Source organism: Lonchura striata, chromosome 25 (genome assembly GCF_046129695.1).
Source record: "Lonchura striata isolate bLonStr1 chromosome 25, bLonStr1.mat, whole genome shotgun sequence".
Taxonomy (NCBI): Eukaryota; Metazoa; Chordata; class Aves; order Passeriformes; family Estrildidae; genus Lonchura; species Lonchura striata.
The window spans coordinates 7,635,347-7,705,065 of NC_134627.1; the positions used below are offsets into that span (position 1 = coordinate 7,635,347).

The window sequence follows — 69,719 nt, forward strand, 5'->3', positions numbered from 1 at the left end:
GAAGGCTCGGGGCCGTCCCGGCTCCTCGTCACCTCCGCCACCAGCGCCAGCACCGCGCCCGGGTCCCCGCGAGTGGCGCCGGGGGGTCCCCGCGAGTGCCGGAGGGGCCGCAGGGCGCGGGTGTGAATTGGGAATTGGGGAATTGGGAATTGGGGAATTGGGAATTGGGAATTGGGGTCCCGGTGGGGGGGGTGACCCGGTGCGGTTTTGTCACCTCCCGGTTGGGGACCGGCGTCCCGGAGCACCCCACCGGGGGAGCAGCCCCGGTTCTGCCCAGCCTGGGGTGGGGGGCACCGGGCGGGTCCAGGTGTGCACAGGTACAGCCCAGGTGTGCCCAGGTGTGCACAGGTGTGCCCAGGGACACCCCAGGTGTGCCCAGGTAGACCCCAGGTGTGCCCAGGTGTGCACAGGTGTGCCACAGGTGGGCTCCAGGTGTGCACAGGTGTGCCCAGGTGTGCACAGGGACACCCCAGGTGTGCCCAGGTAGACCCCAGGTGTGCCCAGGTGGGCTTCAGGTGTGCATGGGTGTGCCCAGGTAGACCCCAGGTGTGCCCAGGTGTGCACAGGGACACCCCAGGTGTGCCCAGGAAGACCCCAGGTGTGCCACAGGTGGGCTCCAGGTGTGCACAGGTGTGCCCAGGGACACCCCAGGTATGCCCAGGTAGACCCCAGGTGTGCCACAGGTGGGCTCCAGGTGTGCACAGGTGTGCCCAGGGACACCCCAGGTATGCCCAGGTAGACCCCAGGTGTGCCCAGGTGCATCTCAGGCGTGTCCCAGCTGTGCCCAGGGACACCCCAGCTGTGCCCGGGTGTATCCAGGTACATCTCAGGTGTGCCCAGCTGTGCCCCAGCAGTGCCCAGGTGCTCCTCAGGTGTGCCAGGCGCACCTGGCTGTGCCCAGGTGTGCACCAGGTGTGCTCTGGGTGTACTCCAGGTGTGCCTAGGTGTACTCTAGGTGTGCCCACGTGTGCTCTGGGTGTACTCCAGGTGTGCCCAGGTGTACTCTGAGCGTACTCTAGGTGTACCTATGTGTGCCCAGGTGTGCCCAGGTGCACTCCAGGTGTGCCCAGGTGTACCCATATGTGTTCTGGGTGTATGCCAGGTGTGCCCAGGTGTGCCCAGGTGTGCCCAGGTGCACTCCAGGTGTGCCCAGGTGTGCCCAGCTGTGCGTGTTCATGTGCTCTGTGTGTGCAGCACGAGATCCGATCACTCCTTCCGTTCTCCATTTCGTCCTTGGGTTGATTATTTGATTATTTTTGGGTTTTATTTGAATTTCAATTCCTTTTTCGTCCTTTCCCCCCTTTCCTCTGATTTTGTGGTTTTGTTTTTTATTTTATTTTTTTTTTTGTATCTTGGTCATTTTTGTACAGAAGAAACGAGAGCCTTTTTTTTGAATAACAAAGAGAAAACACACGCAAAAAAAAAGGACAAAAAACCAAAAAAAAAAGAAAAAAAAGACCAAAAAAATAAAAAGGAAGGAAGGTTTAAAAAAAAAAAAAGGAAAAAAAAAAATCATGATGCAATTTCTTTGGATTGCAAAAAAAGCAACTCTTTACATTTAAGTGAAGTGTCTTAACATTTTATATTGTTTTAAAAAATATATTTACATATTATATATATATAATATACGTAATATAAATCTATATATAAATATTTAAAGAGGGGAAAATAATCTAAAAAAAAAAAAAAAAAAAAAAAAAAAAGAGAAGAGGAAAAAGAAGAGAAATAAATAAATAAATCACGTCCGGAATTATTTAGGGGCTGGATTCCAAATCCCCGCTTAGGTTTAGAGCTCCTCGTGTCGCGCTGAGTCCCCGCCCTCTCTCCTTGTCCCCAGGTGTCCCCAGGTGTCACCAGGTGTCCCCTGGTGGCCTTGGGGACGCCGTCCCGCGCCCCACTGCCAGCAGCAATAGCAGTCGCGGATGCGTTCGCAATTAATTTGATTTTTAATTAATTTATTTTTTTTTTCTGGCTACCAAAGTGGATTCGCTGTAGCAAAGCCGCAGCTGCCAGGGGGTGGTGGTGGCACCTGGTGCTGTCCCCTCCCCTGCCCCGCCCTGTCACCTTCTGTCACCTTCTGTCACCTTCTGTCACCTCGTGGCGCCCGAGGAGGGGGCGCGGCAGCAGCTGCTGGCTGGAGGTGACAATGCCACCCCTGTGGGGACACCCACATGGATGTGACAATGTCACCCCCTTGGGGACACCCACATGGATGTGACAATGTCACCCCCTTGGGGACACCCACATGGGGGTGACAATGCCACCCCTGTGGGGACATTTGTATGGAGGTGACAATGCCACCCCCGTGGGGACATTTGTATGGAGGTGACAATGTCACCCCTGTGGGGACACCCACATGGATGTGACAATGTCACCCCCTTGGGGACACCCACATGGGGGTGACAATGCCACCCCTGTGGGAACACTCATATGGAGGTGACAATGTCAACCCTGTGGGGACACCCATATGGAGGTGACAATGCCACCCCCTTGGGGACATTTGTATGGAGGTGACAATGGCACCCCCATGGGGACACCCACATGGAGGTGACAATGCCACCCCTGTGGGGATACTCGTATGGAGGTGACAATGGCACCCCTGTGGGGACAACCACATGGAGGTGACAATGCCACCCCTGTGGGGACACTCGTATGGAGGTGACAATGCCACCCCCGTGGGGACATTTGTATGGAGGTGACAATGTCACCCCTGTGGGGACACTCAGATGGAGGTGACAATGCCACCCCTGTGGGGACATCCACATGGAGGTGACAATGCCACCCCCGTGGGGACACTCAGATGGAGGTGACAATGTCAACCCTGTGGGGACATCCACATGGAGGTGACAATGCCACCCCTGTGGGGACACTCAGATGGAGGTGACAATGCCACCCCCTTGGGGATACTCGTATGAAGGTGACAATGGCACCACCTTGGAGACACCCACATGGAGGTGACAATGCCACCCCCGTGGGGACATTTGTATGGAGGTGACAATGGCACCCCTGTGGGGACAACCACATAGAGGTGACAATGCCACCCCTGTGGGGATACTCGTATGGAGGTGACAATGGCACCCCTGTGGGGACAACCACATGGAGGTGACAATGCCACCCCTGTGGGGACACTCGTATGGAGGTGACAATGCCACCCCCGTGGGGACATTTGTATGGAGGTGACAATGTCACCCCTGTGGGGACACTCAGATGGAGGTGACAATGCCACCCCTGTGGGGACATCCACATGGAGGTGACAATGCCACCCCTGTGGGAACACTCATATGGAGGTGACAATGTCAACCCTGTGGGGACACCCATATGGAGGTGACAATGCCACCCCCTTGGGGACATTTGTATGGAGGTGACAATGGCACCCCCATGGGGACACCCACATGGAGGTGACAATGCCACCCCTGTGGGGACAACCACATGGAGGTGACAATGCCACCCCTGTGGGGACATCCACATGGAGGTGACAATGCCACCCCCGTGGGGACACTCAGATGGAGGTGACAATGTCAACCCTGTGGGGACATCCACATGGAGGTGACAATGCCACCCCTGTGGGGACACTCAGATGGAGGTGACAATGCCACCCCCTTGGGGATACTCGTATGAAGGTGACAATGGCACCACCTTGGAGACACCCACATGGAGGTGACAATGCCACCCCCGTGGGGACATTTGTATGGAGGTGACAATGGCACCCCTGTGGGGACAACCACATAGAGGTGACAATGCCACCCCTGTGGGGACACTCAGATGGAGGTGACAATGCCACCCCCTTGGGGACACTCAGATGGAGGTGACAATGCCACCCCCTTGGAGACACCTGTATGGAGGTGACAATGCCCTCCTCCATGGGTGATGGTGCCATCACCTTGGGGACATCTGCATGGAGGTGACAATGCCACCCCTGTGGGGACACCCGCATGGAGGTGACAATGCCATCCTCCATGGGGACACTCCAGTGCCATCCCCTTGGGGATATCCAGATGGAGGTGGCAATGCCACCCCCTTGGGGACACTCAGATGGAGGTGACAATGCCACCCACTAGGGGACACCACCAAAAATGACACTGGAGGGAGCTGTCCTCAGTGTCCCCACCTCAATATCCCCACTTTAGCATCCCCAGCACAGTGTCCCCACTTTGGTGTCCCAAATTTGGTGTCCCCATCTTGGTGTCCCCAATTTGGTGTCCTCATCTTGGTGTCCCCACCTTGGTGTCCCCACCTTGGTGTCCCCATCTCGCTGTCCCTATCTTGGTGTCCCAAATTTGGTGTCCCCAGTTTGGTGTCCACACTTTGGTGTCCTCATCACGTTGTCCCCGCCTTTGTGTCCCTAATTTGGTGTCCCCATCTTGGTGTCCCCATCTCATTGTCCCCATCTCATTGTCCCCATCTTGGTGTCCCAAAGCTGATGTCCCCACACTGGTGTCCCCAATTTGGTATCCCAAATTTAGTGTCCCCATCTCAGTGTCCCCATCTTGGTCTCCCCACTTTGGTGTCCCCATCTTGGTGTCCCCATCTTGGTGTCCCCATCTCATTGTCCTTATCTTGGTGTCCCAAATTTGATGTCCCCACATTGATGTCCCCAGTTTGGTGTCCCCATCTTGGTGTCCCAAATTTGGTGTCCCCACTTTGGTGTCCCAAATTTGGTGTCCCCAATTTGGTGTCCCTAATTTGGTGTCCCCATCTTGGTGTCCCCAATTTGGTGTCCCCAATTTGGTGTCCCTAATTTGGTGTCCCCATCTTGGTGTCCCCAATTTGGTGTCCCCAGTTTGGTGTCCCCATCTTGGTGTCCCAAATTTGGTGTCCCCAATTTGGTGTCCCTAATTTGGTGTCCCCATCTTGGTGTCCCCATCTCAGTGTCCCCAATCTGGTGTCCCTAATTTGGTGTCCCAAATTTGGTGTCCCCAATTTGGTGTCCCCAGTTTGGTGTCCCTATCTTGGTGTCCCAAATTTGATGTCCCCATCTTGGTGTCCCAAATATGGTGTCCCTAATTTGGTGTCCCCATCTCATTGTCCCCATCTTGGTGTCCCCAATTTGGTGTCCCAAATTTTGGTGTCCCCATCTCAGTGTCCCCACCGTGGTGTCCCCAAGCTGTCACCAATTCTGGGGCTTGTCCCCAAGCCACCTCTCCCCGCTCGGCGTCACCGATGCCAAGCCGGGAGGTGACAGTGCCAAACCAGGGGGTGACAGCGCCAGGTGAGGGGGGTGACAAGGCCAGCTGAGGGGGTGGCAGGTCCCAAACTGTCCCCAAACCCCCCCGTGATGTCCCCTTGTCCTGGCTGGTGTCCCCGTGAGCGTGATGTCCCCGCGTGTGCGTGTGCGTCCGTCCCCTTCATGGCATCGCGCAAATCCCTCGCTGAAGCAAAAACTACAAAAAAAAAACAAAAAAAAAACCCACCAAAATTCAAAACGAAACAACTCGAATCTGGTTCAAACCGGAAAAAAAAAATGTTTTTAAAAACGACCAAAAAAAAAGAGGAAAATGTGTAAAAAGCACAAAAAAAAGCCCAAATCCAAGCGCTGCCTGCATCGTGCATGTGTCGGAGGCGCCCGCTGCATGCGCTCCCCGCTTTACTCGTCTGGATGTTGTTTCAGAACCAACAAAAAAATAAAAAATAAAAGGCTACGACTCTGAAAAGGACAAAAAAAAAAAAAAAAAAGAAGAACTGAGAAGAAAAAGCAAAAAAAAAAAGGGAAAAAAAGCGAATTTCTGGCTCTCCTTAGAGGCTGTTTTGGGGTTTCTACGCCGTCGTGTCTCTCTCTCTTTTCCGCATGAATTTTCTCGTGAACTGTTTTAAAAAAGGAAATAAAAGGAACAACAACAACAAAAAAAAAAAAAAAAAGGGAAAAAAATGAAGAAAAATGTAAAAAAAAAAAAAATTAAAAAAAAAAAAGCCTCGCGCGGGGGAAAAGAGGGGGAGGGGAGGGAGGGGACCCCCTCCCCCAGCCTGTGTCACCCCCTCCCCACGCCGTGTCGCCCCCGTGTCACCGTGGATGCCATGGGTAGTTGTGTGTGACCGTTGTAATTATTCCCGTGACAAAAGGGTTGCTTTTTATTCTTTTCCTTTTTTCCCTTTCTAATTTTTCTTTTCTATCAGAGTGTCCGGCTTTAATAAAATTACCTTTTTTTTTTTTTTTTTTTTTTTTGGCCTCTTTTTCTGTCTTTTTCCGGCGATTTTTTTTCCCCTCTCTCGCTTCCTCGAATTTTGAGACATTTGAGAATTGAGAAATTTGAGGAATCTGAAAAATCTGAGAAATTTGAGGAATCTGAGGAATTTGATAAAATTGAGAAATTTGAGGAATCTGAGGAATTTGAGGCATTTGAGAATTGAGAAATTTGAGGAATCTGAGGAATCTGAGAAATTTGATGAATCTGAGGAATTTGATAAAATTGAGAAATTTGAGGAATCTGAGGAATTTGAGACATTTGAGGAATCTGAGGAATTTGAGATATTTGAGAATTGAGAAATTCGAGACATTTGAGGAGTCTAAAAACTTCGAGAAATTTGAGGAATTTGAGAAATCAAAAATTGAGAATTTTGACGGGGATGGGGCATCCCCAATTCTGGTATTTCCTCCCCACAGGCTCAGAGAAAAATGAGATTTATCCTCCCGCGGAGAAATCCAGGAATAAAAATTCCTAACAGCAGGAATTTAGGGGATGTCCCAGCCCACCAGAAAAACAACAAAAAAAGGGAAATTAATACCAACAAAACCTTGAATAACCAGTTTATTTCCAATATATAGCCTGGAGCTGGGAGGGGGCAAAGCAAGGGGGATTTTTTGGGTTGGTTTGGGGATTTTTTTGCAGTTTTGCAGATCGGGGAATTGGGGTGGGAAGGGGTTTTTTGTTGGGTTGTTTTGGGTTTTTTTTTGGGAGGCGGGGGACATGCAGGAGGGTTTTAAAAAGTCACCACTGGTCCAGCACGTCCCCTGCTCGGGGTTGGCTGAGCAAAACTTCTTAAAAAATCTTTAGAAATCCTTTGGGGTATGTTACAGGGACGGGGATGATATTTACAGGGGGGAGGAAAGGAAGAAAATAACAAAAAACCCAAAAAAAACCCCAAAAAATAACGAAAAAAAAAGAAAAACCCAACGACTTTACAGCAAATATTTGCATAAGGTACGAGAAGGACACGGAGAGACCGGTGACAGGGTGTGACACCAGGTGGTGGCACTTGTGGCCACGCTCGGTGTCCCCAGATTCCCTTCCTAAAGTGCTTCTGGCCTTGGGGGTGGGGACAGGAAGGGGACAGCGATGGGAGGGGACGGGGACATTCCAGGAGGTGCCACCCGCGGAGGGTGAAGGGTGGTGGTGTCCCCTCCGCTGTCACAGGGTGTCCCCTGTCCTCTGCGGAGCCCCCCCAGGTGAGGGTGACAGCGCTGAGGTCCCCAAGGGACGCTGGCACACGGGGGGGGTCTCTGAGGTGGGACCCCGAAAGGTTCTCAGGGCATGGAGAGTCCCCAGGGTCCCCAGGGTCTGTCACTGATATCCCCAGGGTCCCCGATGTCCCCAGGGTCTGGCATCGAGGTCACCAGGTCCTTGATGTCCCCAGGGTCTCTGATGTCCCCAGGGTCCCTGATGTCCCCAGGGTCTGCAGGGTCTGTCATCGAGGTCACCGGGGTCCCTGATGTCCCCAGGGTCTCTGATGTCCCCAGGGTCACTGATGTCACCAGGGTCACTGATGTCACCAGGGTCTGCAGGGTCTGGCATTGAGGTCACCAGGTCCCTGATGTCCCCAGGGTCTCTGATGTCCCCAGGGTCTGTCATCAAGGTCACCAGGGCAGGTGTCTGTGACCTTGATGTCCCCAAGGTCCCCCGGGGTAGGGGTCTCTAATCCTGATGTCCCCAAGGTCCCCCCGAGCAAGGGTCTGTGACACCGAGGTCCCCAAGGCAGGTGTCTGTGACCCTGATGTCCCCAAGGTCCCCCGAGGCAGGGGATCTGACACCAGAGTCCCCAGGGCAGGGGTCTGTGACCTTGATGTCCCCAAGGTCCCCAGGGCAGGGGACTGTGACCTTGATGTCCCCAAGGTCCCCCAGGGTAGGGGTCTCTCACAGGGTCCCCAGGGTTCCCCAAAGCAAGGGTCTGTGACACCGAGCTCCCCAGGGTCCCCAGCACAGGGTCTGTCACCCTGCTGTCCCCAGGCTCCCCCAGGGCCTGTCACACCGAGGTCCCCAGGGTCCCCAAGGGCTGCCACACCGAGGTCCCCAGTGTCCCCAGGGTCTCCAAGGGCCTGTCACACCGAGGTCCCCGGTGTCCCCAGGGTCCCCAAGGGCCTGTCACACCGAGGTCCCCGGTGTCCCCAGTGTCCCCAAGGGCCTGTCACACCGAGGTCCCCGGTGTCCCCAAGGGCTGTCACACCGAGGTCCCCGGTGTCCCCAGGGTCTCCAAGGGTCTGTCACACCGAGGTCCCTGGTGTCCCCAGGGTCCCCAGGGTCCCCAGCCCGGGCCAGGTCCCGTCCGGAGCAGCCGCAGCGCTCAGGGAAGTGCCCGCACTCCGCTCCGCCGCGGCTGGGGACAGCAGTGCCACCCCTGGGGACAGTCCCCGGGAGCCCCCCACGCCCTTCCTGGCACTGCCCGGGGGCCGGGGCACCGTGCGGTGGCACCACCGCCGGTCCCCAAAGCCTGGGGGACGCGGTGGCTTCGTCCCCTCCGTGGCCACCGGGACCTGTTAAATAACACCAACAGCTCGTCCGGAGCACAATTAAATACGGCGACAAGGGACAATCCTTAAATTAAACACGGCCCGGGGGGGTCACAGCGCCGGGGCGCCGCGGGACCGGGGCTACCGGCGGCCGGGCTCCCGGTGGCCGCGCCCGGGCCAGCAGCGCCAGGCGGGGCGGGCGAGGAAACCGCGGGCCGGGCTTTGGTGGACTCCAGGCTGCTGAGCCCCGAGTCCTTGTCGCGACAGGGTCCCGCTGTCCCCTCGTGTCCCCGCGGTTCCTTCCACTCGTTGAAGTTGAGGTCCTTGAGGCCACCGGGCACCACCACCGTGTGCCGGCGCCAGCTGCTCTTCTTGCGGCGGCTCTCGGGGGAGCTGGCCCGGCGCAGGCGGACCCCGAAGTCATCGGCGGAGCCCCGCAGGTGCTGCCGGAGCTGCTCCCGCAGCGACGCTCGCCCGGTGGCCGCCCAGCTCTGCTCGTCGCCACTGGCCGCCCCCGCCGTGTCCCCGGCCGGCCGCGGTCGCCCCAGCTTCCTGCGGGCCAGCGTGTCGCACTGGATCAGGCGGTGCGAGTTGAAGGACGGCCGGCCCAGGGGGGACTTGTCCTCGTCGCCTGTCCCGTCCTGTCCCCCGGGCTGTCCCGGTCGCGCTCCCTCGCGGCTCTCCGTGTCCGTCTCCATGTGGCTGAGCTCGCTGCGCTCGTCATCCGCCTCCTCCCCGCGGCTCCCGGCCACCGAGTGCACCTCGGAGCACAGGCTGCGGTCCATGGTGGACAGCGTGGAGTAGCCGGACACGATGGAGCGGGCGTCCGGTGCCGGCTCGGGATCGCCGCAGCGTTCCCGTTCCATCCCGGCCGGGCCCGGAGCCGCCGGCTCGGTGCCGGTGCCGCGGGGAGCTTTGCCCGGTGTCACCGCGGGGATCTCCCGTTCCAGCTGCCGGCCGGGGCTGTCCCTGCGCTCCGCGTCGTCGTCGGTGCTGCTCCCAACGCCTTCGGCCTCTCTCCTCTTCTTCCTCTTGCGGGCGGCGGCCGAGACGAAGGGGATGGCGAGGAGCTCCCGGTGCGGCGGAGCTTTGCGCGACGGCCACGTGCCCTGCGAGCGAGGGGACAGCGGGGTCAGGGGTGGCGGCGACACCGACAGGGACGGGCGGAGTGTGTCCCCATCCCCTCGTGCCCGCCCCGCCAGCCCCGGCCCGGGACCCCGCTCACCTTCGGTTTGGCGGAGCCGCTGCGGGCTGAGCCTGGAAACAGAGGGGAGAAGGGGGTTAGAGGGGTCCCGGCGGGGGGGAATGTGCTGGGGAGGGGTCTGGGGTCTCTTTGGGGGTGCTGCTCCGTTCCCCCAAACCAGGACGGGGACATGCCGGGGGTGTCACAGCAGCGGGACGTGCCAGGAGGGGCTCCGGTGGTCGCAGTGGGTGGTGGTGGGTGGGGGTCCCTGGCATTGCTCGCCTCACCCACGGTGAGGAGTGGGGACAAGGGGGACACACGCGGGCACAACCAGACGGGACACGCAGCCGGGACCCCCGCGGTGGGACCCCAACCCTCCCGCGGCTACGGGGCACGGAGGGGACAGGGACAGGGCGCTGCCGCTGCCGTGTCACCGGGAGGGGAGGTGGCTCCGTGCCACAGCCAGCCTCGGAGCGGGGACTGTGCCGGAGGGGACTGGGACAGGCCGGGGGGTTTCGGGGTAAAGAGGGGACACAGAGGGGACACAGAGGGGACACAGAGGGGACGCAGAGAGCACAGGCATCCCTGGCCCTGCTGCGGCCGTGTGAAGGACAAGGACAGCACACAGACCCCTCTCCCGCCCCGCATGCCCGGGACGGGGTTAGCAGCGCTGACAACGAGAGAGGGGGAGGCACAAAAGGGGGTGCCGACCCTCCCCGGGGCTTTGGGAACCCCACACCCCAGAATCTGCGGGTTCCGGGACACCCCGCAGCCATCCCTGCGGCGGGGTGGCACCGCAGGCGGTGGACGACGAGGGGCAAGAGTGAGAAGGATTTGGGGTTCTCCCCTGCTGGTGTTGGGGACCTTGGGGACAGTGCCAGGCAGGGCAGGGTCCCCTCCCCTCCCGCTGTGCCCCCCTGCTCCCCCTCTCTCGTGGTCCCCCCGAGGGTTAGTGCGTGAGCAATGCACCCGGGATCGGACTGTACCCGCTCTAGCTCTCGAGGAGATCCGCTGCAGGAGGAAGAGGAGGAGGAGGAAGAGGAGGACAGCACAGAGAAGTTCAAGGAAAGAACGTAAGAAATCAGTCCAACGTCAAAGGCTCCCCCGTCTCCGGGTGTGGCAACGCGGGGGTCGCGGGGGGTGGGCACCGCCCTGAGGGACAAGGAGTGGCCAGCGGAGAGAAGGGGGACGGGGCAGGGCGGGCAGGGGGCTCCTCGGGCATCCCCAGGGGGTGTTCCCAGTTTTGGGAACGCTCCGGCACACACAGGTTGGCCGTGGCCGTGCCCACAGGTGTGGGCAGGGGTGGGACAGAGAGTCGGGAGGGGCGCTCCGGGGTGCCAGGAGCGGAGGGGACGACGCCACGGGTGCCACCCCTCACCTGCGGCATCGCCGGGCGCCGCGGTCCTGCCGATGTTGGGCAGCAGGTACTCGATGTTGGGCACGGACTGAGCTTCCTTCTCATCCACGGGGGTCTGCGAGGGGAAAAAAAGGGGGTCAGGGCACTGCCGAGAGCCCCCCAAATCCCAACTGGGGGGTCTGCACCCCCCTGAGCCACAGCGAGACCCCCTAAGTGGGGACAGGCCTCACCTTCTCACCCTTGTCCTCCTTGTCACTGAAGAACCAGTCTGACTGTGGGGGAGACAGGAGAGGGCTCAGCACCTCCATCCCCATTTTTGGGGTGCAGATCCTGTTCCCCCCTCTTGCCCACCCCACCCAGGGGTGCCACTCACGTGCTGGATGAGGGTCTCCACGATCTTGTAGCGGTCGGGCATGTGCGTCACCATGTCGGTCATGTTGTCCTCGGAGGTTCTCACCAGCGTGGGGCCGAACACCAGCGCCAGGTTCCGGGGCTCCATCTGCGCCCAGAGCCCGCTCAGAGCTGCGGCCCAGCTTGGGGGGCTCCAGGTGGGGCAGGAGATTCCCAAGGTGGGGGGGTGGGCTGGGGTGGGGGGTCGGTACCTTGTTCTTCTCCGAGTGGTCGGCGATGGTCTTCAGGTGACCCACCAGGAATTTGAGGGTCTCGTAGTAGTGGCCTGGCAGGTCCCGGATCTGTGGGGACACGTCGGGTCAACCCCTCTGCTCAATGTCCCCACCCAAGGGGGGCTCCAGGGTGATGTCCCCACCCAAAAGGGGCTCCAGGGTGATGTCCCACCCAAAAGAGGGTCCAGGATGATGCCCCCACCCAAGGGGCGCTCCAGGGTGATGTCCCCACACAAAAGAGGGTTCAGGATGATGCCCCCACCCAAGAGGGGCTCCAGGGTGATGTCCCCACACAAAAGAGGGTCCAGGGTGATGTCCCCAACCAAGGGGAGCTCCAGGGTGATGTCCCCACTCAATGGGATCTCCAGGGTGATGTCCCCACCCAAAAGAGGGTCCAGGGTGATGTCCCCACCCAAGGGGGGCTCCAGGGTGATGTCCCACCCAAAAGGGGCTCCAGGGTGATGTCCCCACCCAAAAGGGGCTCCAGGGTGATGCCTCCACCCCTGTCCCACATCCCTACCAGCTTCCGCAGCGTCCTCATCCTCTCGCTGGCATCTTCAATCCGGTTGGCTTCGATGAAGTCGTTGTATTTATCTGGAAGTGGCACATCCGGGTGTCACCGCGGGGTGGAGGGGACAGGCCACCACCCTCCCCACAGAGTCAGGGACCCCCGGATGAACCCGCTGGAGATACCGGGGAAGGGTCTCAGTGCTGGTCCCACCGCAGGGCAAGGAGGGACAAGGACAAGTGGCCTTGGTGGCAGGGGGTCAGAGTTGTCCCCCACCACGGGTGGGTGTGTCACTGGGGCTGGGGGTTGTCCCCAACACAAGGGACAAGGTTTTGGGGCTCTGGTGGCCCTGGGGACAGGGACTCACCGTCGGTGAACAGGGGCTCGGGCAGCTTTCGGAAGAAGGATTTCAGGAGGCTGCTGATGACGTTGAGGTCCTGCCACCGCTGCGGGGGACAGAAGAGGCTGCTCAGAGGGACAAGCAGGGACACCCAGGGGACAGCGGGATGAGGTCTCCAAACCAGGGACAGCTCCAGGGAAAGTCCTGAGCCACCCCAGCGGCGTGGCGAGACGCAAGGGGACAGAAGTGTCCCCAGGGTGTCACCTCAAGTGCTGGCAGCGATCGCCTGGTGGCCCTGCCACCACAGGGGATGGAAACGGGGCTGGAGGGGACAGGGATGGTGGGACAGGGATGGTGGGACAGGGATGGTGGGACAGGGACAATGGGGATAGGACAATGGGACAGGGATGGTGGGACAGGGATGGTGGGACAGGGACAATGGCACAGGGATGGTGGGACATGGATGATGGGACAGGGATGGTGGGACAGGGACAATGGGGATAGGACAATGGGACAGGGATGGTGGGACAGGGATGGTGGGACAGGGATGATGGGACAGGGATGGTGGGACAGGGACAATGGGGATAGGACAATGGGACAGGGATGGTGGGACAGGGATGGTGGGACAGGGACAATGGGGATAGGACAATGGGACAGGGATGGTGGGACAGGGATGGTGGGACAGGGACAATGGGGATAGGACAATGGGACAGGGATGGTGGGACAGGGATGGTGGGACAGGGACAATGGCACAGGGATGGTGGGACATGGATGATGGGACAGGGATGGTGGGACAGGGACAATGGGGATAGGACAATGGGACAGGGATGGTGGGACAGGGATGGTGGGACAGGGACAATGGGACAGGGACAATGGAACAGGGATGGTGGGACAGGAACAATGGCACAGGGATGGTGGGACATGGATGATGGGACAGGGAAGATGATGGGGATAGGAATGGTGGGACAGAGATGGGACAGGGACGATTGATGGGGACCGGGAAGATGGGACAGGGATAACAGGAACAGGGACCATGATGGGGACAAGGAGGGGACAGAGATAATGGGGACGGGGATGATAAGGACAGGGATGATGATGGGAACAAGGATGTTGATGGGGACAGGGATGAAGGGAAAGGGATGATGGGACAGGGACAATGGGGATGGGAATGATGGGAACAAGGATGATGGGACAGGGATAATGAGGACAGGGATGATGGGACAGTGATGATGGGACAGGGATGATGATGGGGACAGGGATGATGGGACAGGATGATGACAGGAACATGAATGACAGCAAGGACAGGGATGATAACAAGTTCAGGGATGATAACAAGTTCAGGGATGATGATGAAGACAGGGATGATGAGGGCAGGGATGGTGGGACAGGATGATGACAGGAACATGGATGATAACAAGGGCTGGGATGATGATGAAGACAGGGATGATGAGGACAGGGATGGTGAGGACGAGGATGTTGATGGGGACAGGGAATGATGACGGGGACAGGGACGATGACAGGAACACGGATGATAACAAGGACAGGGATGATGATGGGGACAGGGACGATGACACAAACCAGGAGAACATTCCAGAGGCATGACAGGCATGAGGAGCGGGATGGGGCCAGCCATGGGGACAGTCACCCGCCCTGCCCTCACCTCGTCCTGCAGGTTGATCTCGGTGGCTCCCTTGTTGAGCTGCTCCTGCAGGCTGGACACCACCGCGTTGTTGCCGGGCACGCGGTAGATGCCCATGTACTCCAAGCCCCGGTCCTCCACCACCTTGCAGCACGCTTCCACGATCAAGGGCACGTTCTGCAGGGACAGGGACGGGCTCAGGGGGTGCCAGGCCTGTGCAAAGTCCCCGAGGGCTGGCGGTGGTGGCATGGCCGTACCTTGTTGTCCTGGGCAGGCTGACAATCCTCCAGCCTCACGCCGAAGGCGCGCGGGGCAGATTTCTTGTTCTTCTTCATGATGTTGATGCCCCACGGGGCTTTTTGGGAGCTGCTTTCATCTGGAGCGAGGGGAAAAAAAAAACCCACAGGATCATTTGGGATAAATGGGAAGAGCAGTCTTATAAGGATAAGCACCACAGCAGCGCTGGGGGACACAAAGCACCCCGGGTTTGCCATCCTGGGGTGTCCCACGTACCTTTTGTGACGGCTGTGTCCTGCCTGGGGGACCGGGGCGCGCTGGTTCCCGTCTGCTTCAGGAACTCGGCTCGGATCCCCAGCCCGCGAGGGCCCTTGGGTGACGAGTCGGGCTTGGCGCCCGCAGGGCTGCAGGGAGAGCGGGGAGGGCTCATGTGGGGCACGGCCAGGGGCACCAGCCCGGCACAAATCCTCCCGGTAAACACTGCCGGCATCACCCCCAGGCTTCCTAGGGAGAGCCAGGGGAGCACCGGGCTGCTCCAGAGCCCCGTTACAAGTGCCAGGTGCCGCCCTGGCTGACCCCAGGCCACGCCGGCTGCGGGTGGCTCTTCCATCGCTGCCCCATCCAGGCAGCCGCCGGCTTTGCTCCGTCACCGTCATGCCAGGGTGACCAACGCCCCGGGGGTCTCGGTGCCCACCACCCCGGTCCGTACCTCACTTTCCTGTAGTCGTTTAACTTCTTGCTGATAAGGGCTTGGCTGGCAAAACCGGGGTCCTGGGGAGGCAGAGAGAAGAGGGGAAGGGAGAGCTTGAGCAGCGCGTCCACCGGACACCCCCGGGCAAGTCCACGCTCTGCGGGGCCGGGCAGCACCAGGTCCCCGCTGCCCCGGGACAGCCCCACTGCTGTCCATCGCTCCAGGCCACAGAGCGGGGTCCGAGCCGGACGCAGCTGTGTCCTTCCGTGGCACGCACACCTCCACCGACCCGCGCCGCCGCGCCGCGCGGCCGCCACGGACACGGAGCCATCCCTGCAGGATGCTCCCGACGGCACCGCGGCACCGGGGTTTGACCACACAGCTCTGCGCGTTCCAGCCTCGGAGCACCGGTTCTGACCCAACAGCACCATCCAGTTCTGAACATCTGCACTGTCCAGTTCCAACCTGGCAGCAGCGTCCAGTTCCAAGCCAGCAGCAGTGTCTGGTTCTGACCCAACAACACCGTCCAGTTTCAAGCCAGCAGCAGTGTCTGGTTCTGACCTTGGAGCACCATCTGACTCCAACCCGGCAGCACCGTCTGGTTCTGAACACCAGCACTGTCCAGCTCCAAATCAGCAGCACCATCCAGTTCTGACCTTGGAGCACCATCTGGCTCCAACCTGGCAGCACCATCCTATTCTGACCCAGCAGCACCATTCGGTTCCAACCTGGCAGTGTCATCTGGTTCTGGTCCAGAAGCACCATCTGGTTCCGACCCAGCAGTGCCATCCGGCTCTGACCCAGCAGCACCATCCTATTCTGACCCAGCAGCACCACCCAGTTCTGACCCAGCAATACCATCCGGTTCCAACCTGGCAGTGTCATCTGGTTCTGGTCCAGAAGCACCATCTGGTTCCAACCCAGCAGAACCGTCCAGTTCTGACCCAGCAGCACCGTCCCCACCGAGCCCCCCGCACCGTCCGTGCCACATCCAGCCAGAGACCGCTCCGAGCTCACCGCGCCCTCCAGGGCTGGAGCCAGCCGCAAGCCCAGAGTGGCCACGGCCCAGAGTGACCATGACCAAACCAAACTGGGCAGAGCCACATTGAACCAGGAAGAGCCACGTTAAACCGGGCAGAGCCATGCCAAACCGGGCAGAGACACATTAAACCGGGCAGAGCCGTGCCAAACCAGGCAGAGCCACATTAAACCAGGTAGAGCCACATTAAACCAGGCAGAGCCACATTAAACCAGGCCGAGCTGTGCCAAACCGGGCAGAGCCACATCAAACTGGGCAGAGCCATGTCAAACCGGGCAGAGACACATTAAACCGGGCAGAGCCACATTAAACCGGGCAGAGCCACGTCAAACTGGGCAGAGCCACGTTAAACTGGCAGAGCCATGTCAAACCAGGCAGAGCCACATTAAACCGGGCAGAGCCACATTAAACCGGGCAGAGCCACGTCAAACCGGGCAGAGCCACGTTAAACTGGCAGAGCCGTGTCAAACCAGGCAGAGCCACATTAAACCGGGCAAAGCCACGTCAAACCGGGCAGAGCCGTGCCAAACTGGGCAGAGCCATGCCAAACCGGGCAGAGCCACATTAAACCGGGCAGAGCCATGTCAAACCGGGCAGAGCCACGTCAAACCAGGCAGAGCCACGTCAAACCACGGCAGAGACAAGTCACACCATGGCACAGCCATGTCACACCGTGGCACAGCCATGTCACACCGTGGCACAGCCATGTCACACCACGGCACAGCCATGTCACACCACGGCACAGCCGCGCCGCACCTCACCAAAGCCAGGACACAGCCTGGCACAGCCACACCAGACCTCGGCAGAGCCACACAGGCTCTTCTGCCACCGCACAACCCAACACCGGCGCGGCGGATCCGGCGCCAGCCCCGCCTGCAGAGCCACGGCCCCTCCGCCGAGCGCCCCGCACGCCCTGCCCCGGCCGAGGCCGCGGGGCCACACTCTTCTCGGGAGCCACGAGCCCCCACGCGCCCCTGGGAGCACGGCACGGGCCTGGCCGTGGCCTGGGGAAGCAGCACAAGGCAAAGAGCCGGAGAGAGCCGAGGCGGTTAGTGCCGGGAGAGCCAGAGGCAGCCGGGAGCCCCATGTGGCTCTCACCTCGCCCTCAGCCTTGCTGTTCTCCCTGATGACTTTGATCCAGGCCAGCATGTCTTCCCGATCCTCTGCCTGAAAGAGATATTCACAGAAGTCAGCGGTCGTCAGGCGGAAGACGTGCTTCCTCTTGGTCTCGCTGTAGGAGATGTCCACCAGGCACGCTTGGATGCTGATCGGCGGCTCCTCCTCACCTGGGGCCGGGGCGCAGGTCACCGCCTCCCGCCTGTCCTTGCACAGGTACAGCGAGTGGGCGCGCAGCACGGCGAAGACGCGCTTCCACTGCCGGATGCCTCCACCGACCTTCTGCAGGGACAAGGGACGGAGCGCCGGCCTCAGGGAGCGATCCCCACCGCCGAGGGGGCTCCGGGTTGGGGGGAAGACCCCCCACCCACTCCTACCTTCCCCTTTTTGGTGAGGATCTGCTTGCAGTGGAGCCAGCCCTCCTTCCTCACGGCGCTGAACGGCACGTCCGAGAGGTCGGAGGTTGAGTGTCTTTTGGAGCGGGCGTCTTCCGACGTGCCCAGGCTGTCCAGAGACTGTGAGGGGCCAGAGGGAGGGGTTGGGGTGAGGCCATCGGCACCCCCTGCCCCACCAGGGAACCCTCCCTGCCCCTTTAGTGTGGGAATCCAGGGATTCCCTCTGGCTGCCCTGGGACCCTGGCAGGGCTCAGGAACCCCCCTGGACAGAGCCCCCAGAGACACTGGCTGTGATCTCTGGCCATGGAAAAGAGTTTTCAATCTTACAGCATGAATTACAGGCTCTGAGTCTTTGATATGAATAATAATTAAGTGTGGCACGGGTGCAAAAGTAAAATTTTAAGTTTCTAGATTAGGGGTCCAAAGGGGACAAGCTGGAGGAAATTGGGTGTGCCTTGTCCTTTTTCTCCTTCTCCATGCCCTCCATGTCTCACTGTGGTGTTGGCATTTTTCTGTTGGTTCAGGCTGGGGACACACTGTCCAACGTAGGTGACAGATATTGGCACGTTATTGTAAATCCAGCCCAGGGAGTTTCTGGTATTTAATGTTTGTAACATCCCACTGAGGGATGTTACAATTTAAAATAAATTTATGATTTATATTGTAAATCCAGCCCAGGGAGTTTCTGGTATTTAATGTTTGTCACATCCCACTGAGGGCAGAGCCCCACACGCTGCCCTGCAGGACAGAGCTGGGCAGGGCAGCAGAACATGTGAGAGATCAACAGAATAAACAACCTGGAAACCAGCACAGACCAATTATGGCTTCTTTGGTAATGGGGCAGAAATACAGAGAATTTTGACTATCTCAGAATCATCAATACTGCAGATTCCAACATTTTAGAGCATCCCCACTCACCCCATCGGTGAAGAAGCTCCTCAGCATGCGGAGGCTGGGGACCCGGCTGGGCATCCTCCTGCGGGGAGAGCAGCCCCGTCAGCGGGATGGGGTGGGAGCTGGGGGGCGGTGGGAGCAGGGAAGGGTCTCCAGCCCTACCTTAGGATCTTCCCGTCATCCCGAAATGCGTTCAGACCGTCGTCGCAGGACTTGGAGCGCTCGGTGGTGATGGCCAGCAGGTAGGAGGAGCGGCGGCCGGCTTTGATGCTGCCTGCGGTGGGAAGGGGGAAAACCCGCCCTGCTCAGCCCTGGGGTGGGGGGCTGCTCCCCTCTGAGCCTCCCAGGGTGTTTCCCCCTCCCCAGCACTCACTGCAGTCCTGGGAGTAGTGCCGGGACAGGGCGAAGGCGAAGGTGGGCGACGCGGGGCTGGTGGCCACGGCGGGCGCCGAGTTCATGGCGCTGGACACCACCGAGGAGGCCGGGACGTGCTTGGCCTTCAGGTCGATGCTGGGGCTGGTGGGTTCGTCTGTGAGGGGGGTGGGCAGTGTTGGAGGGGGGTTTGGGGCAGGGCAAGTCCCTGCTGGGACCTCCCCACCCTGCCCCGGAGTTTCTGAGCATGGTGGGTTTGGTGTCGGGGTCGGGCTGGGGACACGCAGCCACCCCCAGGAGGTGATGGGGCACCCAGACCTTCGCCCACAGCAACGCTGAGACCCCCAGTGCATCCTCTCCTGCCCCATCCCACCCAGTTCCTACCCTGGGAGCGGCAACCGGGCAGAGCTGTGGCTTCCCAAACCCAGCTGGGTCCTCCCAGGTGAGACAGGGACGGCGACAGGGACAGGGAGAGGGACGGGGACAGGGACAGGGACAGGGACAGGGACAGGGACAGGGACAGGGACAGGGACGGGGATGGGGACAGAGAAAGGGACAGGGACAGACTCAGGGACAGGGAAGGGATGGGAACAGAGACAGGGAGAGGAACAGGGACAGGGACAGGGACAGGGACGGGGACAGGGACAGGGACAGGGACAGGGACAGGGACAGGGACAGGGACAGGGACAACGACGGGGATGGGGATGGGGACAGAGAAAGGGACAGGGACAGACTCAGGGACAGGGAAGGGATGGGAACAGAGACAGGGAGAGGAACAGGGACAGGGACAGGGACAGGGACAGGGACAGCCCTGTCCCCACCTCAGAGCAGAGCAGGAGTGTGCAGGGCTCCAGCTCACACCAGTAAAGGGCACCAGCAGCTGGGCAGGGGGTGCAGGGCAAGAGGGAGGGGTGAGGGTGCTGAAACCCCAACTCTGGCACCCCGTCACCACCCCGGGCCTGCCTGGGGACAGAAAATCCACAGGGGTGCAGGACACTGTGGGGTGCAGGACACTGTGGGGTGTGGGATATTGTGGGGTTCAGGATAATGTGGGGTGCAGGATATTGTGGGGAGTGGGATATTGTGGGGTCCAGGACAATGTGGGGTGCAGGATATTGTGGAGTGCAGGACGATGTGGGGTGCAGGACAATGTGGGGTGCCAGGCATTGAAGGCACTGCCAGCCCTTCCCCTCTCCACGCTGGCACAGATGGATGCTCTGGACTTCTGCCCCGCCAAACATGCCCTCTCTGGCACGGGAATTCCTTAATCCCTTCCCGGGGATTTAGGAATTTAGGATTTAGCATTTAGGGACCAGCGACTCCCCCGCGCTCACCGATGAAGGGGATGGACGCCAGCGAGTCCTCGGGGGCCGCCAAGGGAGCCACTCGCCGGCCCGGCCGCTCGCTGCCCGGCCTGTCCCCTCTGCCCGCGGCCCCGGCGGGGTCACCGATGTCGGCGTCCTTCACCCCCTCGGGGAACACAAAATTCATCTGCCGCAGCGGCGCGGGCATCTTGCGGCCCGTGGGCGGCTTCTGCCGCAGCACCACCTCGTCCCTGCGCTCCTCCGGCCGCTCGGACACGGAGGGCGGCCGAGCCTCCCGGGGCGCGCCGGGCACCGCCGAGGTGACCACAGCGGGGGTGGCAGCGCCGGCCACGCTGTCCCTGAGCGGGGCCACGGCTCGCTGGGCGATGCTGAAGGTGGGCAGCCCCCCGAAAGCCGGGTCGCGGCAGGCCAGGGCGTGCAGCAGCCCGGTGCGGCGCTGGAAGGACGGGCTGTAGCTGCGGTAGCCGATGTAGCCCGAATCATCCGCGCTCTGCAGGTTGGGCTGCGACGGGTGCTTCTGCGAGGAGGACGAGGAGGAGGAGGAGGAAGCAGCGAAGGAACCGGGTGGGATGGGCTGTCCGGAGGTGACAGCGGCAGCGGCTCGGCAGAGCCTCTCGGGCGGCCAAGCGGAGCGGTCGAGGTGCGAGGAGAGCAGCGCGCCGGGCTCCAGCGCCTCCATGGAGCGCCCGTACCTGCCCAGGTAATGCTCGGAGCGGGCGCGGCGGGCCCACCCTTCCCGGCTGGGCTGCAGCAGCGTGTCCTGCGAGGCGCTGTGGGGCCAGCCCCGCGGGGCCGTGGGCCCGGAGCCCCCGAGGCGGTCGTGGGACACGCTCCGGTAGCGGGGCACGGCGCGCCGCCGCTCCTCCGAGGCGCTGCGCCGCGGCTCCTGGCTGCAGAACCAGCGCGACAGCGCCTGCTGGCACTCCTGCCGACCGGGCACACGCTGCCCACCCGGCACGTCCCGCGGGGTCCGTCCGGCTCCCGAGAGCCCCGCCGAGAGCCCCCCGATGCCCTCCTTGAAGCCGCAGTGAGTCCGGTGCTCCGGGAGGTGTTTGGGGGCTCCGTAGGAGGCGGCGGCGGCGGCGGGGGACATCCCGTAGGGTGCGATGCTGGCGGGGCAGGCGGGGCGGGAGAAGGAGCCGGGGTGCCCGTGGGGTGCGGCGGGGCGCGGTTGGGGACCCCCGGGCTGCGGCTCCTCGGGGCGGTGCGCGGGGCTGCCGCCGGTATCGCCGAGCGGGGACGAGGGACCGGCGGTGGCCGAGCGGGGGGCGCGGGGGTCCGGCGGCTGGCCCGGGGTGGGCTCGGCAGCCCGGGCCTGGAACGGGTACGTTTTCCGTGGGTAGCAGATGGGAGGGGGCTCGGGGATGCTCTGAGCCCCCCCGGAGTACGGCTCGTTGCCCTTCAGGTAGGCGTCCTGGGAATAGGCCTGGGGAATTGGGGGGGACAAGGTCACAATCCTCCACATCTACCTGCAAAGTTGGGCAGTCATTCCATAGCCCAAACTCAAAATCACAGCTGCTTCCAGCTGCCTACCAAAGTCTCGAACGCTTCTGAGCAAAGCCTAAAACCTCCAAAAATGTCTAAAAGACATTTTGAGTTCCAACACACATCCCCACCGCGGGGATGCTCTCTGCATCCCCCAAACCCTGAACAAACCTCCCGTGGGGTCGGGTGGGCTGGATGCAGCCCCCCCACACCCATCCCGCTTTCCCACGGGGGTCCCCCCGGCTCCAAGCAGCGCCGGCAGCAGCCAAAATTCTTCTGCTGTCCCCTCTCCTCCTTCCCAAAAAATATCCCGGCTCGGCCACCCCGGCTGGCCCGGGTCACTTTTCACGTGTCCCTGACCCCGCACCGGGGGATTCCCAGAGCCCGGAGCAGGCACAGATGGGGACCCCCTGTAAAACCCCCCCAGCCTCAAGAAAAGGGGTCCCCCAGGCTGGGGACAAGCAGAGGTGGACCCCAAAGGCCACCGAGTTGGGATGGAAAGGACATCAGGAGGAGCCCCAAACTCAGGCCACGCTGCCAGGGCCACTGTCACCCCCAGATCTTGGCACAGCCACGGCAGAGCCACTTTTGGGGGGTCCAAGGGAAAGCCAGACCCCAAAACCTGGGACAGTTCATCCTCCCAAAATCCCTGGGGCCCACCACCCCCCTGTTCCTGCCTCAGTATCCCCAGTTCTGCAGCCATTGCTCCTCCAGGGATGCTGGTGGAGCCCTGTCCCCAGGTGTCCCCAAAAGTGTCCTCAAGTGTCCTCAGGTGTCCCCAAGTGTCCTCAGGTGTCTCCAAGTGTCCCCAAGTGTCCCCAAAAGTGTCCCCAAGTGTCCCTAAAAGTGTCCCCAAGTGTCCCCAGGTGTCCCCAAGTGTCCCCAAAAGTGTCCCCAAGTGTCCTCAGGTGTCTCCAAGTGTCCCCAAGTGTCCCTAAAAGTGTCCCCAAGTGTCCCCAGGTGTCTCCAAGTGTCCCCAAGTGTCCCTAAAAGTGTCCCCAAGTGTCCCCAGGTGTCCCCAAGTGTCCCCAAAAGTGTCCCCAAGTGTCCCCAGGTGTTCCCAAGTGTCCCCAAGTGTCCCCAAAAGTGTCTCCAAGTGTCCCCAAGTGTCCCCAAGGCACCTGCCCAGCAAACTCACCAGCTGGAGGATGTCCTCGTCCTTGGGCATGATGGAGAGCTCCAGCACATCGTCACTGCAGGACAGGGGACAGAATGGTCAGTCCCCACTGTCCCCAAGCCCACACCTGGCTGGATTGTCCCTGTCCCCAGGTGAGGGTGACAGCACCTTGCTGCCTGTCCCTGGCCACCCAAACGCCTCAGGGCCACCATCACGGCAGTGACAGAGGGATCCCAGAGGGACAGAGTGACACCCCAGTGACATCCCAGAGGGACAGAGCTGGCTGTGGTGTGTCCCCAAGCTGTCACCTGCCACCCCGGGAAGGGCACTCACCTGTTCTGGATCAGGGCGATCACCTGCGAGTAGGTTTTCCCGATGATGCTCTCCCCGTTCACCTTGACCAGACGGTCACCTGCAGAACCCGGGAAGGGGACAGGGTCACCAGCAGGGAGTGGTGGCACCTGGATGTCCCCCATGGTCACCCAGGGCAGGGGACAGGGTCACCAGGAGGGAGTGGTGGCACCTGGATGTCCCCACAGTCACCCAGGACAGGGGACAGCGTCACCATGAAGGAGTGGTGGTACCTGGATGTCCCCCAGGGTCACCCAGGGCAGGGGACAGGGTCACCATGAAGGAGTGGTGGCACCTGGATGTCCCCACAGTCACCCAGGACAGGGGACAGCGTCACCATGAGGGTGTGGTGGCACCTGGATGTCCCCAGGGTCACACAGGACAGGGGACAGCATCACCATGAGGGTGTAGTGGCACCTGGATGTCCCCAGGGTCACACAGGACAGGGGGACAGTGGTGGCACCTGGAGGTCCCCAGGGAAGGGGGAATGGTGGCATCTGGATGTCCCCTCGGTCACACAGGATAGGAGGACAGGGTCGCCATGAGGGAGTGGTGGCACCTGGATGTCCCCCAGGGTCACCCAGTGAAGGGGACAGGGTCACCAGGAGGGTGTGGTGGCACCTGGATGTCCCCCATGGTCACCCAGGGCAGGGGACAGGGTCACCAGGAGGGAGTGGTGGCACTTGGATGTCCCCCAGGGTCACCCAGTGAAGGGGACAGGGTCACCATGAAGGAGTGGTGGCACCTGGATGCCCCCAGGGTCACCCAGGGCAGATCCCTGCCAGCCCCCGTGTGACAAGGGGAGCAAAGGGGGACCCCAAAGCCAGGAGAAGCCCCGGGGACCCCGAGGATGCAGCAGAGAGAGCAGAGCGCTCCCAGAAGCAGAGAGAAGGGGCAGGAAAGAGCAGGAACGCCAGAAAAATAAATAATAATAATTAAAAAAGGAGCAGAATCAGCAAGAAATTCTGAGGAGGAGGGGAAGGAGGAGGAGGAGGAGGAGGAGGAGAAGGAGAAGGAGAAGGAGAAGGAGAAGGAGAAGGAGAAGGAGAAGGAGAAGGAGAAGGAGAAGGAGAAGGAGAAGGAGAAGGAGAAGGAGAAGGAGAAGGAGAAGGAGAAGGAGAAGGAGAAGGAGAAGGAGAAGGAGAAGGAGAAGGAGAAGGAGAAGGAGAAGGAGAAGGAGAAGGAGAAGGAGAAGGAGAAGGAGGAGGAGGAGGAGGAGGAGGAGGATGATGAGGAGGAAGAGGAGGAAGAGGAGGAGGACGAGGAGCATTCCCGGCCGCGCTCACCCGTGCGCAGCCCCGCCTGGTGCGCCGGCCCGTCCTCCCGCACGCTCTTGACGAAGATCGTGTCCATGGGCTCCAGGCGGCTCCGGGGCCCTGCTCGGTGGGGACGGCGGGTCAGGGGATCCCAAAAAATCCCACCGGAGATCCCAAATACCACCGGGGATCCCAAATCCCACCAGGGATCCCAAATCCCACCAGGGATCCCAAATCCCATCGGGGATCCCAAATCCCACCGGGGATCCCAAATACCACCAGGGATCCCAGATCCCACCAGGGATCCCAAATCCCATCGGGGATCCCAAATCCCACCGGGGATCCCAAATACCACCAGGGATCCCAGATCCCACCAGGGATCCTAAATCCCATCGGGGATCCCAAATCCCACCGGGGATCCCAAATCCTACTGGAGATCCCAGATCCTACCGGGGATCTCAAATACCACCAGAGATCCCAGATCCCACCGGGGATCTCAAATACCACCAGAGATCCCAGATCCCACCGGGGATCTCAAATACCACTGGAGATCCCAGATCCCACCAGGGATCCCAGATCCCACCGGGGATCCCAAATCCCACCAGGGATCCCAAATCCCACTGAAGATCCCAAATCCCACCAGAGATCCCAAATCTGACCAGAGATCCCAAATCCCACCGGGGATCCCAAATCCCACCCGGAGCGAGGTCGGTGTCCCCCAACCCTGCGGGGTGCCCGGTGCCAGGTGACTCAGAGTGAAAATTTAACAGAGTGAAAATCCATTTAGATTTAAGTAAAATGTGCCACTTGGAGCTTGCTAAATTTGCTCTTTAGTCTAGTGGTGGCAGCCCTAGAAAATCTACCCCTAAAAAAAAAAAAAAATAATGCAAATTTCCACACTGAAAGATAAAAAATTAAAACCATTTAAAAAATTAATTAACGTTAAAAATTAAAACAGACAGGGCAAAGTGACCCGAGAGTTCTTTCTGTACTTTCTAACAAAAATTAAGTATATATGAAGTATAAAAATTAAGTATAATGTGAAATCAGCAAAATGAATATGCATTCACCTATTACGAAATTCTACGGATATAAAAATTAATGTGGATAATAAAAAAGGATTGAAATTTCTCCGAGGCACGCATGTGCCATGCGTCCGCGGCGCTGGGAAGAAAGGCGCCCGTTGCCTACAAATCTTTATTCTGATTCTAAAATTGAATTTTTCGCAGCTCTGGCACCACCCGGCGCCGCGTCACCGCGCCAGCGCCGATCCCTCCTGACACCGTCACATTCGCTCATGTCACCCGGAGCCACGGCGAGGGGACAGCGGGCCGCGTCCCTGTCCCCGAACGGCCCGGCTGGCACACCCCGCAAAGCTCCGGCGGGGTTTGGGGACACCGAGCCCGGCACCGGTGCCACCGAGCTGCCACCCTGTGCCACCCTGTGTCACTCTGTGTCACCCTGTGCCACCCTGTGCCACTCTGTGTCACCCCTGTGTCAGTCTGTGCCAGTCTGTGCCACCCCTGTGCCACCCCTGTGTCACCCCGTGTCACCCCTGTGCCACCCCTGTGTCACCCTGTGCCACCCCTGTGCCAGTCTGTGCCACCCCTGTGTCACCCTGTGCCACCCTGTGCCACCCCTGTGCCACTCCTGTGTCACCCCGTGTCACCCCTGTGCCACTCTGTGCCACCCCTGTGTCATCCCTGTGTCACTCCTGTGCCACCCCTGTGTCACCCCGTGTCACCCCTGTGCCACTCTGTGCCACCCCTGTGTCATCCCTGTGTCACTCCTGTGCCACCCCTGTGTCACCCCGTGTCACCCCTGTGCCACTCTGTGCCACCCCTGTGTCATCCCTGTGCCACTCTGTGCCACCCCTCTGCCACTCTGTGCCACCCTGTGCCACTCTGTGCCAGTCTGTGCCACCCCTGTGTCACCCCTGTGTCACTCTGTGCCACCCCTGTGTCACCCCGTGCCACTCTCTGCCACCCCTCTGCCATCCCTCTGCCACCCCTGTGTCACCCTGTACCACCCCTGTGCCACCCCTGTGCCACTCTGTGCCAGTCCGTGTCACCCTGTACCACCCCAGTACCATCCCAGTACCATCCCAGTACCACCCCTGTGTCACCCTGTGCCACCCTGTGCCACCCCTGTGCCACCCCTGTGCCACTCTGTGCCACCCTGTGCCACCCTATGCCACTCTGTGCCAGTCTGTGCCACCCCTGTGCCACTCTGTGCCACCCTGTGCCACCCCTGTGTCACTCTGTGCCACCCCTGTGCCACCCCTGTGCCACTCTGTGCCACTCTGTGCCACCCCTGTGCCACCCCTGTGTCACCCTGTGCCACCCCTGTGTCACCCCGTGTCACCCCTGTGCCACCCCTGTGTCACCCTGTGTCACCCTGTGCCACCCCTGTGTCATCCCTGTGCCAGTCTGTGCCACCCCTCTGCCACTCTGTGCCACCCTGTGTCACCCCTGTGTCACTCTGTGCCACCCCTGTGCCACCCCTGTGTCACCCCTGTGTCACTCTGTGTCACTCTGTGTCACCCCTGTGTCATCCCTGTGCCACTCCTGTGTCACTCTGTGCCACCCTGTGCCACCCTGTGCCACCCTGTGCCACCCAGTGCCGCTGTCCCCAGGGTCCCCGTGCCGGTGCTCACCTGCCCGGTTCCCATTCTCCTCCTCCTGCCAAAAGAAAAGGAAAAGAAGAGAAAAGCGTTGGTTCGGCGGCGGGGTCGTGACGAGGGGACCGGGAGGGGACCGAGAGGGGACCGGGAGGGGACCGGGAGGGGACCGAGAGCGGACCGAGAGGGGACCGGGAGGGGACCGGGAGGGGACCGGGAGGGGATCGAGAGGGGACCGGGAGGGGACCGAGGGGGGACCGAGGGGGGACCGGGAGGGGACCGGGAGGGGACCGAGGGGGGACCGGGAGGGGACCGGGAGGGGACCGAGGGGGGACCGGGAGGGGACCGGGAGGGGACCGAGGGGGGGTGGCATCCCCACGAAGCCCCCACGGGACCCGCGTGTCCCTCTGCCCTCCTCTGCCCCCGGCTAAAATTCCCTCCTGGCACCGGACCCGCACCCGGCTGCCGGTTTGGGGCCGGGTTTGGGGCAGGGGACAGGAAGGGGCCATGCCAGCTTCAGGGTGGCATCTTACCCTTCCCACCGGGCTGGGGAGATCCCAAACCCACCCGCGGGGCTCCAGGGGAAGGATCCATCCCAACTTGGATAAATCCTCATCCCTGCAGCCTCCCGGTGCACGGCGGGGGTGCCAGGGCTGAGGTGGGCACTGATCTGTGCCATGGCATGGCAATTGTGCCAAATCCCTGCCCTTTTAACCCAAACCCACCATGGGGAGCTCTGCCAGAGCCTCACTGCCCGGGTTGGGGTGCCAGGGCTGAGGTGGGCACTGATCTGTGCCATGGCATGGGAATTGTGCCAAATCTCTGCCCTTTTAACCCAAACCCACCGCAGGGAGCTCTGCCAAAGCCGCGCTGCCCGGGTTGGGGTGCCAGGGCTGAGGTGGGCACTGATCTGTGCCATGGCATGGCAATTGTGCCAAATCCCTGCCCTTTTAACCCAAACCCACCACAGGGAGCTCTGCCAGAGCCACACTGCCTGGCTGGGGATGCCAGGCTGAGGTGGGCACTGATCTGTGCCATGGCATGGGAATTGTGCCAAATCTCTGCCCTTTTAACCCAAACCCACCATGGGGAGCTCTGCCAGAGCCTCACTGCCCGGGTTGGGGTGCCAGGGCTGAGGTGGGCACTGATCTGTGCCATGGCATGGGAATTGTGCCAAATCTCTGCCCTTTTAACCCAAACCCACCACAGGGAGCTCTGCCAAAGCCGCTCTGCCTGGGTTGGGGATGCCAGGCTGAGGTGGGCACTGATCTGTGCCATGGCATGGCAATTGTGCCAAATCCCTGCCCTTTTAACCCAAACCCACCACAGGGAGCTCTGCCAAAGCCGCTCTGCCTGGGTTGGGGATGCCAGGCTGAGGTGGGCACTGATCTGTGCCATGGCATGGCAATTGTGCCAAATCCCTGCCCTTTTAACCCAAACCCACCACAGGGAGCTCTGCCAAAGCCGCTCTGCCTGGGTTGGGGTGCCAGGGCTGAGGTGGGCACTGATCTGTGCCATGGCATGGCAATTGTGCCAAATCCCTGCCCTTTTAACCCAAACCCGCCATGGGGAGCCCCAGCAGAGCCGCGCTGCCCGGGTTGGGGGTGCCAGGGCTGAGGTGGGCACTGATCTGTGCCATGCCATGGCAATTGTGCCAAATCCCTGCCCTTTTAACCCAAACCCGCCATGGGGAGCCCCAGCAGAGCCGCGCTGCCCGGGTTGGGGTGCCAGGGTGGGGTGGGCACTGATCTGTGCCATGGCATGGCAATTGTGCCAAATCCCTGCCCTTTTAACTCAAACCCGCCATGGGGAGCCCCAGCAGAGCCGCGCTGGGGGTGCCAGGGTGGGGTGGGGCACGGGGTGGGTCTCACGTCCCCCCAAGGAAGGATTTGGGCACCTGGAAGGGGAATTTTCCCTCCAGCAGCGCCAGATTTTTCCACGCCTGGCTGGGAGCACAGGGCAGGCCACAGCCCCCAGCCGGTGGGGACACAACCCCGGTGTCCCCAAGGTGCCAGGGTGCCAGGAGGGAGACATCGGCAGCCACAAGGAGCGGACAGCCGGGGCACCGCTGCAGGTGCCCACGGAAAAGCCACGGCCGGACCGTGGGGCCGCCCTGCGGGCACGGACTCAGCCCGTCCCTGCCCATCCTCGGCCCGCGGCGCCCCGGAGCCCTTCCCAGCCCCGGGGCCGCCCCGGTGGCACCGCTGCCCCTCCCTGCTGAGTCAACCCACCGAAACTCAGCCCCGGAGCTGGCGGGGAGCCGGGCCCCGCGGCGGCTGCAGCTCCGCCGGCCCCGCCGCGCCCTGCCCCGCCGGCTTCGGCTGGCACGGGGCCGGGAGCCCTTCCCGGCCTCTTTCCAGGAGCAATCCCAGCTCCCGAGCCCTTCCCGGCCTCTTTCCAGGAGCATCTCCAGCTCCCGAGCCATTCCCAGCCTCTTTCCAGGAGCAATCCCAGCTCCCGAGCCATTCCCGGCCTCTTTCCAGGAGCAATCCCAGCTCCCGAGCCCTTCCCGGCCTCTTTCCAGGAGCATCTCCAGCTCCCGAGCCATTCCCAGCCTCTTTCCAGGAGCAATCCCAGCTCCCGAGCCCTTCCCGGCCTCTTTCCAGGAGCATCTCCAGCTCCCGAGCGCTTCCCAGCCTCTTTCCAGGAGCAATCCCAGCTCCCGAGCGCTTCCCAGCCTCTTTCCAGGAGCAATCCCAGCTCCCGAGCCCTTCCCCGCCTCTTTCCAGGAGCAATCCCAGCTCCCGAGCCATTTCCAGGAGCAATCCCAGCTCCCGAGCCATTCCCGGCCTCTTTCCAGGAGCAATCCCAGCTCCCGAGCCATTCCAGGCCTCTTTCCAGGAGCAATCCCAGCTCCCGAGCCATTCCAGGCCTCTTTCCAGGAGCAATCCCAGCTCCCGAGCCATTCCCAGCCTCTTTCCAGGAGCATCTTCAGCTCCCGAGCCCTTCCCAGGAGCAATCCCAGCTCCCGAGCCATTCTCAGCCTCTTTCCAGGAGCAATCCCAGCTCCCGAGCCATTCCAGCCTCTTTCCAGGAGCAATCCCAGCTCCCGAGCCATTTCCAGCCTCTTTCCAGGAGCATCTCCAGCTCCCGAGCCATTTCCAGGAGCAATCCCAGCTCCCGAGCCATTCCCAGCCTCTTCCCAAGAGCATCTCTAGCTCCCGGCGCGGATCCGGCTCCATCCCCCGCCACGCCCCGGTGCCCAGCGGGGCAGGAGCAATTTTTTTGGAAGGCAGTGGAGAGGTGGGAGCGGGTTTGGAGGCGCTTCAGGCCGTTCTGATGACAAAATCTTCCCGGCAGAGCCACGCTGGCGGGGACGGGGCAGGAAGGGGATGGAGAGGCAGAACGAGGAGCCTGGGAAAAGCCGGAGGTGCCGGAGGATGGATTCCGGCGAGTCGGTTCTCCCCACCCTGTGACTCATTTCCCCGTCCGCCAGCGCCCGCAGCCGTGGGGCAGCCGCAGCCGTGGGGCAGCCGTGGAGCTCCAAGGGTGATGGGATGATCCAAGGATCTGCCCAGCCCGGAGCAGGGAAAGGGATGTGTGGCTCTCAGCCTCTCCTCCCGTGGAAAATGGGCAGAGGAAGGTGTTCCGAATTCCAGAATTATTCCAGAATTCCAGGAGGTTGGAGCTGGTTCGTGCCTCGGGGTGTGGAGGGGAAAATCCACGCTGGAAAATGCTGCTGGGTGGCTCCACGGGATCTCTCCATCCTTCAGGGCAAAGGCGATGCCCAGATCGGGGCTCAGAGGTGCCCAAAAGGCATCAACCAGAGGGGCAACAAAAATGCAGATCCCAGGGCAAATCCAGTTGGAAAAAAAGTCAGGAGAGAGGGAACCAAAAATCCACCAGCCCTGGGGGCTCCGAGGTGCCTTTTCCTGCCGTTCCCAGCAATATTGGCATGTTATTGTAAATCCAGCCCAGGTAGTTTGTGGTATTTAATGTTTGTAACACCCCACTGAGGGATGTTACAATTTAAAATAAATTTACCATTTTTATTGTAAATCCAGCCCAGGGAGTTTCTGGTATTTAATGTTTGTCACATCCCACTGAGGGCAGAGCCCCACACGCTGCCCTGCAGGACAGAGCTGGGCAGGACAGCAGAACATGTGAGAGATAAACAGAATAAACAACCTGGAAACCAGCACAGACCAATTATGGCTTCTCCTTTGGCAAAGAGGCAAAAAGAGAATTTCTACAATCTGGGAATCATCAATACCTCAGATTCCGAGAACCTCCCGCCATGGTTTGTTGTCTAGAAGAGGCTCGTGCTGGCTGGCTTGCTTTGTTTCCTTGCTTCTGCTTTTCCCTTTGCTTTTTAGTTAGTTTAGTTAACCAGTCCAATTCTTTCCCTGGACTGTTTTTTTTTCCTTTTCCTTTCCTGAATATCATCCAACCTGCTCCGAACTGGGAGCCGGGAAACACCGAGGAGCACCCAGAGCCTGCGCTCTGTGATCTGCAGCAGCCATCCCCAGTGCCCAGAGCAACCCCCAGCACCCACTCTCGGGAGAAACTTTCTGGATTTGTTCATCTCTTCAGAGTGGTGAAAGAGTTTTGTTCTCATCTGGTGTTGTTCTTTTTTTTGTGTTTTGTGCTGGGGAGTGTTTTGTTTGTTAAATAAACAGGTTCTTTTCCATTTCTCTCCGAGAAAATTCTTCCCGAACCGGGTGGGTGGGGAGGCGCCGTGGGGGTTTGTTTGCTGGGGGCTCCTTCCAGGGGTTTTTCTCCCAAATTTACCCTAAACTAGGACACCAACAAAGCAGGGGATGGACTCATCCCCCTGCCCGCCACCAGCCCCGACAGGAGCATCCCGCATCCCGGCAGCATTCCCAAAATTCCCGCGGCTCCTACCTTGGCCGAGTGCACGGCCGATTCCGGGGGGTACACGATGAAGTGGCGGAGGGTGAAGCCGAAGCCGCCCCGGGGGCTTTTCCGCAGCGCCACCGTCTTGGGGCCCACCCAGGGGAAGGATCCCCCCTCCGGGGGTGCGTTGGCGTTTGGGGACGCCCCATCTCTCCGTCCCGGCGTCGGCTGCGGGGACAAGGACAAGCTGTCACTGCTGGGGAAGGTGGCACCCCATGTGGCCATGCTGAAGCCCGTGATGGGGGCTGAGCTCTGCCCAAAAAGCTGCCCCGTTCCTAAACCCCCTCCTCCACCCCATCCCTAATCCATCCCCCCCCCCAAAAAAAAAAAAAATTCCAGCCCTGTGGGGCCTTTGGGAAGGAGATGAATGGAAAGGAAATTAAAATAAAGGAGCTGTGCCCCAGGGTCTGGATGGGACCCAGGAGGGGAGGTGAGGGGACGGGATGTGGCACTTGGGGACAAAAGGTCCCTGATGGCACAGCAAGAACCTCGGGCAAAGCCGGAAAGGGAGGTGGTGGGACCAGCGAGGCTTCCCAAAACGGGGCAGGACCTGGCAGGATCTAGCAGGGGACACTGCCCAGAGCAGCAAACGGGGTCAAGGGGATGTGGCTCCATCCCACAGCTCCCAGTGCCGGTGCCAGGAGAGGGAACGGGGCCGTGGCACAGCCGGGGCAGCCGCGGGCACCTCCCCTGGCACCGAGGAGCTTGGAGAAACCGCCCGAGTGCCAACACCTGGGATGGACTCCCGGCTTCTGAATTCCAGGAGCTTGGAGCTCAGGGTGGGATGAGTTTGGGAGGGCTCAGCTCACATCTGGCAGCACATCTGGCCGGGCTGGGAGCAGCTCCAGGGCCGAGGGGAGCAGAGGGCGCTGCCTGATGTGTCCTGGCATCACCCAGCTGTGCCATAAACCGGGGGAATCGGGAATGTGGGAGCGGGAGAAGGAGGCAGGGAGCCGGGCAGGGATCCACAGGGACCCTGGGCCCAGTTTTGGCTCCTTCCAGGCCGTGCTGGGATGAGGGTGTTAAAATTCAGGGGCTGTCTGGGTGGAAGCGGTGGATGGGAGGCGACGGGGACAAGGGACACAAAGGGACAAGGCACAAAAAGCCTTTGTGTGTGTGCCTGTGCTGAGTGGGCCTTTTCGGCAGGGCCGGGCCGTGCCCCCCGTCCAGCACGTCCCACACGGACCCCGAGGTGCCCACGGGGGTCTTTCCCCGCTGAGAACAGGGTCCCTGCGCTGACCCCTTCCAAAAATCAGCTGCCCCACCCCAAAACCACACAGAACCCCAAAAACCAGCCCGGGAAAGCCACAAAACCCCCACTGCCAACGCCGCAACCCCTCCAAAAACCCCAAGATAATCCCAACAGGAGCCCCCCACCCCCGTCCCCGCTGCCGGGGGACCCCCATCCCTCAACCCCGGGGCTCGGGAGCATCCCCGGGGCGCCCGGCCCCATCTGTGCCCTCCATTGTGTCGGCCGCCGGCTGGCCGGATTATTTTTAAGCTGACAGCTGAATGTGCCCCGCTGATTTTAACCGGCGCGGACAGGCCCCGCGGAGAGGGCTCGGATGGCTGCAGACATGGGCAGCAGCGGGCCCGAGGGGACGGGGACGCGTCCCCGTGTCACTGCCGTGAAGGCAGGACGTGTCACACCCCAGGTGTGAGGTGACCCGGGGAGGAGCATCCTGCCAGGCGGCTGTGCCTCAGTTTCCCTCGCCGCCACACGGATTTGGAGGGTGTTTTTGGGGGTTTTTTTGGGTTTTGAAGCTTGTGGCCCAGGGCTGGCTGAGCTCCTGCAGACAGTTTGTCACCTCGGTTGTTTGTCCTGTCCCTCCTCCCAAATTCCTGGATTTTAACCTCGCCCCCAGCAGTCCCAAATCCCCATCCCGGGAGCGCCGCAGGGATGGGGGCAGCCCTTTGATCATCCAGAGCCCCCCCGAGCTGGGTCACCCCAACTCCTGCGAACTCCGGTGTCACCAAGCCCTCGTCCCCCACGTCACCGAGCCACCCCCGTGGGGACACACTGGGGGACAGGCACCTCCCGCCAGTGTCCCCCTCCTGCCGAACAAAGCAGCGCTGTCCCCGCTGCCCCGGGATTTGTCCCCGGGATTTGTCGGCTCAGGATCCGGGAGGCGACAAAGGGGGGGACACGCCAGCACCGGGGCGCTGTGACAAACACCCCACCCCTTCTCCCGAGACCCCTCTCCCACCCTCCCAAATCCTCCCCGCTCCCCTCGCGGGCGCGCCCCGGTTCGCTGCTCTCACCCGGCGGCGCCGCTCCCTGCTCAGCCCGCGGCCGGGCCGGGGCTCGGGGGTCTCCCGGGGGTCGGGGGTCTCCCGGGGCTCGGGGGTCTCCCGGGGGTCGCGGGCGGCGGCGAGGCGGCGGAGGCTGCTCAGCCAAATGCAGCGGGGCTCGGGGGAGCTGCAATCCACCCCGACCGGCCTCTCCAGCCGCCAGCGCCGCCCGCAGCCCCCCACGCTCCACAGCCTTTTGGGGCTGGGGGCTGCCGGGGGTCGGCAGCGACCCCGCGACCCCCCGGCCGCCTTCTCCTCCTCCTCCTCCTCCTCCTCCTCCTCCTCCTCCTCCACCATCCCGCCGCTGCTCCGGGGGTCTCAGCTCGGGGTCGGGATCCCCATTGGGGTCGCAGCCCCCTCCTCTGCCGGGAGCTCGGAGCTGCCTGGCGCTCGCTGCAGCGACCCCCGAGCCGCGGAGCGCCCACCCAGGGGAGGGAGGGATGGAAAGAGGGAGGGAGGGATGGAAAGAGGGAGGGAGGGATGGAAAGAGGGAGGGAGGGATGGAAGGATGGACAGACGGACGGAGGGAGGGCGGGCGGCCACAGGGCTCCAGCTGCCGGCAGGGATCAGCGCCCAGCCCACCGCCCCCAGCCCCCCCCGTGTCACTCTGACAGCACTTTCCCTTTTTTTCTTATTTTATTTTTTTTTCCTTCTGTTTTTTACCCCTTCCATTTTTCCCCTTTCATTTTTCCCCTTTCATTTTTTCCCCTTTCATTTTTTCCCCTTTCATATTTTTCCCCTTTCATTTTTTCCCTTTTCATTTTTTTCCCCTTGCATTTTTTCCCTTTTATTTTTTCCTACTCACTTTTTCCCTTTTTATTTTTTCCTTTCACATTTTTTCTCTTTTTATTTTCCCCTTTTATTTTTCCACCTTTCATTTTTCCGTTTTCATTTTTTCCCTTGCATTTTTTTCCCCTTCATTTTTTTCCCTTGCATTTTTTCCCTTGCATTTTTCCCCCTTTCATTTTTCCCCTTTTATTTTTTACCTTCATTTTTTTCCCCCTTTTATTTTTCCTCTTCATTTTTTCCCCTTTCATTTTTTCCCACTCATTTTTTTCCTTTTTTATTTTTTCCCTTCTCATTTCTTCTCTTTTTATTTTTCCCCTTTTATTTTTCCACCTTTCATTTTCCCTTTTCATTTTTCCCTTTTCATTTTTCCCTTTTCATTTTTCCCCTTCATTTTTCCCCTGCATTTTTCCCTTGCATTTTTCCCCCCATTCATTTTTTCCCCTTTTATTTTTTCCCCTTTTATTTTTTCCTCTTCATTTATTCCTCTTTTATTTTTTTTCCCTTTCAATTTCTCCCGTTTTAATTTTTCCCCTTTCATTTTTCCCCTTTCATTTTCCCCCTTTCATTTTTCCCATTTTTTTTCCTTCCATTTTTTTCCCTTCTTTTTTTTCTTTTTTCTTATTTTTTTCTTTTATTTTATTTTTTTTTTTGTTCCTCCATCACCGCGGGCAGCATCCCACCCTCCCCGCTTCCTCCTCTCCCTCCTGCCGGCCTCTTCCTTCCTTCCTTTCCCGCAGGGCACCGGGACACGGAGCCACTTTGTCACCTCTGCCACCAGCGGGGCCACCCCAGCTCCCTCCGTGTCCCACATTTGTCCCCACCCTGGGGAGGGGTCGGGGGGACGTTCATCCTGCACCCCGAGGACCAAAACAGCCCCGCGGAGGCCAAAAAATAAAAATATTTCCCCCCACGCAGAGACACGGCGCTCTCAGGGCCTGTGGTAAAAAGGGAGTAAAAATGTAAAATAAGGGGGAAAAAAATTAAGGTATTTTAAAAATTAAAAATTGGGAAAAAAAGTTAAAAAGTAAATAATTATTTAAAATACAAAATCGATTTAGAAATTTAAAATGGAAAGACGTTAAAAGTAAGTAATTAAATAGTACAAAATGCATTAAAAATTAAAAATTATGGTATTAGAAATAAAAATAAATATAAAAAATTAAAATATTAAAATTAAAATTAAAATTAAGAATTAAAAACTAAAAATAAAAACTAAAATTCTAAAAATTTTAAAAATAAAAAATTTAAAATTTAAAAATTTTAAAAATAAAAATATAAAAGAAAAAAGAAAAAAAAATTTAAATTAAGAAAATGTAAAAATTAAAAATTAAAAATAAAAAAACAAAAAAATAATAAATAAAAAAAAAAATTTAAAAAATTCAAAATTAAAAATTTAAAAATTAAAAAAAAAAAATTAAAATCGCTCCAAGGACAATTCCCAGGTGGAATTAAACCAAGAGCCCCCTCCCAACCCCACCTCTCATTCTGGGGGACACCCAGGCCTGGCGGGTCCCCTGTTGTCCCCCTGTTGTCCCTGGCAGCGCTGGGGACACGAGGGACAAGAAGCCACGGGGGACAAATCCCCTTCCCCTGCCCTCCCCTCCCCCCAAAGCCCCGGCAGCCAAAATTTGGGAGAAATTTGGAAAAATGAGCGGCACCTGGAGGAGCTCAGCTCGGGGCTGGGGATGGGGGGTGGCAGCGTGTCCCTGTCCCTGTCCCTGTCCCTGTCCCCGTCCCTGTCCCTGTCCCTGTCCCTGTCCCTGTCCCATCCCTGTCCCTGTCCCTGTCACTGTCCCTGTCCCCGTCCCTGTCCCCATCCCTGTCCCTGTCCCTGTCCCTGTCCCTGTCCCTGTCCCCGTCCCTGTCCCTGTCCCTGTCCCCGTCCCTGTCCCTGTCCCTGTCCCTGTCCCTGTCCCATCCCTGTCCCTGTCCCTGTCACTGTCCCTGTCCCCGTCCCTGTCCCCATCCCTGTCCCTGTCCCCGTCCCTGTCCCCATCCCTGTCCCTGTCCCATCCCTGTCCCTGTCCCTGTCCTTGTCCCTGTCCCATCCCTGTCCCGTCCCTGTCCCCTCCCTGTCCCTGTCCCATCCCTGTCCGTGTCCCTGTCCCTGTCCCTGTCCCTGTCCCTGTCCCTGTCCCTGTCCCTGTCTCTGTCCCTGTCCCTGTCCCTGTCCCTGTCCCTGTCCCTGTCCCTGTCCCTGTCCCTGTCCCTGTCCTGTCCCTGTCCCCGTCTCTGTCCCATCTCTGTCCCTGTCCCACTCGAGGGGGTCGTGCTCTGCATTCCTGACGTGCTGGAGGCCCCGCCGGGGGAAATGCCTGAGAAATTCCAGGGAAATGCCGGGAAAATGCCAGAGAAATGCCAGGGAAATTCTGGGGAAATGCCAGAGAAATTCTGGGGAAATTCGGGGAAAATGCCAGGAAAATGCCAGAGAAATGCCGGGGAAATTCCGGGGAAATTCTGGGGAAATTCCAGGGAAATGCCAGAGAAATGCTGGGCATTGCCGCCATTGCCGCCATTGCCGCCATTGCTGCATTTCCGCCATTGCCGCCATTGCCGCCATTGCTGCATTGCCGCCATTGCCACCATGGCCGCCATGGCCGCCATGGCCGCCATTGCCGCCATTGCCGCCATGGCCGCCATGGCCGCCATTGCCGCCATTGCCGCCATGGCCGCCATGGCCGCCATTGCCGCCATTGCCGCCATTGCCGCCATGTCCGCCATTGCCGCCATTGCCGCCATGGCCGCCATGGCCGCCATTGCCGCCATTGCCGCCATTGCCGCCATTGCTGCATTCCCGCCATTGCCGCCATTGCCGCCATTGCCGCCATTCCCGCCATTCCCGCCATTCCCGCCATTGCTGCATTGCCGCCATTGCTGCATTGACGCCATTGCCGCCATTGCCGCCATTGCCGCCATTGCCGCCATTGCCGCCATTGCCGCATTGCCGCCATTGCCGCCATTGCCGCCATTGCCGCCATGGCCGCCATTGCCGCCATTGCCGCCATTGCTGCATTGCCGCCATTGCCGCCATTGCCGCCATTGCCGCCATGGCCGCCATGGCCGCCATTGCCGCCATTGCCGCCATTGCCGCCATGGCCGCCATTGCCGCCATTGCCGCCATGGCCGCCATGGCCGCCATTGCCGCCATTGCCGCCATTGCCGCCATTGCTGCATTCCCGCCATTGCCGCCATTGCCGCCATTGCCGCCATTCCCGCCATTCCCGCCATTCCCGCCATTGCTGCATTGCCGCCATTGCTGCATTGACGCCATTGCCGCCATTGCCGCCATTGCCGCCATTGCCGCCATTGCCGCCATTGCCGCATTGCCGCCATTGCCGCCATTGCCGCCATTGCCGCCATGGCCGCCATTGCCGCCATTGCCGCCATTGCCGCACTGCCGCCATTGCCGCCATTGCTGCATTGCTGAATTGCCGCCATTGCCGCCATTGCCACCGTTGCTGCCATTGGCACCACTGCCACCGTTGCTGCCCCGCTGCCCCGGGCCTGGCACCCCCAGGCCCCGCGGGTGACCCCCCTGCTGTCCCCCACCCCGCCAGGCTGATGCCACCCCCCTAGGAGGGACACGGCATCCGGAATGTCCCCCCAGCCTCAGGTGACATGGATCTGCCCCAAAACAGCTCCAGCACCCACCCAGCCGGTGGCAGCCGTGTCGCCAAAGGTCCCCAAGTGCCCCCTCTGCACACCCCGGTGTCACCCGGTGCCTCCACACCGGGCACAGCCACAAGAAACTGGGATGGAGAAAGGTGGGAGCCAAAGCCCAGCCACCAGCACCGCCCTGGAGCCACCCCGGTGTCATCCTGGTGTCACCATGGGCCACCCTGGTGTCACCCTGCGCCTCCACACCAGGCACAGCCACGGGAAACTGGGATGGAGAAAGGTGGGAGAAAACCCTGGCCACCAGCACTGCCCTGGTGTCACCCTGGTGCCACCCTGCTGTCACCATGGGCCACCCTGGTGTCACCCTGCGCCTCCACACCGGGCACAGCCACAAGAAACTGGAATGGAGAAAGGTGGGAGCCAAAGCCCGGCCACCAGCACCACCCTGGGGCCACCCTGGTGCCACCCTGGTGTCATCCTGGTGTCACCATGGGCCACCCTGGTGTCACCATGGACCACCCTGGTGTCACCCTGCGCCTCCACACTGGGCACAACCACAAGAAACTGGGATGGAGAAAGGTGGGAGCCAAAGCCCGGCCACCAGCACCACCCTGGGGCCACCCCAGTGCCACCCTGGTGTCACCTTGGTGTCACCCTGGTGTCACCCTGCGCCTCCACACCAGGCAGAACCACAGGAAACCAGGATGGGGAAAGGTGGGAGAAAACCCTGGCCACCAGCACAGCCCTGGTGTCACCCTGGTGTCACTGTGGGCCACCCTGAGGCCACCCCGGTGTCACCCCGGTGTCACCCTAGTGTCACCCAGTGCCTCCACACTGGGCACAGCCACGGGAAACTGGGATGGAGAAAGGTGGGAGAAAACCCCGGCCACCAGCACCACCCTGGGGCCACCCTGGTGCCACCCTGGTGTCACCCCGCTGTCACCCCGCTGTCACCCGGTCCCTGCGGCCAGAGGAGCTGCCCCAGCAGCCCCGAGGTGCCCAGGGAGGGGTCCCCAAGCCCTGGCGGGGGGACAGGGAGGGGACGAGCCCTGGGATCGTTCCCGCAGCCCAGAGCAGGAAAGGTCAGGCGGCGCTGGCGGGGGCAGATTCCAGCCGAGGAATGCGAGCGCCTGGACGGCTTCCAGAACCTTCCGTGGCACTGGAGTGTCCTAAATACGCGGCCAGAGGAGCTGGAGGCGGGATCCAGGGAAACGGACAGGGGGGAACAGAGACACGGACAGGGGGAAACAGAGACACGGACGGGGGGACACACGGACGGGGGGACACACGGTCAGATGGACAAATGGACAGGGGGACACAGAAAAGGGGACACGGGTGGGGGACACGGATGGGGGACATGGACAGAGGGACACAGGGACAGAGGGACAGATAGACACATGGACAGGGGACACGGACAGGGACATTGACAGGAGGACACATGGACAGAGGGACACATGGACATGGACAGGGGGAGATGGACAGGGGCACAAGGACAAAGGGACACACAGCCATGGGGACACACGGACAGCAGGGACACACAGCCAGGGGAACACATGGCCAGGGGGACACAAGGCCATGGGGACACACGGATATGGGGACACACGGACATGGGGACACATGGCCATGGGGACACACGGACAGCAGGGACACACAACCAGGGGGACACACGGCCCTGCTCCCTGCATTGAGGGATCTCCACATTTGACCCCGATGTCACCACGTCCCCCCGCTCCGTGTCCCACCCCTGCCCTGAGCACGGTGACATCGCCGGGCTGCGGCCACCGGTCCCAGCTGGGGACAGACGTGTCACCAGCTGCGGTGACACGGGTCCCTGCCAGCCGCGCCATCGCCCTGGCACGCGGTGGGGATAACGTCACCCTTGGGACAGGGATGGGGACAGGAACAGGGATGGGGACAGGGACAGGGACAGGGACAGGGACAGGGACAGGGACAGGGACAGGGATGGGGACAAGGGACAGGGACAGACACAGGGACACAGACAGGGACAGAGACAGACAGAGGGACAGGGACAGACACAGGGACACTGCCACCACCATGGCCACACAGCCGTCCTCCTCCGGCCGCGCTTCTCCCGCACGGACCCAGCGGGGCTGGGGCCTGGGGGGGGACACAGCCGCTAATCCCCCCTCAGACCCCCCCCAGAAGGGCCAGCTGAGATTAGGGTCAGAAAAATGAGTTTTTAATAGGATTTGGGAGGAGAAGAAAGCCCTGATGAGACAATAACCCAGTTCCAGGCCTTTTATGGCAAAACAGCGATGGGGAAAGGGCTCCGGGGTGCCACACGCCCTCGGTGGGGCGCAGGCAGCGTTTGAGGAGGGGGCTGCACCCCCAAAAAGAGCCGAAATCGATGTTTTTCTGCAGGCAGGAGCTGCCGGGGGAAGGGGGGTGAGGTGACAGCAGAACGGGGGTGGTGGGGACAGGGGACAAGGCCAGGAGCATCCCGGCATCCGCCCCCGGCCGTGGTGCTCCGGGATTAGGGATCGGCGGGAGAAAGCGATTTAATTCTCTTTAAACTCAACCCGGCGCTGCCTGAGGAGCTTTGCAGCTCAGCGGGGATTTTAAAGAGGGGAGGGGGCTCGAATGCTCCAGGAATTCCCCCCCCCAGCCCAATCCCACACAGCTGGATCCCGCTGGGAATGGGGACAGCCCTGGTGACGGTGGGGACAGGACCCTGCACTCAGGGACCCGGATTATCCCCAACACCCGGCGCCAGCAGCGCCGAGCAGGGACAATTTGGGGACACAGCACAAAAAGGGGAACCACGGAGCCAGAGCCGCTCCAAGGAGGAATTTTCACCTCCCAGCCCAGGGAGGAATTTTTTCACCTCCCAACCAAGGCCATGCTGGGGTTGCCTTCATCGCCAGCTCCTCCTCCTCCTCTTCCCCATCCTAAAAACGCCGTTATCAGCAGCGGGCCCTAGAAAAGTAACAGGATCCCGTTTCCTGTTTTTCCCATGGAAACCCTCAAATAGAAGCTGGCCTCATTAGGGCCGTTTTTTGGGTCTCTTGGTTTTTTTTTATTTTTGTGGGTTTTTTTTGTTTTTTTCAGCCGGGCTAACAATGAGCCATTTCCTCTCCGGGCGGCTCCGAGAGGCACCTTGCGCTCCGCTCCCGCTCCTCCGCGCCGGAAAATCCGAGCCACGGAGGGCAGGAGGAGGCTGCAGCTCCCTCCAGCCCCTGCCCCGCTCAAAAATGGGGAGCCTGAAGTGGGGAGAATGTGAGGGACAATTTTTGGGGTGATACCTGAGGGTTTGAGAGGGACAAATCCCACTGAGGGATGGTGGAAATAAGGAGCCAAAAAGGGGTGCTGAGCTTCTCCCCCCGGCCTCAGCACGGACAGGAGGTGGCTTTGGGGACACAACTTTGGGGACACCGAGCTCCGGCAGCGTTTTCCTGGGATTAGGAGCAGCCCGACATTTTTCCTCAGCCCACACGCGTCCATCGGCCCAGCCCGCGTCCCCTCCCCGGCTTGGGGACATCGATGTCCAGGCCCTGCTGCCACACCAGTCACCGCCAGCCCCGCTGGGGACCACGCTGGGCCCTGAAAAGCGCTGGCACCGCAGCCCGGCCCCCGCCCGGCGTGGCACAGAAAAGAGCCACTATGTGCCACAATGGCCCGATTGTCCCCCCGGAGCCACCGCGCTCTGTCCCACCCGCCCCCGGCGCTGCCCCACGCGCTCAGCCCCGTCAAGGGACCCTCTGTGGCCCTCGGGGATGGCAGGGGGGGACACGGTCACCGCGGGGGTGTCACCGGGATGGTGGGTGGTCAGAGGGGCAATGGGGACCTGGCTGGTCGCTGAAGGGGACACGAGTCTGGGGCTCGGGGCTGTGGCAGGAGCCGGTTCCCTACCCTGGGATGGCGCCTGGGATCCCAAATCCGTCCTGCTGCGGTTGGAAAAGGGATTCCGCCCAAGGTGAGGGCAGGGTCTGTCCCCACTGGCACCAGGGCTGTCCCCATGGTCACCAGGGCCATCCCCATGGTCACCAGGGCCACCCCATGGTCACCAGAGCCATCCCCATGGTCACCAGGGCCATCCCCATGGTCACCAGAGCCATCCCCATGGTCACTAGGGCCACTCCATGGACACCAGGGCCACCCCATGGTCACCAGGGCCATCCCCATGGACACCAGGGCCACCCCACGGCCACCAGAGCCATCCCCATGGTCACCAGGGCCACCCCATGGTCACCAGAGCCATCCCCATGGTCACCAGGGCCACCCCATGGTCACCAGGGCCACCCCATGGACACCAGGGCCACCCCATGGTCACCAGGGCCATCCCCATGGTCACCAGGGCCACTCCATGGACACCAGGGCCACCCCATGGACACCAGAGCCATCCCCATGGTCACCAGGATCTATCCCCATGGTCACTAGGGCCACCCCATGGTCACCAGGGCCACCCCATGGACACCAGAGCCATCCCCATGGTCACCAGGGTCATCCCTGTTGTCACCAGACTTCATCCCCATGGCCACTAGAGCCACACCCATGGTCACCAAGGCTATCTCCATCACAGTCACCAGGCTCCATCCCCACGGCCACCAGGTCCCATCCCCATGGCCACCAGGTCCCATCCCCACGGCCACCAGGTCCCATCCCCATGGCCACCAAGGCTATCACGGTCACCAGGCTCCATCCCCACGACCACCAGGCCCCATCCCCATGGCCACCAGGTCCCATCCCCACGGCCACCAGAGCCATCCCCATGGCCACCAGGTTCCATCCCCATGGCCACCAGGTCCCATCCCCACGGCCACCAGGTCCCATCCCCACGGCCACCAGGTCCCATCCCCATGGCCACCAAGGCTATTCCCACCATGGTCACCAGGCTCCATCCTCATGGTCACCAGGTCTCATCCCCATGGCCACCAGGTCCCATCCTCATGGCCACCAAGGATATCCCCACCACGGCCACCAGAGCCATCCCCACGGCCACCAGGTCCCATCCCCATGGCCACCAGGGCCATCCTCATGGCCACCAGGCTCCATCCCCACGGCCACCAGGTCCCACCCCCATGGCCAACAAGACTATTCCCACCATGGCCACCAGGTCCCACCCCCACATCCACCACTGCCTCATTTTTGTCACTTTGGGACAACCCACCCCCTCTTCCCCAAAGCCAGCCCAGCTCCAGCTCCACCCCCAAAATCTGGGTCCAACCACACCCCAACACCCTAAAACCACCCCAAAAACCACCTCAAAAACCTCTCCCCCAACCCTGGCGACACCGAACCCGTGGGGAACGTGACCGATGCCCGGCGCGGCCGCGGTGGCACCAAGCTGCCGGCCCGCGCCGCCGCGGCTCTTGCGCCACGCCAAGGTGTGCAGGGCTGGCAATTAGCGAGGAGTTAATGAACTCCTGGGGAGAAGTCGCCGCGGAGAAAGGAGGCGACCGCGCCAGGAGCTCCGGGCAGGAGCTCGGCGGCGCCTTTGAAGGAGCCACCTGGGGCATCCTGAGCCGGGCAGGTTCTGGGAGAGCCGGGCGGGTTTTGGGAGAACTAGACAGGTTCTGGGAGAGTCAGGTGGGTTTTGGGAGAACTAGACAGGTTTTGGGAGAGTCAGGTGGGTTTTGGGAGAACTAGACAGGTTTTGGGATAACCAGGTGGGTTTTGGGATAACCAAGCAGGTTTTCGGGGAGCCAAGAGGGTTCTGGCAGAGCTGAGCAGGTTTTGGGAGAGTCAGGTGGGTTTTGAGAGAGCTAGGTGGGTTTTGGGATAACTAGACAGGTTTTGGGATAACCAGGTGGGTTTTGGGATAACCAGATGGGTTCTGGGAGAGCTGAGCAGGTTTTGGGAGAGCTGGGAGGGTTTTGGGAGAACCGGGAAGGTTTTGGGATCGCCAGGTGGGTTTTGGGATTACCAGGCAGGTTTTGGAATAACCAGGCAGGTTTTGGGATACCTGGGAGGGTTTTGGGATAACCAGGCAGGTTTTGGAATAACCAGGCAGGTTTTGGGATACCTGGGAGGGTTTTGGGATAACCAGGCAGGTTTTGGAATAGCCAGGTAGGTTTTGGGATATCTGGGAGGGTTTTGGGATATCTGGGAGTGTTTTGGGAAAACCAGATGGGTTTTGGGATAATCAGGTGGGTTTTGGGATATCCGTGAGGGTTTTGGGAGCACTGGGAGGGTTTTGGGATATCCAGGAGGCTTTTGGGATAACCAGATGGGTTTTGGGATAATCAGGTGGGTTTTGGGATAATCAGGAGCATTTTGGGATATCAGGGAGCATTTTGGGATATCCGGGAGCATTTTGGGATAACCAGATGGGTTTTGGGATATCCAGGAGGGTTTGGGGATAACCAGGAGCATTTTGGGATATCCAGGAGGGTTTTGGGATAACCGGGAGTGTTTTGGGATAACCAGTCAGGTTTTGGGATATCCAGGAGCGTTTTGGGATAACTGGGAGGGTTTTGGGATATCCAGGAGCGTTTTGGGATATCCAGGAGCGTTTTGGGATATCCGGGAGCGTTTTGGGATAACCAGTCAGGTTTTGGGATATCAGGGAGGGTTTTGGGATATCCAGGAGCATTTTGGGATATCAGGGAGGGTTTTGGGATAACCGGGAGCGTTTTGGGATATCCGGGAGCGTTTTGGGAGCGCGCTGCGGCCCAGCTGGCACAGCCGGCCCCGCCGCTGGCAGGCCGGAGGCAGCCAGGTCGATATTTTCCAACTCGAGAGCCTAAAATAGGTCACATATCTCCATTCCTCTTCAATCGGGCCGCGCTGCCTCGCCGCAGCCAGACGTGGTTTATTCATGGGACGGCACCGAGGTGAAACCCAACCCCGCTTTTTCCCCTTTTAATGAGAAGAAAAGGCCGCGCCGGGGCTCGGCGGCTTCCCAGGACAGCCGCCCCTCATCCCCGGCGTTTTCTCCCAGGGAACTGGGGAGAGGCTCCAAATTCCAGTTTGGAGCTGGGCCCGCACTCGGCATCCCCCACAACCCGAGCTGCCCCCCATGCCAAAGTCCCTAAACCCAAAATCCCCAAAAAGTCCCCCAAACGTAAAATTCCCAAACTCAAAGCCCCTAAACTCAAAGTCCCCAGACCCAAAGTCCCTAAACCCAAAGTCTCCAAATCCCAAGTCCCCAAATCCAAAGTCCGCATGTCAAAGTTCCTAAACCCAAAATCCCCAAACCCAAAGTCCCTAAACCAAATATCCCCAAATCCAAAGTCCCCAAATCCAAAGTCCTCCAAACCTAAAATCCCCAGACTCAAAGTCCCCAAACTCAAAGTCCCCAAACCCACAGTCCCCAGACCGAAAGTCCCCAAATCCAAAGTCCCTAAACCCAAAATCCCCAAACCCAAAGTCCCCAAACCTAAAATTCCCAAAGTCCCCAAATCCAGTCTCCAAACCCAAAGTCCCCATGCCAAAGTTCCCAAAGCTCAAAGTCCCCAAATTCAAAGTCCCCAAACCCACAATCCCCAGACCCTGGGGTGACCAGAGGGACCCCAGGGTGACCAGAGGGACCCAGAGTGGCACAGCGGGACCCTGGGGTGGCCAACAGGACCCCGGGGTGACCAGCGGGATACCAAGGTGGCACAGCAGGACCCCGGGGTGACCAGCAGGACCTCGGGGTGACCAGAGGGACCTCAGGGTGACCAGAGGGACCCTGGGTGACCAGAGGGACCCTGGGGTGTCACAGCAGGACCCCGGGGTGGCACAGTGGAACCCCGGGGTGACCAGCACGACCTCGGGGTGACCAGAGGGACCTCAGGGTGACCAGAGGGACCCCAGGGTGGCACAGTGTGACCTCAGGGTGGCACAGCGGGACCCTGGGTGACCAGAGGGACCCTGGGGTGGCACAGCGGGACCCCGGGGTGGCACAGTGGAACCCCGGGGTGACCAGCAGGACCTCGGGGTGACCAGAGCGACCCCAGGGTGGCCAGAGGGACCTCAGGGTGACCAGAGGGACCCCGCGGTGGCACAGTGGAACCCCGGGGTGACCAGCAGGACCTCAGGGTGACCAGAGGGACCCCGGGGTGGCACAGTGGAACCCCGGGGTGACCAGCAGGACCTCAGGGTGACCAGAGGGACCCCGGGGTGGCACAGTGGAACCCCAGGGTGACCAGAGGGACCCCAGGGTGGCACAGCGGGACCCCAGGGTGGCACAGCGGGACCCCGGGGTGGCACAGCGGGACCCCGGGGTGGCACGGCACGGCCCAGCCCGGTGCCCGTGCCAGGTTTCGCGCTGGCGAGGCGGGATTGCGGCAGCAGCCCCGAGCACAGGCTTTTCCTGTCTTTCAAGTTCAGGGTTCGGAGAGAAAGGAGGAGGTGCGGGGGGGGGGGAAGGAAAAAATAAAATAAAATAAAAAAGGCGTTAAGAAATCCAATTTGTAAAGCGGAGACGGCAAAAAAAGGGGTTCGGGGGAGGAGGCGTGAAGGGGTTGGGGCTTTGGGGACAGTGGGGACAGTGGGGCACCGTCCCTGCCACGCTCTGGGGGTGGCTGCCAGGCAGGATTTCTGCTGGCACAGCACGAAATCCTCGCGGGAGGATGGCAAAAAGCCTTCATCCCCACACGTGCTGGGTAAGGAACCCCTCCAAAGTCCCCCCAAATCTCCCAGCGCCCCAAATCCCCCCAGATCCCCCCCAAATCCCCCCAAATCGGCCGCCTGAGCCTCGCCCCGGGTGCTGCCCCCCAGGAGGGCACATTTCACCCCAAAACGCAGCAGCAAAGCCGATTTCAAGACTCGCACACCCCCACCCCCGTCCCAAAATTGCGAGCAGGGACGGGTCCGAGGAGGAACCATGATTAATGCTCAGCTGCTCCTCATCCCCAATTAATCCTTTCAGGCCGCTTAATTACCCCCATGGCCGGGGCTGAGACAGCCGAGTTCCAAAAAAAGAAGGTTTGCTCTGCCAGGATGAATTTTGGGGGTTTTGGGGGTTTTTTGGGGGGCGTTTTCTCCTTTTTTGCCTCCGAGTTGTGGGGTTGGGGTGGGCGACGGGACCCTAAAATGAAACCAAGATTTTCGGCACCAAAACTTGGCTTAAAGGGGTTTTTGAAGGGTTTGCTCTGCCAGGATGAATTTTGGGGTTTTTTTGGGGCGTTTTCTCCTCTTCTGCTGCCGAGTTTTGGGGTTGGGGTGGGCGACTGGGCCTGAAATTGAAACTGAGATTTTCCCACCAAAATTCGGTTTAAAGGGGTTTTTGAAGGGTTTGCTCTGCCAGGATGAATTTGGGGGGTTTTGGGGGCATTTTCTCCTCTTCTACTGCCAAGTTTTGGGGTTGGGATGGGCGATGGGACCCGAAAATGAAACTGAGATTTTCGGCACCAAAACTCGGCTTAAAGGGATTTTTGAAGGGTTTTCTCTGCCAGGATGAGTTTTGGGGGGTTTTTTTTGGGGACATCTCTGGGGCCAGGACGTGCCAGTCCCAACACCGCGGTGTCCCCAAGGCCACCAGACCCCCGACCCACGTCCCCCCCAGCTCTGTCCTCATCCCCACGCCAAAGTTTCTCCGGGATTTGGCATGGAACGGGCAGGAAATGAGGATTCAGCCAGGGCTGGGCTGGCTTTCCTTGGCAGCACCGGGATTCGGGAATCGCCCTCCGGGGCAGCGGCGCCGGGCGATGCCGGTGCGAATCCCGGGGGGCTGCTCGGGGTTGCGGGGGGATGGATTTGATCTCCGGGGGTTCCGGGGATGGATCGGCCGGAGCCGCACGGAGCCAAGCCCGGCCGCGAGTTTCGGAGGAAGTGCGTGGGTGCCCGTGGGGCTTCGAACCGGGAAAGGGGCAGCTCCTTCCCGGGGTCTCCCCGCTCGGCTCCGGGAGCGGATCCAAGCGCCGCAACCCCGTCCGCCCTGCCACGACGCCGCCGTGGCTGGGGACAGTGGGGGACAGGCCACCAACGCCCGTGGCGTGGCGAGGGTGACCCACGGCCCAGCCCCGGGGACCGGCTCGGTCCCGCCGCCGTCCCCGAGGGGCATCGCCCAACATCCCGTGCCATCCCAGCGCTCCCAGTCCCGGCTCCCAGTTCGCCTGATTCCCCCAAACCTCCAGCTCAGCCAGGAGCTCCGGTTCCTCCCGGCCCCTATCCCCCCGAGCCCACACCCGCCCCAGTCCGCCCAGTATCCCCCAGTTCCTCGCGGCCCCTATCCCCCCGAGCCCGCACCCGCCCCAGTCCGCCCAGTATCCCCCAGTTCCTCGCGGCCCCTATCCCCCCGAGCCCACACCCGCCCCAGTCCGCCCAGTATCCCCCAGCGCCGCTCCCAGTCCCAGCTCCGGTGTCGCCGGTGTCGCCGGTGTCCCCGGTTCGCTCACCGCGGGGGCGGACGGCGGGATCCCGACCAGGCAGAAGGCGATCCCATTCATCGGGGCGCGGCGGGCTCGGTTTGGCCCGGCCCGGCTCCGCACGGCTCGGTTCGGCACGGCCCCGCACGCCGCTGCCCGGTGCGGCCCCGCACGGCGCGCTCCCGGTGGGTTCGGCCCGGTGCGGTCCGGCTCGGCTCCGCACGGCTCGGCTCGGGTTGGGCCGGCGGCGGCCCCGGCCCCGGTCGCGGCTCCGCCTCCTCCGGGCGCCCGCGGCGGCGGGCGGGGCGCGGGGCGGCTCGGTACGGCCCGCCCGGCGGGAGGGACCGGCACGGCACCGGCACCGGGACGGCGGGGGGGGACGGGAACCGGCACCGGGACAGCGGGACCGGCATCGGGACAGCGGGGGGGAACGGGAACCGGCGCTGGGACAGCGGGACCGGCACCGGGACAGCGGGACCGGCACCGGGACAGCGGAACCAGCACGGGGACAGCGGAGGGGGAACGGGAACCGGCAGGGACAGCGGGACCGGCACCGGGACAGCGGAACCGGCACGGGGACAGCGGGGGGGGAACGGGAACCGGCACCGGGACAGCGGGACCGGCACCGGGACAGCGGGACCGGCACCGGGACAGCGGGGGGGAACGGGAACCGGCACCGGGACAGCTGAACCGCACTGGGACAACAGAACCGGCACCGGGATGGCGGGGTGGGAACCGGAACCGGCACCGGGACGGCGGAACCGCACTGGGACAACGGAACCGGCACCGGGACAGCTGAACAGGCACCGGAACCGGGATGGCGGGGTGGGAACGGGAACCGGCACCGGGACAGCGGGAACCGGTACCGAGCAGGGACCCGGATGGGCAAGGGACTCCCAGGAACGGGGAGGGACATCCAGGGGACCAGGACAGGGCACACGGGGACCGGGACAGGAGTGGGACAACCGGGATGGGCAGGGGACACCCGGGATGGGGATGGGGACACCCGGGATGGGCAGGGGACAACCGGGATGGGGATGGGGACAACCGGGATGGGCAGGGGACACCCAGGATGGGGATGGGGACAACCGGGATGGGCAGGGGACACCCAGGATGGGGATGGGGACAACCAGGATGGGCAGGGGACATTCAGGATGGGCAGGGGACACCCGGGATGGGGACAACCGGGATGGGCAGGGGACACCCAGGATGGGGATGGGGACAACCGGGATGGGCAGGGGACAACCGGGATGGGCAGGGGACAATCCTAGAGACCAGGACCAGGCAAGGGACCAGGCCAGACAGGGTCTTGGGACATCCAGGATGGGGATGGGGACAGGGCTGTGTCACCCAGCGATGGGCAGGGGACAATCCCAGAGATGGGCAGGGGACACCCGGGATGGGGATGGGGACAGGGATGTGTCACCAAGGGGACAGCCAGGACAGAGGGACAGGGACCATGATCTGAGCAGGACGGGCACAGGGACACCAGGAGAAGCAGGACAGGGAAAGCCGGGCACGGAAGGACACACGGACAGGAAAGGCCAGGACAGAGGGACAGGAGGGACAGGAGGGACAGAGGGACAGGAGGGACAGAGGGACAGGAGGGACTGGCACAGGCAGATGCAGGGACGGAAACAGCCGGGTCAGGACCGACAGACGGACAAAGGCTGACACGGAGCCGCGGGGAAAGGAAACAGCGAGGACGGGAAACAGCTGGACAGACAGACAGACAGACAGACAGACAGACAGAGCCTGGCCTGGCAGCCAGAGGGGTGGGGACAGAGGGATGGGACAGAGGGATGGGACAGAGGGATGGGGACAGAGGGATGGGGACAGTGGGATGGGGACAGAGGGATGGGACAGAGGGGTGGGGACAGAGGGATGGGGACAGAGGGATGGGACAGAGGGATGGGGACAGAGGGATGGGGACAGTGGGATGGGGACAGAGGGATGGGGACAGTGGGATGGGACAGAGGGATGGGACAGAGGGATGGGGACAGCCAGCAGGGCCTGGCCCGGCTCAGGCTGCTTGGGCACATCAGAGCACCCCAAAACCAGCGAGGAGAAGCTGCTGAGGAAACGAGTCCCACCGCCGGATTTCGGGGTGCAAACGGCACCCGGAAGGCTCTGCGGTGGCAGGAGGTGACATCGATGCCGCGACACGAGCCCTGTGCCACCAGCTGGCACAGCCAGGAGCCAGCGCCGGCCCTGGGGTGGCGTGGGGGGCGATTTCGGGAGGGAAACTGAGGCACGTGCGACAGGAAAGAGGGAGGGGGTGAAGAAAGCCGGGAGGAACGACGGCCACCACAACCCTTGGGGACACAGGGACACGGCAGGGAGGGGACAGAGCCACCACAGCGACAGGGCAGGAGCCAGCAGGGCCCAGGCTGGTGGCACACGTGCCCAGGGCAGGGCACAGCGGGATCATCGCCCCACAGAGCCCCGAGATGCCTCCCCCGCTGCTGGCGGGTGGCACTGTCCCCTCTCTGTCCCCTCTCTGTCCCCTCTCTGTCCCCTCTCTGTCCCCAAAAGGGACAGAGCCGCACGCGCGGGGTTGGAATAAACCCTCAGAGCACCCCAAAATTCCCGGGGGACGCGGCACCCCCAGCGTGTCCCGTGTCCCCGTGTCGCGGTGTCGCCGCCAGCCCCGCGCCACTCCCGTGTCCCTCCCGAGCGGGCGCGGCCCTGCCGGCAAGCCAGGCGTGCCCCTGGGAATGCCAGCCCGTGCCAATCCGCAATCCCGGGAATGCCAGCCCGTGCCAATCTGCATTCCCAGGAATGCCAGCCCGTGCCAATCTGCATTCCCAGGAATGCCAGCCCGTGCCAATCTGCAATCCCGGGAATGCCAGCCCGTGCCAATCCACAATCCCGGGAATGCCAGCCCGTGCCACCCTGCAATCCCAGGAATGCCAGCCCGTGCCAATCCACAATCCCGGGAATGCCAGCCCGTGCCACCCTGCAATTCCAGGAATGCCAGCCCGTGCCAATCCGCAATCCCGGGAATGCCAGCCCGTGCCAATCCACATTCCCGGGAATGCCAGCCCGTGCCACCCTGCAATCCCAGGAATGCCAGCCCGTGCCACTCTGCATTCCCGGGAATGCCAGCTCGTGCCAATTCCAGGAATGCCAGTCCGTGCCAATCCACATTCCCGGGAATGCCAGTCCGTGCCAATCCACAATCCCGGGAATGTCAGCCCATGCCATGCAGTATTCCCGGAAATGCCAGCCCGTGTCACCCTGCAATTCCAGGAATGCCAGCCCGTGCCAATCCACATTCCCGGGAGTGCCAGCCCGTGCCACCCTGCAATTCCAGGAATGCCAGCCCGTGTCACCCCGCATTCCCGGGAATGCCAGCCCGTGCCAATACACATTCCCAGGAATGCCAGCCCGTGCCACCCTGCAATCCCAGGAATGCCAGCCCGTGCCAATCCACAATCCCGGGAATGCCAGCCCATGCCAACCCGCATTCCCGGGAATGCCAGCCCGTGTCACCCTGCAATCCCAGGAATGCCAGCCCGTGCCAATCCACATTCCCGGGAACGCCAGCCCGTGCCAATCCACAATCCCGGGAATGCCAGCCCGTGCCACTCTGCATTCCCGGGAGTGCCAGCCCGTGCCACCCCACATTCCCGGGAGTGCCAGCCCGTGCCACCCCACATTCCCGGGAGTGCCAGCCCGTGCCAACCCACATTCCCGGGAGTGCCAACCCACAACCCCGCGAGGGTGGACAGCGGTGGTGCCACCCCGGTGCCACCCACAGCGTGCAGGGGTGGGACGGGAGGGTTTTCCCTGTGGAAATGTGGGTGCCAGCGTTGAGGGGACACAGCGGGGACACTGCCACCACTGCTGGCCCGACAAACAGCGGGATGGGAGCGACGGGATTTGCTCCCCACAGCTGGGCACCCCCACCCCAAAACTGTGGGACACACGGGGTGGGGGGGGGAAATGTCACCAGATACGGGGGACACGTCCCTGCCTGCTGTCCCATCCGTGGGACACCTCCCTGGGACGTGCCAGACGGGATGTGCCCACGGCTGCCCTCTGCCACGCGGCTCTGGCCACCCCGGCTGGCTCCGCTGGCCGCTCTCCAGAGGGACTTTCCCAGGAAATGTCCCCTCCCGCTGTTTGTGGCACCGAGGGACAACCTGACCCACGTCCGTCCCCTCCCCGGAGGAGGGGCAGTGCCACTCGTCCAGCTGTGCCACCCGCTCCCGGCCCCTCCTGGCAGTGCCACTCCTCGGGGTCCCAAATTTGTGTCCCCCACGAGGGGACACACGGCCACGTCCGGCCTGTGACACCCCCGGCAGGACGCTGCTGTGGCTCCCGGCACCCTGAGTCCCCTCTTGGTGTCCCCAGTGCCACCCAGGAGGTGACAAAAGCTGCGCTGGCCTCGTGGCCACTCACCCTGCGGGGACAGGGACTGACCTCGCTCCCCGAATCGGCCTCGCTCCCCATCCTTGACACCCCAAATCCGCCTTTTCCCCATCCCAGGGATCCCAAATTTGCCTCGCTCGCCACTCCAGGGACTCCAGCCCCATTTTTGTGACACCCCCGGCAGGACGTTGCTGTCCCCAGTGCCACCCAGGAGGTGACACAATCTGCCCTGGCCGTGCGGCCACTCACCCTGCGGGGACAGGGACTGACCTCGCTCCCCATCCTTGACACCCCAAATCCGCCTTTTCCCCCATCCCAGGGATCCCAAATTTGCCTCGCTCGCCACTCCAGGGCCCCCAGATCTCCTGTGACACCCCCGGCAGGATGCTGCTGTGGCTCCCGGCACCCTGAGTCCCCTCTCGGTGTCCCCAGTGCCACCCAGGAGGTGACACAAGCTGCCCTGGCCGTGCGGCCACTCACCCTGCGGGGACAGGGACTGACCCTCGCACGAGGTCAGCGACAAGGACACGGCGAGGGCTGAGCCCCGTCCTGGGGTGCAGAGGCTCCAAGAGACGCCCCAAATCTCATCCCCACCCCCGGGCACTCTCCCCAAGGCTGGGGTGCCACCATGCCCCCCCCAGATGTCTCTCCCCACCCCAAAGAATTCCCACCCTTTGTCTGCCGAGCCCCACCCGTGTCCCCACGCACCTGCCAGGGCTCCCCACGCCCCATTCCGTGACCATCCACCCGAAAAATCACCGCCCTGCCACCCTCCCGCTGCCCGCGGCAGCCGCCCCCGCTCGCTGCCCACCCCGCCGCCCTCGGTGGGGCCGATCCGTCCCTCCCGGAGCCCCCCGCCCCAAATCCCGGCGGCCGCCGGAGCGGTTTTGGGGGGCAGCAGGAGCCCCCCGCCCGCCGCTCCCCACGGGAGCCGCTGCCTCGCCGCAGACAAAGGCAGCGAGAGGCGAATCCAGCCTGGGTGGGAAAAAAACGGGTTTTAACCTAATCCCGGGAATTCAAACCAAGAAAAGCAAAAGCGGGGAGCGGGGAGGAGGTTGGGGATGGGGTGGGGGGTACGCGGAATCGGGGCGGGGCGCGGAGGGTGACCCGGGGGTGGCGTGGGTGCCCCGCTGGGGTGGGGTCTCGCCGGGTGTCCCCCCCCCTCTCCTTTCCCAGCGCCCTCCCGGCTCCACCGGGCGCTTCCAGCTGGCAGCTCCCGTTCCCCGGCGGCGGCAGCAGCAAGCACGAAGCCATTTTGAGCGAGCGGGCGGCGAGACGGGAGGGTTACGGCCCCAAGCCCTCCTTCCCTGCCCGCCGGGATCCCGCCGGAATCAACAGCAGCGGGGCAGCGGCCGGGAATCCCGGGGGGGACCGCCGAGGACTTACGATCCTGCCGGGATTTGGGGCGCCCCGGGCGCTGCGCAGCATCCCCCGGCTGCCGTGGGCTGTGGGTGCCGCTGCTCCCGGGAGGAGGAGAGGGAGAGCGGCCGGGCAGCGCTGGCCGAGCCTCCCGGCCGTGCCCGGTGCCGGCGGGCACATGCCAACCTGCTGCCGCTGACGGCCTAAAATTACCACGGCCCCTTTTTCCAGAGGCGTCGCCGCCAATCAGGGCGGCAGGGGAAGGCTCGGGAGCTCCTCTGCATTGCAGCTGGATGTGGGAAGAGAGGGGGGATTTTTTAAACAGCGCGGGGGGAAACGCAGCCGGGGGGATGCTGCACCCCCGGGGGATGCTGCACCCCCGGGGGGATGCTGCACCTCGAGGGGATGCTGCACCCTGAGGGGATGCTGCACGCCGAGGGGATGCTGCACCCCGGGGGATGCTGCACCCCCGGGGGGATTCTGCACCCTGAGGGGATGCTGCACCTCGAGGGGATGCTGCACCCCGGGGGATGCTGCACCCCGGGGGGATGCTGCACCTCGAGGGGATGCTGCACCCCGGGGGGATGCTGCACCTCGAGGGGATGCTGCACCCTGAGGGGATGCTGCACCCCGGGGGGATTCTGCACCCCGGGGGGATGCTGCACCCCGGGGGGATGCTGCACCCCCGGGGGATGCTGCACCCTGAGGGGATGCTGCACGCCGAGGGGATGCTGCACCCCCGGGGGATGCTGCACCCCCGGGGGGATGCTGCACCCTGAGGGGATGCTGCACCCCGGGGGGATGCTGCACCCCCGGGGGATGCTGCACCCCGGGAGATGCTGCACCCTGAGGGGATGCTGCACCCCGGGGGGATGCTGCACCTCGAGGGGATGCTGCACCCCCGGGGGGATGCTGCACGCCGGGATGTCCCCGCGGGCCACGAGGGGCGCGGGGCTGGCGGTGGAGGGTGCCCACCCAGCTGGGTGACACGGCCACGCTGTGACACCCCCGGTGCTCCCCCCGTGCCGCGGCTCGGGGGAAAGGGCGGGTGGGTGGATTTGGCAGCACGCGGCCCCCAACGTGCGGCCAGGGCTCGCTGCGTGCCGTGCCCGCAGCGGTGGCTCGGCGAGGGTCCCCAAAGTCACCCCAACCCCCTCCAGCCCTTCGGGGGGTCGGGGGGTGCGGGGCACCCACGAGGGATCAAATCCTGCGCTGCGATCTGGGCTGAGCCCGAGCGATGCGGGGGAAGGAAGGGGAAACACGCGGCAGAGCCCCGGGGGCTGCGGGGAGGCAGCTGGAGCCCCAAAATTGCGTGGGGAATGGTCGGGAGGGGTTGATCCCCACTCCAGGGGCTGCGGGGAGGCAGCTGGAGCCCCAAAATTGCGTGGGGAATGGTCGGGAGGGGTTGATCCCCACTCCAGGGGCTCTCCTGTCCACGCAGAGCCACGGCACGGGGGGTCCGAGAGACCCCGAGCCGCGGGTGGGCGGCGAGGAGGGGCAGCAGAGCCCGGCCGGAGCGGGACGGGGGCTGGAGGCGTTGGCCGGTGAATAACGGGATGGGGAACCGGAGCAACGACAAAAAAAAGAAATTAAAAAACCGAGGTTTTCTCACACCCCGCGGCGGCTCCAGCCCGTTCCCCGAGCAGAAACAAGAAGCCCCCTCCCCAAATCGCGGGCGGGACCCAGCCCGGGCTGTGGCAGGGACAGGGTCCCGCGGCACACCCGGGCTGGGCGAGGCACGCCGGCGGCGCTGGGCGGGTTCCGGGGGTGCTGCCGAGGGTCCCCGGTGGGCGAAGCTGCGGAGGGGCTCCGGTGGTACCGGGGCAGCGGGTGAGGGGCGCGGGGGGAGGCCGAGGGCCGGGGGAAGGTGGGTGGGGCAGCCAGCAGCAGGTGGGAAGCGCGGCGGGGGCAGGTGGGGTCCCCGGGGGTGGCGGAGCCCCGGAACGGCGCCGCGCCCGTGGGTGACGGACCCGTCCGGTTATCGGCCGGCCGCGGTCCCGCTGCTCCCTGTCCGGGTCCCGCTCCTTATCCCGGTCCTACCTGCTCCATGGGGACGCTCAGGGGCCGGGCCGGCCGCGGGCCATGGGCCGGGCCCGCTGCCCACAGCCGGTGTCCCGGTGCCGGTGGCGGAGCCGGTGCGGCCCCGCTGCCGCCGCCGCCGCCGCCCACGCCCGGCGCCGCCCGGCGCATCCCGGGAGCGGCGTCATGTGAGCGGCGGCGGCGGGAGGGGCCCCGCCCGCCGGACCCCGCCCGCCCCGCCGGACCCCGCCGCCGCCATCCCCTCCCTCCGCTCCGCCCGGCCCCACCGGGACCACGCCGGTCCCATCCCGCTGCTGACCTCCTCCTCCTCCATCCATCCATGGATTCCATCCATCATCCATCCATCCATGGATTCCATCATCCATCCATGGATTCCATCATCCATCCATCCATCCATCCATCCATCATCCATCCATGGATTCCATCCATTCATCCATCCATCATCCATCCATGGATTCCATCCATCCATCCATCCATCCATCCATCCATCATCCATCCATCATCCATCATCCATCATCCATTATCCATGGATTCCATCCATCCATCCATGGATTCCATCCATCCATCCATGGATTCCATCCATCATCCATCCATCCATCCATCCATCCATCCATCCATCCAACCATCCATCCATGGATTCCATCCATCCATCATCCATCCATCCATCCATCCATCCATCCATCCATCCATCCATGGATTCCATCCATCCATCCATGGATTCCATCCATCATCCATCCATCCATGGATTCCATCCATCATCCTCATCCATCCATCCATGGATTCCATCCATCCATCCATCCATCCATCCATCCATCCATCCATCCTCCATCCATCCATCCATCCATCCTCCATCCATCCATCCATCCATCCATCATCCATCCATCCATCATCCTCATCCATCCATCCATGGATTCCATCCATCCATCCATCCATCCATCCATCCATCCATCCATCCATCATCCATCCATCCATCCATCCATCCATCCATCCATCCATCCATCATCCATCCATCCATCCATCCATCCATCCATCCATCCATCCATCCATCATCCATCCATCCATCCATCCATCCATCCATCCATCCATCCATCATCCATCCATCCATCCATCCATCCATCCATCCATCCATCCATGGATTCCATCCATCCATCCATCATCCATCATCCATCATCCATCCATCCATCATCCATCCATCCATCCATCCATCCATCCATCCATCCATCCATCATCCATCCATCCATCCATCCATCCATCCATCCATCCATCCATCATCCATCCATCCATCCATCCATCCATCCATCCATCCATCCATGGATTCCATCCATCCATCATCCATACATCCATCATCCATGGATTCCATCCATCATCCATCATCCATCCATCCATCCATCCATGGATTCCATCCATCATCCATCATCCATCATCCATCATGCTTGATTCCAGGCCATGCCTCAATTTCCTTTGGATTGATCCTCTGCTCTGCCTCAGTTTCCCTTGGATTAATCCCATGCTGTGCCTCAGTTTCCCTGCTTGGTTCCAGGCCGTGCCTCAGTGTTCCTTGGATTGATCCCATGCCGTGCCTCAGTTTCCCTTGGACTGATCCCAGGCTCAGGGATGGAATTTTGGGATGGGATTGAGGGTCAGGATTTAGGGACGGGATTTAAGGAGGGAATTTTGGGATGGGATTGAGGGACGGGATTTAGGGTCGGGATTTTGGGATGGGATTGAGGGTTGGGATTTAGGGTCGGGATTTTGGGACGGGGGCACCGCCCGGCCCCCCAGGGGGATTCTGCCCCTCCCCGACCCCGCGGTGGCCGGGGCTGCACTGGGGGGTCCTGGGGGGCCCGAGGTGGGACCCCACTCGCGGGATCGGGATCGGGATCGGGATTGGGATCGGGATCGGGATTGGGATCGGGATCGGGATTGGGATTGGGATTGGGATCAAAGTCAGGGTTGGGATTGGAGTCAGGGTTGGGATTGGGATCAGGGTTGGGATCAGGATCAGGATCGGAGTTGGGATCAGGATCGGGGTCAGGATCGGGGTCAGGATCGGGATTGGGGTCGGGATCAGGATGGGGGTCGGGATCGGGATCGGGATCAGGATTGAAGTTGGGATCGGGATCGGGATTGGGGTCAGGATCAGGATTGGGATGGGGATGGGGATCGGGTTTGGGATCGGGATTGGGTTCGGGATCGGGATCAGGGTCAGGATCGGGATCGGGTTCGGGATCTAGATCGGGATCAGGATCAGGTTCTGGATCGGGGTTGAGATTGGGATCAAGTTTGGGATCAGGATAGGGATTGGGATCAGGATCGGGATCAGGATCGGGATCGGTTTCAGGTTCAGGATCCCAAATCTGCCCCATCCTTGGGGACCCCCAAATCCACGTCTGGGACCCCAAATCCATCTCTGGGGACCCCAAATCAGCCCCAGGGACCCCAAAGCCTTCTTTTCCCCACTCCAGGAATCCCAAATCTGCCCCATTCCCTATCCCCAAATCTGCCCCATCCTCGGGACCCCAAATCCACCTCCAGGGACCCCAAATCAGCCTCGGAGACCCCAAATCCGCCTTTCCCCCATCCCAGGGATCCCAAATCTGCCCCATTCCCCATTCCCAAATCTGCCCCATCCTTGGGACCCCCAAATCCACCTCTGGGACCCCCCAAATCCACCTCTGGGACCCCCAAATCCATCTCTGGGACCCCAAATCCACCTCCGGGGACCCCAAATCCACCTCAGGGACCCCAAATCCACCTCTGGGACCCCCCAAATCCGCCTTTTCCCCACCCCAGGGATCCCAAATTTCCCTTGCTCCCCACCCCAGGGACCCCAGGTCTGCCCCATTCCCCTGATGGATTTTTGGGGCGCTCACAGCTGCACCCCAAATAATTTGGGGGGCGCCGGATGATCCCTGATGGATTTTGGGGCACCCTGAGGGGGCACCCAGAACTCCCCATGAATTTTTTGGGGGGGCCACTGAGAACTCCCCGATGGAATTTTGGGTTCTCCCTCAATTTTTGGGATTTTTGGGTTCTCCCTCAATTTTTGGGGGGCACTGAGAACTCCCCGATGGGTTTTTGGGTTCTCTCTCAATTTTTGGGATTTTTGGGTTCTCTCTCAATTTTTGGGGGGCACTGAGAATTCCCCGATGGATTTTTGGGGGGCACTGAGAACTCCCCAAGGGATTTTTGGGTTCTCCCTCAATTTTTGGGATTTTTGGGTTCTCCCTGAATTTTTGGGGGGCACTGAGAACTCCCCGAGGGATTTTTGGGTTCCCTGTCAATTTTTTGGGGGGACACTGAGAACTTCCCGATGGATTTTTGGGTTCTCCCTCAAATTTTGGGGGGCACTGAGAATTCCCCGATGGGTTTTTTGGGTTCTCCCTCAATTTTTGGGGGGCACTGAGAATTCCCCGATGGATTTTTGGGTTCTCTGTCAATTTTTGGGAATTTTGGGTTCTCCCTCAATTTTTGGGATTTTTGGGTTCTCTCTCAGTTTTTGGGATTTTTGGGTTCTCTCTCAATTTTTGGGGGGCACTGAGAATTCCCCGATGGATTTTTGGGTTCTCTCTCAATTTTTGGGATTTTTGGGTTCTCTCTCAATTTTTTGGGGGGACACTGAGAACTCCCCGATGGAATTTTGGGCCACCCAGAGCAGAACCCCAAATATTTCGGATTTTGGGGTACCAGGACACCCCCCAAAAAAAAGGGACAAAAAGGACCTGGAGGGGGCCAAGCACTCGGAATCCACCACAAAAAACTCCAACGATTTCCAAGATTTTTATTTCAAACCCTTTCCCCCTTCCCTTCCCACGGCAAAAAATCAAAAAAAAAAAAAAAATCCCAAACTACCCCAAAAAAAAAAACCCCAAAAATCGACGATAAAAATGAGTTTTACAAACACCAAGTCAGCTCTTCCTGGCTGACCCCGTGGGGCAAAAAAAAACACCCCAAAAAAACCCCAAAACCCCCAAAATTCAGGAATTCCACGCCAGCAGTTCCTAAAATCCCCACAAGAGGCCAAACATGCCTATAAATACAATATTTACACACCAACCCCACAGCTCCCCACCCCAAAAAATAACCAAACACACCCAAAAGTGCATTTGTGGTTCATATCAAAACCCATTATTATTATTATTATTATTATTATTATTAATTAATTTTTTTTTTTCATTAAATCTGAAAGATTGGCCTGCAAAGTCCGTTTGGTTTTTTTTTATTATTATTTTTTTTTTAACCATTTAGTAACTTTTCTCATATATTTACGAAAATAAATTATACAGCCACTATTTGAATAAATTAAGCACACACACACCAAAAAAAAAAAAAAAAAAAAATTTAAAATTAAAATTAAAATTAAAATTTTTTTTTAAAAAAGGGGGGTGGATAAAAATAAAAAAATCAAAATAAAATGAAGCAAAAGCTGCAATTTTTTTTTTGTTGTTTTTTCGTTAATTCCAAAGGGTGATTCCCAAAATCCTGGGAATCTCCTGCCCTGGGAGCTGCTGGAATTTGCTCCTTCCTCCTCCAAAGCTGAGGCTGGATCCCCTGAAATTCCTGGGGACTGGGGGGAAGCCCCGGACTGGGAGCACTGGGAGCACCCCGGGGTGGATTTTTAGGGTCTGGGAGCACCCTAGGGTGCCACTGGGAGCACTGGGAGCACCCCAAGGATGGATTTTTAGGGACTGGGAGCACCCTAGGGTGCCACTGGGAACACTGGGAATGACCCAAGATGGATTTTGGGGCACTGGGAGCACTGGGAGCACCCTGGGGTGGATTTTTAGGGACTGGAAAAACCCCAAGGATGGATTTTTAGGGACTGGGAGCACCCTAGGGTGACACTGGGAACACTGGGAATGGCTCAAGGTGGATTTTGGGGCACTGGGAGCACCCCAGGGTGGCACTGGGAGCACTGGGAGCACCCCAAGGATGGATTTTTAGGGACTGGGAGCACCCTGGGGTGGCACTGGGAGCACTGGGAATGATCCAAGATGGATTTTGGGGCACTGGGAGCACTGGGAGCACCCCAGGGTGGCACTGGGAGCACCCCAAGGTGTATTTTTAGGGACTGGGAGCACCCCAGGGTGGGATTTTGGAGCACTGGGAGCACCCCAAGGTGGCACTGGGAGCACTGGGAATGGCTCAAGGTGGATTTTGGAGCACTGGGAGCACCCCAAGGTGGATTTTTAGGGTCTGGGAGCACCCTGGGGTGGCACTGGGAACACTGGGAATGACCCAAGATGGATTTGGGGGTGCTGGGAGCACCCTGGGGTGGATTTTGGGGCACTGGGAGCACCCTAGGGTGGGATTTTGGGGCACTGGGAGCACCCTAGGGTGGGATTTTGGGGCACTGGGAGCACCCCAAGGTGGCACTGGGAACACTGGGAATGGCTCAAGGTGGATTTTGGGGCACTGGGAGCACCCCAGGATGGATTTTTAGGGACTGGGAGCACCCTAGGGTGACACTGGGAGCACTGGGAGCACCCCAGGATGGATTTTTAGGGACTGGGAGCACCCTGGGGTGGCACTGGGAGCACTGGGAATGACCCAAGATGGATTTGGGGGCACTGGGAGCACCCCAGGGTGGCACTGGGAGCACCCTAGGGTGGGATTTTGGGACACTGGGAGCACTTGGGGAACCCCAGGATGGGATTTTGGGAATTGGGAGCACCCCAAGGTGGATTTCGGGACACTGGAACACCCCAGGATGGGATTTGGGGAATTGGGAGCACCCAAGGGTGGCAAAAAAACCCCCCCAAAAAAAACCCCAGCGCCCCCCATTCCCAAAGAAAAGTGGGAATGCTGCCACCACCACCCCATGGCAAAAAAACCAGGATTTCCCCTGGATTCCTTCCCAAATTCCCAAATTCCCTGCATCCCATTATCCATCCCTGATCCACTTTTCCTTTTTTTTTTTTTTTTCCCAGAGTCTCATTTTGGTTTTTTTGGGAAGAAAAACTGGACCAGGCTGGTTTTTAGGAAGCTTTTTCCCTCACAAAATCCCACGAGGCATTTCCACGGATTTTTCAAGCTCGGTTTCATCCAAAAACCTGGAATTTTTTTTTAAGGATTTTGGCTTTTTTCTTTGTTTGTTTTTTGGTTTTTTTTTCCCTCTCCAAATCCCAGCTGGAGCAGGCAGGATTTGCAGGATTTGTAGCACCTTCCGTGGCAAAAGCAGCTTGGAATTTTTTTTTTTTTTCCCATGAAAATCCACAAAAATTCCAGGATTTGGCATCATCCCCCCCCCACTTCCCACACAGGTCCTGGCAGCTCGCAGGGAATCCTCAGATCCAGCAGGAAAATTCCTTGGATTCAGAGCTGCTCCTTGAAAACACAGCAGGGAAAGAAGAATTCCTCCAGAATTCCCAGCTGGAATTCCTGCTCAGGGGATGGAGCTCGGGAATCCCAAAGGGGTGAAGGAGGGAATTTGTGCCCAAAAAATCGGGAAAAATCCACAATTCTCCTGGATTTGCTGTTCCCAAAATATCCCAGGGACACGAGGGAGCTGCTCCAGCAGAGGAAATCTTCATTCCCAGCCTCTGGAATCCACCAGGCTGGGAAAAGCCCATCCCAAATTTTGGGATCCCTGGAGAGCTCCGGAAATTCCAGCAGCTTTTCCACCTCCCAGGGGAATCTTCCAGGAATTTTCCCTTTGGATCCATCACATCCCACGCTCCTCCTTCCTCTTCTTCTTCAAGCTTTTCCCAGGATGTTCCTGCCAATCCTGGAAGGGTTTGGATCTGTTTTTTTCCCAAAATCCTGGGAAGCTGTGGAGCTGCTGAGAATTCCATATTTTATTTCTTCCCGGGGTTATTCCCAGGGGTTATTCCAACCCCCCTGGCTCCGTTTGCAGCTCTCCAGCGAGGATCAAAACCTTGGAACAGAGGGATCTTCCCAGAAAATTCCCCAAGGTGGCATCAGAAAATCCAGGGTTTTTTTGGTTTTTTTGTTTTTTTTCTCATGCTGAAAAATCAAATTAAAAAATAAAAAAATAAAAAAAATAAAAAAAATCCAGAGACATCCAAACCGAAAACTTCCAGGAAAAGTTGGGAATAGTGCCGTGACATTCTTCGTCCCGCGGGGATCCCGCGGGGCCGGGAATCCTTTTCCCAGGAGGAATCCTGCTCTGCTGGCTTTCCCGGGAATGCTGGGATTCCTGGGATTCCTGGGAATGCTGGGCCCTCTCCTCCAGGGAAAAGAGCAGCAGCAGCAGCAGCAGGAGCTCGGCTTCCCACCACGGCACGAGGGCGACAACCAAATTCCTGCCGGGAAAAAACACCGGGAATTGGGATCAGATGGGATCGGAGGGATTGAGACCAATCCCAGCCCATTCCCAGCCCATTCCCAACCATTCCCACACCATTCCCACATCATTCCCAGCCCATTCCCAACAATCCCAGCCCATTCCCAGCCTTTCCCAGCCCATTCCCAACAATCCCAGCCCATTCCCAATCATCCCAACCATCCCAGCCCATTCCCAACCATCCCAGACCATTCCTACACCATTCTTGACCATTCCCAGACCACCCCTGAACCATTCCAGACAATTCCCAGATCATTCCTGACCATTCCCAACCAATCCCAGACCATCCCTGAACCATTCCTGACCTATCCCACCCCATTCCCAGCCCATTCCTGGACCATTCCCAGCCATCCCAGCCCATTCCCACCCCATTCCCAGCCATCCCAGCCCATTCCCACCCCATTCCCAGCCATCCCAGCCCATTCCCACCCCATTCCCAGCCATCCCAGCCCATTCCCACCCCATTCCCAGCCATCCCAGCCCATTCCCACCCCATTCCCAGCCATCCCAGCCCATTCCCACCCCATTCCCAGCCATCCCAGCCCATTCCCACCCCATTCCCAGCCCATTCCCAGCCCATTCCTGGACCATTCCCAGCCCATTTCCAACCATTCCCAGCCTATTCCCAACAATCCCACCCCATTCCCACCCATTCCCACCCATTCCCAATCATCCCACCCCATTCCCAGCCCATTCCCAACCATCCCACCCCATTCCCACCCATTCCCATCCATCCCACCCCATTCCCACCCCATTCCCACCCATCCCACCCCATTCCCACCCATTCCCAACCATCCCACCCCATTCCCAACCATCCCAGCCCATTCCCAACAATCCCAGCCCATTCCCACATCATTCCCAGCCCATTCCCAATCATCCCAACCATCCCACCCCATTCCCACCCATTCCCAACCATCCCACCCCATTCCCACCCCATTCCCACCCATCCCACCCCATTCCCACCCCATTCCCACCCATCCCACCCCATTCCCACCCATTCCCACCCCATTCCCACCCATTCCCAGCCGTTCCCGCACCGTGGGTGCCGCTCCGGCTCCGCTACGTGGAGGATTCCGGCTCCTGCCTCTGTCGGGAGAGGAGCTGGGCCTCCCTGAGGGCCAGGTACTGCTCCTCCTGCGGGTCGTAGTAGTAGAACTTGCGGATGTAGGAGATCAGGGGCCTGGAAAACAGCGGGAAGAGCCGGATCCCTGAGCCACAGCCCCTCCAAAATTCCCAAAATACATCCCGGAGAAACACCAGGAATAGCCGGATCCCTGAGACACAGCCCCTCCAAAATTCCCAAAATACATCCCGGAGAAACATGGGGAAGAGCTGGATCCCTGAGCCACAGCCCCTCCAAAACTCCCAAAATACATCCTGGAGAAACACCAGGAACAGCCGGATTCCTGAGACACAGCACCTCCAAAATTCCCAAAATACATCCCGGAGAAACATGGGGAAGAGCTGGATCCTTGAGACACAACCCCTCCAAAATTCCCAAAATACATCCCAGAGAAACATGGGGAACAGCCGGATTCCTGAGTCACAGCCCCTCCAAAATTCCCAAAATACATCCCAGAGAAACATCAGGAATAGCCGGATTCCTGAGACACAGCCCCTCCAAAATTCCCAAAATACATCCCAGAGAAACATCGGGAAGAGCTGGATCCTTGAGACACAACCCCTCCAAAATTCCCAAAACACAACCAGAGCTTCTTCCCTGGAAAAACATTGGGAACAGCCGGATTCCTGAGCCACAGCCCCACTGAAATTCCTAAAACACATCCAGAGGCTCTTCCCTGCAAAATCACCGCTTCCCAAACCTCTGGCATGGCGGGGAATTCCTCATTCCCAAGGCGCTCAGAATTCCCACGGCATCCCTAAACCCCACAGGACATCGATCCCAAAGCGATCCCAAAGCTGGAAAAGCCAAGGATTCCCACCCAGATCTGTGGTCAGGGAGCCTGGGAGGGAATTCCAGGTTTTGATCCAGGGGAGGGAATTCCAGGTTTTGATGCAGGGGAGGGAATTCCAGGTTTTGATGCAGGGGAGGGAATTCCAGGTTTTGATGCAGGGGAGGGAATTCCAGGTTTTGATGCAGGGGAGGGAATTCCAGGTTTTGATGCAGGGGGGATCCCAGGTTTTGATGCAGGGGGGATCCCAGGTTTTGATGCAGGGGGGATCCCAGGTTTTGATGCAGGGGAGGGAATTCCAGGTTTTGATCCAGGGGGGATCCCAGATTTTGATCCAGGGGAGGGAATTCCAGGTTTTGATCCAGGGGAGGGAATTCTAGATTTTGATCCAGGGGAGGGAATTCCAGGTTTTGATCCAGGGGAGGGAATTCTAGATTTTGATCCAGGGGAAGGAATTCCAGGTTTTGATGCAGGGGGGATCCCAGGTTTTGATGCAGGGGAGGGAATTCCAGGATTTGATCCCAGGGCAGGGAATTCCAGGTTTTGATGCAGGGCAGGGAATTCCAGGTTTTAGATCCCGGGGCAGGGAATCCCAGGATTTGATCCCGGGGCAGGGAATCCCAGGATTTGATCCTGGGGCAGGGAATCCCAGGTTTTGATCCAGGGGAGGGAATTCCAGGATTTGATCCCGGGGCAGGGAATCCCAGGATTTGATCCCGGGGCAGGGAATCCCAGGATTTGATCCCGGGGCAGGGAATCCCAGGTTTTGATGCAGGGGAGGGAATCCCAGGATTTGATCCCGGGGCAGGGAATCCCAGGATTTGATCCCGGGGGATTCCGGGACTCACTTGGGCAGCGGGAGCTCGGGAATGTGGTCGATCCGGACCAGCTGCCGGATGCGGAAGCGGCAAAGGTGCTGCAGGGATTTGACGTTGCTGAACCTGGAGACGGGATACAGGAGCTGGACAGGCGTCGGAGGGAGACCTTTCCGGGGCAAAAAAAGGAGATTTTGGGCACCAGGGTTAGGCAGGAGTAGATTCCCGGGCTCACCTGGAAAATCCCGTTCCCAGTTCCCTGGACAATCCCATTCCCAGGCTCGTCTGGATCCCTGGACAATCGCATTCCCTGGATCCCTGGATATCCTATTCCCTGAATCCCTGGACAATCCCATTCCCAGATTCACCTGGACAATCCCATTCCCAGCTCCCTGGCAATCCCATTCCCAGCTCCCTGGCAATCCCATTCCCAGATCCCTGGACAATCCCATTCCCTGGATCCCTGGACAATCCCATTCCCAGCTCCCTGGCATTCCCAGGCTCACCTGGCATTCCCATTCCCAGCTCCCTGGCAATCCCATTCCCTGGATCCCTGGACAATCCCATTCCCAGCTCCCTGGCAATCCCATTCCCAGCTCCCTGGCAATCCCATTCCCAGATCCCTGGACAATCCCATTCCCTGGATCCCTGGACAATCCCATTCCCAGCTCCCTGGACAATCCCATTCCCTGGATCCCTGACAATCCCATTCCCAGCTCCCTGGACAATCCCATTCCCAGCTCCCTGGCATTCCCATTCCCAGCTCCCTGGACAATCCCATTCCCAGCTCCCTGGACAATCCCATTCCCAGCTCCCTGGCATTCCCATTCCCAGCTCCCTGGCATTCCCATTCCCAGCTCCCTGGCATTCCCATTCCCAGCTCCCTAGACAAATCCCATTCCCAGCTCCCTGGCATTCCCGGGCTCACCTGGACAATCCCATTCCCAGATTCACCTGGACAATCCCATTCCCAGCTCCCTGGCAATCCCATTCCCAGCTCCCTGGCATTCCCGGGCTCACCTGGACAATCCCATTCCCAGCTCCCTGGACAATCCCATTCCCTGGATCCCTGGACAATCCCATTCCCAGATTCACCTGGACAATCCCATTCCTGGATCCCTGGCAATCCCATTCCCAGATTCACCTGGACAATCCCATTCCCTGGATCCCTGGCAATCCCATTCCCTGGATCCCTGGACAATCCCATTCCCTGGATCCCTGGCATTCCCATTCCCAGCTCCCTGGCAATCCCATTCCCAGATTCACCTGGACAATCCCATTCCCAGCTCCCTGGCAATCCCATTCCCAGCTCCCTGGCAATCCCATTCCCAGATTCACCTGGACAATCCCATTCCCAGCTCCCTGGCATTCCCGGGCTCACCTGGACAATCCCATTCCCAGATTCACCTGGACAATCCCATTCCCAGGCTCACCTGGACAATCCCATTCCCAGATTCACCTGGACAATCCCATTCCCAGCTCCCTGGCATTCCCGGGCTCACCTGGACAATCCCATTCCCAGGCTCACCTGGACAATCCCATTCCCAGCTCCCTGGACAATCCCATTCCCAGCTCCCTGGACAATCCCATTCCCAGGATCCCTGGACAATCCCATTCCCAGCTCCCTGGCAATCCCATTCCCAGATTCACCTGGACAATCCCATTCCCAGCTCCCTGGCAATCCCATTCCCAGATTCACCTGGACAATCCCATTCCCAGCTCCCTGGCAATCCCATTCCCAGATTCACCTGGACAATCCCATTCCCAGATTCACCTGGACAATCCCATTCCCAGCTCCCTGGCAATCCCATTCCCAGCTCCCTGGACAATCCCATTCCTTGGATCCCTGACAATCCCATTCCCAGCTCCCTGACAATCCCATTCCCAGCTCCCTGGACAATCCCATTCCTTGGATCCCTGACAATCCCATTCCCAGTTCCCTGGACAATCCCATTCCCTGGATCCCTGGACAATCCCATTCCCAGTTCCCTGGACAATCCCATTCCCAGATTCACCTGGACAATCCCATTCCCTGGATCCCTGGACAATCCCATTCCCAGCTCCCTGACAATCCCATTCCCTGGATCCCTGGACAATCCCATTCCCTGGATCCCTGGACAATCCCATTCCCAGCTCCCTGGACAATCCCATTCCCTGGATCCCTGGCAATCCCATTCCCAGCTCCCTGGCATTCCCATTCCCAGCTCCCTGACAATCCCATTCCCTGGATCCCTGGCAATCCCATTCCCTGGATCCCTGGCAATCCCATTCCCAGCTCCCTGGCATTCCCATTCCCAGCTCCCTGGCATTCCCATTCCCAGCTCCCTGGACAATCCCATTCCCAGTTCCCTGGACAATCCCATTCCCAGATTCACCTGGACAATCCCATTCCCAGCTCCCTGGACAATCCCATTCCCAGCTCCCTGGCATTCCCATTCCCAGCTCCCTGGCATTCCCATTCCCAGCTCCTTGGCATTCCCATTCCCAGCTCCCTGGCAATCCCATTCCCAGATTCACCTGGACAATCCCATTCCCAGCTCCCTGGACAATCCCATTCCCAGGATCCCTGGACAATCCCATTCCCAGCTCCCTGGCAATCCCATTCCCAGCTCCCTGGCAATCCCATTCCCAGGATCCCTGGACAATCCCATTCCCAGCTCCCTGGCAATCCCATTCCCAGGATCCCTGGACAATCCCATTCCCAGCTCCCTGGCATTCCCATTCCCAGCTCCCTGGCATTCCCATTCCCAGCTCCCTGGCATTCCCATTCCCAGCTCCCTGGCATTCCCATTCCCAGATTCACCTGGACAATCCCATTCCCAGCTCCCTGGACAATCCCATTCCCAGCTCCCTGGCAATCCCATTCCCAGATTCACCTGGACAATCCCATTCC

The 69,719-nt window shown here is 60.4% G+C and overlaps 2 protein-coding genes and 1 long non-coding RNA gene across 3 annotated transcripts in view; 1 reads left to right on the forward strand and 2 right to left on the reverse strand.

The window, feature by feature from the left end:
- Nucleotides 1-211: 211 nt before the first annotated feature.
- Nucleotides 212-6,147, forward strand: LOC144247476 (uncharacterized). Its single transcript, XR_013341168.1, has 2 exons — nucleotides 212-987; nucleotides 1,123-6,147. It is a non-coding gene; the product is annotated as an uncharacterized LOC144247476 (long non-coding RNA).
- Nucleotides 6,148-8,707: 2,560 nt separating this feature from the next.
- ARHGAP23 (Rho GTPase activating protein 23) lies at nucleotides 8,708-32,294 on the reverse strand. The gene is made up of 23 exons (XM_077788325.1): nucleotides 32,053-32,294; nucleotides 27,244-27,268; nucleotides 24,618-24,707; nucleotides 23,314-23,392; nucleotides 23,002-23,056; nucleotides 20,388-21,804; nucleotides 19,055-19,210; nucleotides 18,844-18,955; nucleotides 18,706-18,763; nucleotides 17,770-17,907; nucleotides 17,375-17,674; nucleotides 15,256-15,317; nucleotides 14,823-14,950; nucleotides 14,567-14,685; nucleotides 14,331-14,486; nucleotides 12,698-12,776; nucleotides 12,343-12,416; nucleotides 11,802-11,891; nucleotides 11,573-11,698; nucleotides 11,430-11,471; nucleotides 11,221-11,314; nucleotides 9,885-9,916; nucleotides 8,708-9,768 (listed from the first exon to the last, which is right to left on the reverse strand). The coding sequence occupies exons 1-23, from the start codon at nucleotides 32,287-32,289 to the stop codon at nucleotides 8,746-8,748; spliced, it is 4,692 nt and encodes a 1,563-aa protein (XP_077644451.1). The 5' UTR covers nucleotides 32,290-32,294; the 3' UTR covers nucleotides 8,708-8,745.
- Nucleotides 32,295-60,553: 28,259 nt separating this feature from the next.
- Nucleotides 60,554-69,719, reverse strand: part of SOCS7 (suppressor of cytokine signaling 7) — a 24,296-nt gene continuing 15,130 nt past the window's right edge. The window contains exons 8-10 of the mRNA XM_031507054.2: nucleotides 66,860-66,995; nucleotides 65,136-65,278; nucleotides 60,554-64,057 (exon numbers count right to left, since the gene is read on the reverse strand). Coding sequence (XP_031362914.1) covers nucleotides 65,158-65,278; nucleotides 66,860-66,995 — 257 coding nt within the window. The 3' untranslated portion in view covers nucleotides 60,554-64,057; nucleotides 65,136-65,157. The remainder of the gene's footprint in view (nucleotides 64,058-65,135; nucleotides 65,279-66,859; nucleotides 66,996-69,719) is intronic.

What these genes read in the sequence shown, in the direction of transcription:
- ARHGAP23 (XM_077788325.1), bottom strand. Translation starts at nt 32,289, where the DNA reads ATGGCCACATGGGGTGCCACCTTCCCCAGCAGTGACAGCTTGTCCTTG. An exon ending in GATGACGGGAAGATCCTAAG is followed by an intron (nt 18,764 to 18,843) that starts GTAGGGCTGGAG and finishes CTCTCCCCGCAG; the next exon opens with GAGGATGCCCAGCCGGGTCC. An exon ending in ACAGCAAGGCTGAGGGCGAG is followed by an intron (nt 15,318 to 17,374) that starts GTGAGAGCCACA and finishes CTGCCTCCCCAG; the next exon opens with GACCCCGGTTTTGCCAGCCA.